Source organism: Moschus berezovskii, chromosome 16 (assembly GCF_049115385.1).
Source record: "Moschus berezovskii isolate FMDL1 chromosome 16, NW_MosBer_1.0, whole genome shotgun sequence".
Taxonomy (NCBI): domain Eukaryota; kingdom Metazoa; phylum Chordata; class Mammalia; order Artiodactyla; family Moschidae; genus Moschus; species Moschus berezovskii.
The window spans coordinates 78,233,886-78,305,974 of record NC_142475.1 but is presented as its reverse complement, the minus strand read 5'-3'; the positions used below and the strand labels follow the sequence as shown (position 1 = coordinate 78,305,974).

General features: G+C 42.0%; 1 protein-coding gene and 1 pseudogene across 1 annotated transcript; one reads left to right on the top strand and one right to left on the bottom strand.

The window, feature by feature from the left end:
* The first annotated feature begins 17,299 nt into the window (after positions 1-17,299).
* On the top strand, positions 17,300-18,759 carry LOC129560101 (actin-related protein 3 pseudogene; annotated as a pseudogene).
* A 29,950-nt stretch (positions 18,760-48,709) lies between these two features.
* Positions 48,710-70,444, bottom strand: OPRK1 (opioid receptor kappa 1). The gene is made up of 3 exons (XM_055432098.2): positions 70,191-70,444; positions 56,478-56,830; positions 48,710-49,242 (listed from the first exon to the last, which is right to left on the bottom strand). The coding sequence occupies exons 1-3, from the start codon at positions 70,442-70,444 to the stop codon at positions 48,710-48,712; spliced, it is 1,140 nt and encodes a 379-aa protein (XP_055288073.2).
* Between the last annotated feature and the right edge of the window lie 1,645 nt (positions 70,445-72,089).

Here is a 72,089-nt window from a genome sequence, read left to right as displayed (position 1 = left end):
GGGGTTAATGTCCAATATCTATTAGAAACTCATACAAACTGGCTGTAACTGTGGGCAGATACCATATCTGACCACCTTCCAACAGGACAGAAATCCCACAGAGGAGTGCCTGGTGACCCCTGGGTGCCTGAGCACAGTGATTCTGCCAAAGCTAAGGAATCCACTGGTGGAGGTTTGTGATTATGAGTATTTTCCCCTGACAGTTACCCACAAAATGATGTCCAAATATTTTAGAAAGTTGTTGACCGTTTCATAGCTCCCATCACATTTTTGCAGTGGAATGTCATGTCCAAGAACCCTCCATAAATCTACAGACAGAACCTAACAATATTTCTGTAATATATGACACTCAAAAAGGGGAGACTGGGCTTCCCTCATAGCTCAGTAGTTAAGAATCTGCCTGCCAATGCAGGAGACACTGGTTCAATCCCTGGTCTAGGAAGATTTCTCACGCTGCACAGCAACTAAACCTGTGCACCTCTATTGAAAGCCTGTGTGCCCTAGAGCCCATGCTCTGTAACCAGAGAAGCCACCACAATGAGAAACCCACGTATCACTAGAGGGCAGCCCCTACACAGCAACACAGCCCCAGTACAGCCAAAAATAAAGCCTTTAAAAAATGGGGAGGGGAGACTAAAGGTTAATAATCTGATCTCACTTGGTTAAAATTCTTTGTAGAACAAACTTTAAAATTTTTGTATCTGTTCATCACATTATTTTTCTTTTATGAGCAAGCAATCATGATATGACTATGACAACTTAATTTCAGGCTTTTTCAAGGACTATTCATCAAGGCGTAATTCTAAATAGGAGCACAGACTTGGAAGAAGACATCATTTAGATTCTTCTCTGAATCATGATTTTAAAGTATTAATCGTCTTTATTTTCATCTGTTTCATCTTATCTGTCTTGTATTCAAGAGTAATCAGGCCAAGGGGCCAAACTATACCAGCAGTTATTCAGAATGCAGTGTCTCCATAATGATTAAGCCTATTCTAAGTGATTTCCTCAGTTTCTTGAAGATTTTACGAATTTCGTCAGACATGAGGCATGAGTGAGTGCAGTTACAAAGAAGATAAATCAAAATGTCTGAGCAGGGACCTCCCTGGTGGTCCAGTGGTTAAGACTTCACCTTCCAGTGCAGAGGGTGCATGGGTTTGATCCTTGGTCGGGGAGCCAAGATCTTGCACAACTTGGGGCCAGAAAGTCAAAACATAAAGCAGGAGCAATGTTGCAGCAAATTCAATAGAGACTTTAGAAATGGGCCACACTAAAAAAAAAACATTAAAAACAAAACACCTGAGCATCAGAGAGGCTTGCTATTTTGGCAGCAGGTGACCCATCTCATGTAAATTTCAGAGTTGACTCTGTTTCATGGTAGACATATATTGCAAAGACAGTCATTAGGAGCCATCTTTTCTTGAGCTACTAAAAAATGCTAGAAAAATCTAATTTTAGAAAAATTTTAGATGACTACACTTGTAAATATTGCCAATATTGTCCTGAATATTTCACAAATTTCATCAGTCAAAGCCTTCATTCTGTGGCCTGTGTTGGCACAGTGGTCTTGACCCTGCCAGTCGGTTCATAGTGACAACCTGAAGTCTCCTTTTTCATGAAGAGAATAATATGGAATCATTCCCGTTTAGAGTTGATTGACCCAGACTTGAGGGAAATTAAATAATAAACAGAAATGATTACCTTCTGTCAAAGAACCTAAAGATGCCATATGCTTAAAATGCTAATTACTACATGTTAAATTATTTAATTTAAATCTTTTCCTTGAATGTATTTTTGACTTTTGTAAGCAGATCATGGGCTTCCTTGATGGCTCATTGGTAAAGAATCCACCTGCCAATGCAGGAGACTCGGGTTCAATCCCAAGGTTGGGAAGATCCCCTAGAGAAGGAAATGGCAACCCACTCCAGTATTCTTGCCTGGAGAATGCCCTGGACAGAGGAGCCTGGTGGGGCTACAGTCCATGGGGTCAAAATAGAGTCAGACTCAGAGACTAAACAACAACAAAGCAAGTAGCATAATGGATGACTTGGTGGCTTGAGGATTTTAGGTACATAATATATATCTATGCACACATATAAAAGTAATGGGTTCTTTAAAAATTTTTTAAGCTTTAAATTCATTTTCTTTTTTTTTAATTGGAGTATAATCATTATTTTATTTTAATATAAATTTATTTATTTTAATTGGAGGCTAATTACTTTACAATATTGTATTGGTTTTGCCATACATTGACATGAATCCTCCATGAGTGTATATGTGTTCCCCATTCTGAAACCCCCTCCCTCCTCCCTCCCCATCCCATCCCTCCGGGTTATCTCGGTGCACCAGCCCCGAGCACCCTGTATCATGCATCGAACCTGGACTGGCGATTCATTTCACATATGACAATATACATGTTTCAGTACCATTCTCCCAAATCATGCCAACCTCGCCCTCTCCCACAGAGTCCAAAAGACTGTTCTATACATCTGTGTCTCTTTTGCTGTCTCACATATAGGGTTATCGTTACCATCTTTCTAAATTCCATATGTATGCGTTATTATACTGTATTGGTGTTTTTCTTTCTGGCTTACTTCACTCTGTATAATAGGCCCAGTTTCATCCACCTCATTAGAACTGATTCAAATGTATTCTTTTTAATGGCTGAGCTGGGAAAGGTTGGGGGCGGGAGGAGAAGGGCACGACCGAGAATGAGATGGCTGGATGGCATCACCGACTCTGTGGACATGAGTTTGAGTGACTCCGGGAGTTGGTGATGGACAGGGAGGCCTGGTGTGCTGTGATTCATGGAGTCACGGAGAGTTGGACACGACTGAGCGACTGAACTGAACTGAACTGAATACTCCATTGTGTATATGTACCAAAGCTTTCTTATCCATTCGTCTGCAGATGGACATCTAGGTTGCTTCCATGTCCTGGTTATTATAAACAGTGCTGTGATGAACATTGGCGTACATGTGTCTCTTTCAATTCTGGTTTCCTCGGTGTGTATGCCCAGGAGTGCGATTGCTGGGTCGTATGGCAGTTCTATTTCCAGTTTTTTAAGGAATCTCCACACTGTTCTCCATAGTGGCTGTACTAGTTTGCATTCCCACCAACAGTGTAGGAGGGTTCCCTTCTCTCCACACCCTCTCCAGCATTTATTGCATGTAGACTTTTGGATAGCAGCCATTCTGACTGGTGTGTAATGGTACCTTATTGTGGTTTTGATTTGCATTTCTCTGATAATGAGTGATGTTGAGCATCTTTTCATGTGTTTGTTAGCCATCTGTATGTCTTCTTTGGAGAAATGTCTGTTTAATTCTTTGGCCCATTTTTGATTGGGTCGTTTATTTTTCTGGAAGTGAGCTACAGGAGCTGCTTGTATATTTTTGAGATTAATTCTTTGTCAGTTGCTTCATTTGCTATTATTTTCTCCCATTCTGAAGGCTGTCTTTTCAACTTGCTTATAGTTTCCTTTGTTGCACAGTAACTTTTAATTTTAATTAGGTCCCATTTGTTTATTTTTGCTTTTATTTCCAATATTCTAGGAGGTGGGTCATAGAGGATTCTGCTGTGATTTATGTCGGAGAGTGTTTTGCCTATGCTTTCCTCTAGGAGTTTTATAGTTTCTGGTCTTACATTTAGATCTTTAATCCATTTTGAGTTTATTTTTGTGTATGGTGTTAGAAAGTGTTCTAGTTTCATTCTTTTACAAGTGGCTGACCAGTTTTCTCAGCGCCACTTGTTAAAGAGATTGTCTTTTCTCCATTGTATATTCTTGCCTCCTTTGTCAAAGATAAGGTGTCCATAGGTGAATGGATTTATCTCTGGGCTTTCTATTTTGTTCCATTGATCTATATTTCTGTCTTTGTGCCAGTACCATACTATCTTGATGACTGTGGCTTTGTAGTAGAGCCTGAAGTCAGGCAGGTTGATTCCTCCTGTTTCATTCTTCTTTCTCAAGATTGTTTTGGCTATTCGAGGTTTTTTTTGGATTTCCATACAAATTGTGAAACTATTTGTTCTAGCTCTGTGAAAAATACCGTTGGTAGCTTGATAGGGATTGCATTGAATTTATAGATTGCTTTGGATAGTATACTCATTTTCTCTATATTGATTCTTGCGATCCATGAACACGGTATATTTCTCTGTCTATTTGTGTCCTCTTTGATTTCTTTCACCAGTATTTTATAGTTTTCTATATATAGGTCTTTTGTTTCTTTAGGTAGATATATTCCTAAGTATTTTATTCTTTTTGTTGCAATGGTGAATGGAATTGTTTCTTTAATTTCTCTTTCTATTTTCTCATTGTTAGTGTATAGGAGCAAGGGATTTCTGTGTATTGATTTTATATCCTGCAGCTTTACTATATTCACCGATTAGCTCTAGTAATTTTCTGGTGGAATCTTTAGGGTTTTCTATGTAGAGGATCATGGCATCTGCAAACAGTGAGAGATTTACTTCTTCTTTTCCAATCTGGATTCCTTTTATTTCTTTTTCTGATCTGAGTGCTGTGGCCAAAACTTCCAAAACTATGGTGAATAGTAGTGGTGAGAGTGGGCACCCTTGTCTTGTTCTTGACTTTAGGGGAAATGCTTTCAGTTTTTCACCATTGAGGATAATGTTTGCCGTGGATTTGTCATTTATAGCTTTTATTATGTTGAGGTATGTTCCTTCTATTCCTGCTTTCTGGAAGGTTTTGATCATAAATGGATGTTGAATTTTGTCAAAGGCTTTCTCTGAATCTATTGAGATAATCATATGGCTTTTATTTTTCATTTTGTTAATGTGGTGTATTACACTGATTGATTTGCGGATATTGAAGAATTCTTGCATCCTTGGGACAAAGCCCACTTGGTCATGTTGTATGATCTTTTTAATATGTTGTTTGATTCTGTTATAATTTTGTTAAAGATTTTAGCATCTATGTTCATCAGTGATATTGGCCTGTAGTTTTCTTTTTTGGTGGCATCTTTGTCACAAAAAGTGTGGGACACTGTAAAAGCAGTGCTAAAGAAAAGGTTCATAGCAATACAGGCATACCTCAAGAAACAAGAAAAAAGTCAACTAAATAACCTAACTCTACACCTAAAGCAAATAGAAAAGGAGGAAATGAAGAACCCCATGGTTTTGTTATTAGTTTTGTTATTAGGGTGATGCTGGCCTCATAGAATGAGTTTGGCAGTTTACCTTCCTCTGCAATTTTCTGGAAGAGTTTGAGTAGGATAGGTGTAAGCTCTTCTCTAAATATTTAGTAGAATTCAGCTGTGAAGCCGTCTGGTCCTGGGCTTTTGTTTGCTGCAAGACTTCTGATTATAGTTTCAATTTCCGTGCTTGTGATGGGTCTGTTAAGATTTTCTATTTCTCCCTGGTTCAGTTTTGGAAAGTTGTACTTTTCTAAGAATTTGTCCATTTCTTCCAAGTTGTCCATTTTATTGGCATATAGTTGCTGACGGTAGTCTCTTATGATCCTTTGTATTTCTATGTTGTCTGTTGTGATCTCTCCATTTTCATTTCTAATTTTATTGATTTGGTTTTTCTCCCTTTACTTCTTGATGAGTCTGGCTAGTGATTTGTCAATTTTATTTACCCTCTCAAAGAACCAGCTTTTGGCTTTGTTGATTTTTGCTATGGTCTCTTTTGTTTCTTTTGCGTTTATTTCTGCCCTACTTTTTAAGATTTCTTTCCTTCTACTAACCATGGGGTTCTTCATTTCTTCCTTTTCTATTTGCTTTAGGTGTAGAGTTAGGTTATTTAGTTGACTTTTTTCTTGTTTCTTGAGGTGTGCCTGTATTGCTATGAACCTTTCCCTTAGCACTACTTTTACAGTGTCCCACAGGTTTTGGGTTGTTGTGTTTTCATTTTCATTCGTTTCTATGCATATTTTGATTTCTTCTGTGATTTGTTGGTTATTCAGCAGCGTGTCATTCAGCCTCCATATGTTGGCATTTTTAATAGTTTTTCTCCTGTAATGGAGATCTAATCTTACTGCATTGTGGTCAGAAAAGATGTTTGGAATGATTTAAATCTTTTTGAATTTACCAAGGCTAGATTTATGACCCAGGATGTGATCTATCCTGGAGAAGGTTCTAAGGTTTCATGTGAGCTTGAGAAAAATGTGAAATTCATTGTTTTGTGGTGAAATGTCCTATCAATATCAATTAGGTCTAACTGGTCTATTGTATCATTTAAAGTTTGTGTTTCCTTGTTAATTTTCTGTTTAGTTGATCTGTCCATAGATGTCAGTGGGGTATTAAAGTCTCCCACTATTATTGTGTTATTGTTAATTTCCCCTTTCATACTTGTTAGCATTTGTCTTACATATTGAGGTGCTCTTATGTTGGGTGCATATATATTTATAATTGTTATAGCTTCCTCTTGGATTGATCCTTTGATCATTATGTAGTGTCCTTCTTTGTCTCTTTTCACAGCCTTTGTTTTAAAGTCTATTTTATCTGATATGAGTATTGCTACTCCTGCTTTCTTTTGGTCTCTATTTGAACGGAATATCTTTTTCCAGCCCTTCACTTTCAGTCTGTATGTGTCCCTTATTTTGAGGTGGGTCTCTTGTAGACAGCATATATAGGGGTCCTATTTTTGTATCCATTCATCCAGGCTTTGTCTTTTGGTTGGGGCATTCAACCCACTTACTTTTAAGGTAATTATTGATAAGTATGATCCCGTTGCCATTTACTTTATTGTTTTGGGTTCAAGTTTATACACCCTTTCTGTGTTTCCTGTCTAAAGAAGATCCTTTAACATTTGTTGGAGAGCTGGTTTGATGGTGCTGAATTCTCTCAGCTTTTGCTTGTCTGTAAAGCTTTTGATTTCTCCTTCATATTTGAATGAGATCCTTGCTGGGTAGAGTAATCTGGGCTGTAGGTTATTTTCTTTCATCACTTTAAGTATGTCCTGCCATTCCCTCCTGGCCTGAAGAGTTTCTATTGAAAGATCAGCGTTATCATTATGGGAATCCCCTTGTGTGTTATTTAGTGTTTTTCCCTTGCTGCTTTTAATATTTCATCTTTTGTTTGATCTTTGTTAATTTGATTAATATGTGTCTTGGGGTGTTTTGCCTTGGGTTTATCCTGTTAGGGACTCTCTGGGTTTCTTGGACTTGGGTGATTATTTCCTTCCCCATTTTAGGGAAGTTTTCAACTATTATCTCCTCAAGTATTTTCTCATGGTCTTTCTTTTTGTCTTCTTCTTCTGGGACTCCCATGATTCGAATGTTGGGGTATTTAACATTGTCCCAGAGGTCTCTGAGGTTGTCCTCATTTCTTTTGTTTTTCTTTTTTCCTCTCTGTTTCATTTACTTCTACCATTCTATCTTCTACCTCAGTTATCCTATCTTCTGCCTCAGTTATTCTACTGTTGGTTCCCTCCAGAGTGTTTTTGTTCTCGTTTATTGCATTATTCATTATATATTGACTCTTTTTTCTTTCTCCTATGTCCTTGTTAAACATTTCTTGCATCTTGTCAATCCTTGTCTCCAGGCTATTTATCTGTAACTCCATTTTGTTTTCAAGATTTTGGATCATTTTCACTATCATTATTCGGAATTCTATATCAGGTAGATTCCCTATCTCTTCCTCTTTTGTTTGGTTTGGTGGGCATTTCCTGTTCCTTTACCTGCTGGATATTTCTCTGCCTTTACATCTTGTTTATATTGCTGTGTTTGGGGTGACTTTTCCGTATTCTGGCAGTTTGTGGTTCCTCTTTATTGTGGAGGTTCCTTGCTGTGGGTGGGATTGGACGGCTGGCTTGTCCAGGTTTCCCGGTTAGGGAAACTTGTGTCGGTGTTCTGGTGGGTGGAGCTGGATTTCTTCTCTCTGGAGTGCAATGAAGTGTCCAGTAATGAGTTTTGAGATGTCAGTGGGTTTGGTGTGACCTTGGGCAGCCTGTATATTGAAGCTCAGGGTTATGTTTCTGTGTTGCTGGAGAATTTGTGTGGTATGTCTTGCTCTGGAACTTGTTGGCCCTTGGGTAGTGCATGGTTTCAGTGTAGGTATGGAGGTGTTTGATAAGCTCCTATCAATTAATGTTCCCTGGAGTCAGCAGTTTTCTGGTGTTCTCTGGTTTTCAGTCTTATTCTTACAGTAGCCTCAAGACTTCTCCATCTATACAGCACTGATGATAAAACATCTAGGTTAAAGATGAAAAGTTTCTCCACAGTGAGAGACACCCAGAGAGGTACACAGAGTTACATGGAGAAGAGAAGAGGGAGGAGGGAGATAGAAGTGACCAGGAGGATAAGAGGGAGAATTTAAAGGGGAGAGAGCTAGCTAGCCCGTAATCAATTCCCTATGTGCTCTTTGCAGCCTGGACCCCTTTGAGAGGTTCATGGAGTTACACAGAGAAGAGAAGAGGGAGGGAGGAGATAGAAGTGACCAGGAGGAGAAAAGGGGGAATCAAAAGGAGAGAGACAGATCCAGCCAGTAATCAGTTCCCTAAGTGTTCTCCACAGCCCAGAACACACAAAGAGATTCATATAGTTGGGCAGAGAAGAGAAGGGGGAGGGAGGAGATAGAGGCGACCTGGTGGAGAAAAAGGAGAGTCCAAAGGGTGAGAAGGCAGTCAAGCCAGTAATCTCGCTCCCAAGTAAAAATGCATACTGAAGATTGGTTTCTTAAAGGTACAAAATTGATAACAAATACCAAAAAGCAAAGATTAAAAATCTAGAGTAGAGGTTGGATTCTCAAAAATACACTATTAAAGAAAAAAACAAAGTCACAAAAATTATAAAATATATTTATATATGAAGTTTGCTTTAAAAAATAGGGTCTTTTTTTGCAAAGTAATAGGTTATAAAAATGAAAATTAAAGGAGTAATAGAGGACTTAAATATTTTTTTTTAATTTAAAAAATGATAATAGTAAAAGTATATCTAGGACTTTCTCTGGTGTTGTTGTGGACAGTGTGGGGTCAGTTCATTTTCAGATAGTTCCTTGACCTGGCTTATACTTCTCAAGATCTATAGGCCCCTTCCTATGTAGTTGGTACTAACTACAAGGTTTTAATATATTGCACCTGTCACTTCCAAAACGGTTCCCTCTGTTTGTTTTGGCTTCTTTTGTTTGTTGGTCTCTGAAGAGACCAGTGTTTAATTTCTGCCCTGACCCAAGGGGGCGGCTGTAGTCACTTTTTTAGGCTCACTTGTTCAGTCGTGCTGTGGGGAGGGAGGAATGCTGCAAACAAATATCACTGGAGTGTGCTCACAGTGATTCAGCCACACTGGGTTTGCCCCCACTCTTGGTGTGTGTGCTTTCCCAGTCTACACTGCTTAGGCTCTAGGTTGCTCTGCTGGGAACTGTCTGAGGCGGGCCCTGAGTTGTATGCACTTCCCAGGTCTAAGCTGCTCAGGTTCAGGTTTTCGGGTACTCCACAGAGGCACAGACTTGGTTGGGCCTGCCTTTTGTGCCCTTCCCAGGTCCAAGCAGCTCAGGTGACCAGGTGCTTGGCAAGTGTGGTCGCTCCCAGTTGGAGGCTGAGACTTATCGCCTCCTGGGTCCCTGCTGCTCGGTTTTCTGGGTGTACAACTGGTGCATCTTCTCAGGTGTGCTGTGTGTCTCTTCTGGGGAGCTGATCTCTGGCTGTAACCGTCCTGGCAGGTGTTGTCCATCCAGAATCCCAAGAAGTCTTGGTTAGCTACAAAGCCTGTTTGCAGTTTGGTAGAGGATGCCTCTCTGGGGCCACGATTGCCCCTTCCGGCTCTGGCTGCCCTCCCCTGCCTGTCTCCAGCAGGGGATGGGCTGGTCCGTAGCTGACTAGCTCAGGTCAGTCCTTTGTTCTGTGAGTGGGCCTGGCGGTATCTTAGGTTAAGGCTTTTCGCGGGGTAGCTATCCCACAGTCTGAGTTGCTGTCTCAAGTTAGTTCCCTCAGATTGCCCTCGGGGCATTCAGGCCCGGTCCTCACTCTAAGCAATGAAGCCTGTGCCTCCCTGTCCAGCCCCTGCTCGCTAGTGGCAGATGCGGGCATTTGCTCTGCTTCTCTGCTGGGAGTTGCCATTAGGCATGTAATCTGTGGGTTTTAATTATTTATTTATTTTTCCTCCTGGTTATGTTGCCCTCTGAGGTTTCAAGGCTCGCCACAGACTCGCCAGTGAGAGTGTTTCCTGGTGTTTGGAAACCTCTCTTTTTTAAGACTTCCTTCCTTGGACGGATCTCCATCCCTACCTCTTTTGTCTCTCTTTTTATCTTTTATATTTTTCCTACCTCCTTTTGAAGACAATGGACTGCCTTTCTGGGTGCCTGATGTCCTCTGCCAGCATTCAGAAGTTGTTTGTGGAATTTACTCAGCATTCAAATGTTCTTTCAGTGAATTTATGGGGGAGAAAGTGGTCTCCCAATCCTATTCCTCCACCATCTTAGGACCTCCCTGGAGTATAAGTATTAATCCAGAAAAAGAAAAGAAGGAAATCCTGTCATTTGCAACAATGTGGCTGGACCCTGAGGATGTTATACTAAGTGAAATAAGTCAGACAGAGAAACAAATTCACCACTATTTCACATATGTGTGAAGTAAAAAAACCATTGAGGGAATTCCCTGGCAGTCCAGTTTTTAGGATTCTGAGCTTCCACTGCCAGGGACATAGGTTCAATTCCTGGTCACAGAACTAAGATCACACACGCTGTACAGTGCGGCCAAAACCAAAGATTTTAAGCCAAAGAAAACATAGAACTCAGAAACACAAAGTAAAAGGTGATAGCCAGGACCTACGGGTGAGGGAAATGGGAGTGTAGGTCAACGGGTACCACTTTCAGTTATAAGATGACTGAGTTCCAGAATCTGGTGCAGGACGTACAACTACAGTTAACAGCACTGCATTGTACATTGAAAGTTGCTATGAGAATGGAGCTTTGATATTCTCACAACAACAGCAACAACTAAACAGAAATTTGGTGAGCTCTATACATGCTGTTCATAGTGAATGTCTCTCTTGGCCTCTCTCATCAGGACAAACAGATATGTGATTCCTGCAAATGTGACTTAACTATGTGATTTTTCATGCATCCTAATTGTCCTTGGCTTCCTGGAGCCAAAATGTGTCCCAAAGAACATACTGTCCCCTTTGTGGCAACCAAGAGATTTGGGATTTTCACATCAGTGTATATACTTTTCCTTCTGGGTATAAACTTCATCAGTTTTGTTCCAAAATTTCTCTGATACAGTTATGCTATTGTCTCATTTTTCCATACTTCTAAACTATTCCCATACCTTTCCAATAACTTTTCAGGGTTTCAGGTATTTTCCAGTTTTTTTTAAAAAAGGCATCTCATTTACTTTTTGGGTTGTTTTCAAGGGCAATTCATGAGCATACCTTAAGCATCTTTAGAATATATCATTAATTGGTAGTATCAAAATTTTAAAATATATGCATTAAAAATGAGGATATATTTCATTCTATAAAGGACAGAAGAATTTATAATTACTACAAGTCCAACAGGGGATAGATAAAGTGTCATTTTGACACAGGATCTTTCAGATTTTGTCACTAGTCTCTCTTCTCAGCAAAAAGATACATTTTTTTGAATGCATTCACTTTTCACAAAGACTTCATTAGAGAACTGACTACTGGATGGAAAGATAAGCCCTAACTATTTGGTTGTGATGTTTTGTGCCCTGTCTAATAATATTAGAATTCTAAGGACACAAATGAATTTAACCCAAATTCCTAGAGATGTCACTAAGGCAATTTTCCATGATTATACTATGAAAAGAGCTAATGGCTCCCACGGAAAAAAAGGGGGGTGATTTTGAAATCTGAATCTTCTTACTGCTCTCTTAAAAGCTTATCATTGGGAAAAATGCATTCAGGGACTTTAAATAAAATTAATAATGAATCTAATCTTCGTGTTGCTGTTTGATGGGGGTGGTGATGAGAAGGAATGGAGGCAGGATTAAGCTTTCTGACTGAAGTTGCACTGATTGTTAGTAGGACAGACCCTCCATCAAAATGTACATTATACACCATTTGAAAGGTCATAAAAATGTCTTATTTTCTTTTTCTCTAAAAGATATGCATTACCTTAAACTGATATGGAAATAATAATCAGTTTTATTGGCCATAAACATTTTGGTCTTAATGTATTTGTATAATTCAATAAACAGTTTTATAATGAATTCAAGCAAAAGGCTGTATCACTGCAGAAAAATAGTTTGGTTAGTAAATTATGCAGATGGAATTCAAATGAGTATAGCATGTTCCCATCAGTTGAGTTGCTAACTGAATGTGATAATACCTGAAAAATAAACAGCTAGAGGGACTTCCCTGGCGGTTCAGAGGATAAGACTCCAAGTTCACAATGCAGGGGTCCACAACCGAGCCCAGTGCAGCCAAATAAAAATATATTTTTAAAAGTCATTTTTCATAAGGAAGAATAAAAAATAAAAATAAATGGCTAGAAAATGGACACATTCACAGCTGGAATGTGTCTAGAAAGAGCAAACAGGTGGAGACCTTGCCCTGACACAGCCCAGGTGCAGCCTTCTTACAGGTAAGGGCTGTTAATATATGCCATTAATATAATAATATATTAATATGCCATTAATGTAATACATTGTTTGCTGAGGTCAACAGAAATTTGTTTTTGTTTTAATAAATGGTTCCATCATTTGATTTTTGGTTTGTTTGAATACATTTAAGCAATATCAAACAAAAAATTGACTAATTAAGATTTTTTGGTCCAAAAAGCTATGGGGCTTCCCAGGTGACTCAGTGGTAAAGAATCCACCTGCCAGTGCAGGAGACCCAGGTTTTATCACTGGGTTGGGAAGATCTCCTGGAGCAGGAAATGGGAACCCACTCCAGTATTCTTGCCTAGAAAACTCCGTGATTGAAAGAGCCTAACAGGCTTCAGTCCATGAGGTCACAAAGACTTACACATGACTGAGCAACTAAACAACAACCACATAGCCATTCATCAAAGGATTCATATCCAGACTGCACATTAAAAATCTACCATAAGTAATAAAAAAGACAAACTAATTTTAAAAAACTAAGTAGTAACTTCAGGTCTCAACCATATCAAGGTGGTCAACAAGTCCATTCTTTTTTGGGGGAAAATAAGGGTGTATATGTCTGTTTCTATACATCTCTCTGTGTCAACTTCTGTGTGTTTAGAGTCTTGGTGAGCTGATTTGACTACATTTGTAAGATAATGTAGGTAAACTCTAGCATTCAGATCCTTCAGTTCAGTTCAGTTCAGTTCAGTCGCTCAGTCGTGTCCGACTCTCCGCGACCCCATGAATCACAGCACGCCAGGCCTCCCTATCCATCACCAACTCCCGGAGTTCACTCAAACTCATGTCCATCGAGTCGGTGATGCCATCCAGCCATCTCATTCTCCGTCGTCCCCTTCTCCTCCCGCCCCCAACCTTTCCCAGCATCAGAGTCTTTTCCAGTGAGTCAACTCGTCGCATGAGGTGGCCAAAGTATTGGAGTTTCAGCTTTAGCATCAGTCCCTCCAATGAACATCCAGGATTGATCTCCTCAGATCCTTACTCCCTATTTAAATTTGTGTTGTAGAGTTGTGTTGTACCAGTTATACCCCACTGCTGCACTTTGTTCTCCACATGTATTCTAGACTTTGTGCATTTTTCAATCTGCTTTTAGATAAAAAATACAAGACTTAAGGTTGATGTTGACGAATTTCATTCAATCATTCATTCATTTAACAGGTGTTTATTGAGAGCCTGTATTGTTTCTACACTGATACATCAGGGAGCCAAAATGGAAAAAGCCCTATTTTGGTCACTCTTGTGTGAAGCATTTACTTCAGTTTTGATGTTGTTGTTGTTGTTACTTAGCAGAATGAAGATAAAGAAAATTTTATGACATATTTGGGAATGACACTTCTTCTCCTGATTTTGACTAAGTTCTCCAGATACTCTGGTTTACAAAGTCACTTTTGCTCAGAATGGAACACCCTCTATCAGTTCAGTTCAGTCACTCAGTCATGTCCAACTCTTTGTTACCCCATAGACTGCAGCAGGTCAGGCCTCCCAGTCCATCACCAACTCCCAGAGTTTATTCAAACTCATGTTCATTGAGTCAGTGATGCCATCCAATCATCTCATCCTCTGTCCTGCCCTTCTCCTCCCATCTTCAATCATTCTCAGCATCAGGGTCTTTTCAAATGAGTCAGCTCTTCAAATCAGGTGGCCAAAGTATTGGAGTTTCAGCTTTAGCATCAGTCCTTCCAATGAACACCCAGGACTGGTCTCCTTTAGGATGGACTGGTTGGATCTCCTTGCTGTCCAAGGGACTCTCAAGAGTCTTCTCCAACACCACAGTTCAAAAGCATCAGTTCTTCAGTGCTACATGACCACTGGGAAAACCATAGCCTTGACTAGATGGACCTTGGTTGGCAAAGTAATGTCTCTGCTTTTTAATATGCTATCTAGGTTGATCATAGCTTGTCTTCCAAGGAGTAAGCCTCTTTTAATTTCATGGTTACAGTCACCATCTGCAGTGATTTTGGAGCCCCAAAAAATAAAGTCTGACACTGTTTCCACTGTTTTCCCATCTATTTGCCATGAAGTGATGGGACCGGATGCCATGATCTTAGTTTTCTGAATGTTGAGGTTTAAGCCAACTTTTTCACTCTCCCCTTTCACTTTCATCAAGAGGCTCTTTAGTTCTTCTTCACTTTCTGCCATAAGGGTGGTGTCATCTGCATATCTGAGGTTATTGATATTTCTCCCGGCAATCTTGATTCCAGCTGTGCTTCATTCAGCCCAGCGTTTCTCATGATGTATTCTGCACATAAGTTAAATAAACAGGGTGACAATATACAGCCTTGACGTACTCCTTTTCCTATTTGGAACCAGTCTGTTGTTCCATGTCCAGTTCTAACTTGCTTCCTGACCTGCATGCGGATTTCTCAAGAGGCAGGTCAGGTGGTCTGGTATTCCCATCTCTTTCAGAATTTTCTACAATTTGTGGTGATCCACACAGTCAAAAGCTTTGGCGTAGTCAATAAAGCAGAAATAGATGTTTTTTCTGAAACTCTCTTGCTTTTTCGATGATCCAACTGATGTTCACAATTTGATCTCTGGTTCCTCTGCCTTTGCTAAAACCAGCTTGAATATCTGGAAGTTCACGGTTCACATATTGTTGAAGACTGGCTTGGAGAATGTTGAGCATGACTTTACTAGCATGTGAGATGACACTTTCTATGATAAAGTGTTAATCATAAATCTGACCCTTATTTTCTCAGGAAATACCCAGGTAGGAGTCCAATACAACACCTAAGACTTTCCGTGTAACATCCAGGAGTCATGATCCTGTATGCAGAAAACTCTAAATACTCTGCAAAAAACCTGTTATAACTAGTAAATGAATTCAGTAAAGTTGCAGGATAAAAATCAACATACAAAATCAGTTGTGTTTCTATACATTTTTATCTGAAAAATAAATTTTTAAAATTCCAATTATAATAATATCAAAAAGAATAAATAGGAAAAAATTTAACCACAGAGATGAATACATTTTAAAAAAATTTAACATAAGTCATCCAAGTGATTACATAGGTTTCTGTTAGTTTTATAGATATGTAACTATTTTCCAGAATAAAATGTCTTTCACATCCCAAGCTGACTTTTAAAAGAACTTTGGCAAAGATTAGTTCTTTTATAGTTAGGAGTTCCTGAATCATATTAGTAGGCAGAATTTTTTTTAACACAGAGAAAATTAATTGTACAAAAGAAATTTTGTTCACAGTCAAGCTTTCTAACTATCAGATATCCTAGCTAAGCTTTCCTCTTAAAATGCCTATTATCCCAGCTAAGGATCTATTTATAGGAGCTCAAATTTTCATCAGATTGATGAAATATCATCTCTTTCAGAGAATGTTTTTCAGTTATTATTCATCTGGTAATGGTTTGAATTTTTTTAACTATGAGATTTCAAAATAAAAGAAGAAAGAAAATATTTAAATCCTTTTGCCATATTATTTTTACAAAGCAGCATATTTACTTAATAGAAGGTTCTCACTAGCAATTACAGTTTCCATTCAGGCCACTTCTTTTGTTCTAACGGTAATTAGTTTGGATTTGCTGTTGTTTACATCTCATTTCCTAGCTTCCTTACAAAGAAAATTGTGATTGGAATTGAGGACTTTCAAAATCGTCCTTGAAACTCTCTGCCTCTTTCTAAGGAAGAAATTCTCTTTAAAACTGATGAGTTGACTAGAAGCCTAATATGAATGCAGAGATGTGAGAGGCCATCTCAGGGTCACACAGTTGATTAGTATCATTGTAATTTGGATATAGATCTGCTCCAAGTTCATGTTCTGGTTACAGCAAACACTGGCTTCCTTAGTTGTCATTTTAGAATATTTTTCTGGAATCAAACTTTGAAACATACTGTCCTATGCTTTCCCACTCCTAGGGTACTTGGTGACATAGTAGTCCTTTTATGCCCAAATTGTTGGGAACCCATGTTAGTGAATTCTAAGGCTGAGTTTTGCTTTTAATATTAATGTTAAAGTCAATTGACAACTCAGCAGTTCAAATTCTTTTAACACTTTTGATAATATTTGGAGTGCTTCTTAAGAGCGTTTCACACTAACAACTGACTATCAATGTCCTGACCCAATATTCTTGAGTGCCAACTATGTGACAGGAACTGTTCTGTTCTAGGAAGCCCCAGAGAACAAAAGAAATGCACATTTCCACTCTCTTGGATTTACATTTTAGCAATTGAAGAGCAATTTAACAATTAAGTGAACAAAAGAAAAGATCTATGGATAGTTTTAAACAGAAGAGCAACATGCTTCTGGCTTATATTTTAAGAAGATAATTCTGTATTGTGTAGAGAACAGACCCCAAGAGGTAGGAGGAGAACAGAGTCCTGGTAGGAAGACTGGCCGACCACGTGATATAGCAGCTCAGGTGAGAGATGCTGGTGGTGTGGACAGGATCAAAGCAGAAACAGAGATTAGAGGGTGAGATTCGGGAAACACTTCCAGGGAACCAGGATTATCTGGCAGAGGGGATGGAGGGGATGAGATGAGAGGATTTAAAAATGAGTCTCATACTCATAGACTGAGTAAACAACAAGAAGGATGCTGTTGCTTTTATCTGGGATGAAAATGGATGTAAGAGCAGCAAATTCAGAAAAAGTCTTCATACACTACAGACTGAGAAGTTGATTAAGAGTTTGAAAGGGAGGGCGGGGACTGCCTCCCTGCCAGGGTTGCGGAAGTGGTAGCCGCTGACCGAGCCTGCTTCTCTCTTGCTACTGCTACGGCTTCCCGGCTCCCCCGGAGACGGAGAGGGTGGCCCTGATAGCTTCTACCTCCCGCCGCCCATCCCTGGCTCCAACCGGCACGGAGCAGACGGCGGCGGCAGCAGCAGCAGGCGAGGAGGAAGATGGCGGGACGGCTGCCGGCCTGTGTGGTGGACTGTGGCACGGGGTGTACAAAACTAGGATATGCTGGAAATATGGAACCACAGTTTATCATCCCTTCCTGAATTGCTATGAAGGAGTCAGCAAAAGTGGGAGATCAAGCTCAAAGGAGGGTGATGAAAGGTGTTGATGACCTAGACTTCTTCATTGGTGATGAAGCAATAGAAAAACCTACATATGCAACGGAAGTGGCCAATCTGCCATGGTATAGTTGAAGATTGGGACTTGATGGAAAGGTTTATGGAGCAAGTGATCTTTAAATATTTAAGGGCAGAACCTGAAGATCATTATTTTCTTTTGACTGAAACTCCACTGAATACTCCAGAAAACAGGGAATATACTGCTGATATAATGTTTGAGTCCTTCAGTGTTCCTGGCTTGTACATTGCTGTACAGGCTGTTCTTGCCTTAGTTGCATCTTGGACCTCCAGACAAGTAGGAGAATGGACGTTGACCGGTACAGTAATAGACAGTGGAGACGGTGTCACTCATGTCATCCCTGTGGCTGAAGGGTATGTGATTGGCAGCTGTATTAAGCACATTCCAATCGCAGGCCGGGATATAACATATTTTATTCAGCAATTGTTGAGAGATCGAGAAGTAGGAATTCCTCCAGAGCAATCCTTGGAAACTGCTAAGGCAGTGAAGGAGCGCTATAGTTATGTCTGCCCAGACTTAGTAAAAGAATTTAACAAGTATGATACAGATGGATCAAAGTGGATTAAACAGTATACTGGAATCAATGCTATCTCAAAGAAAGAGTTTTCCATTGATGTTGGATATGAGAGATTCTTGGGACCTGAAATTTTTTTTCATCCAGAGTTTGCTAACCCAGACTTTACCCAGCCTATCTCAGAAGTTGTAGATGAAGTAATTCAGAATTGCCCTATCGATGTCAGACGTCCTCTCTACAAGAATATTGTCCTCTCTGGAGGTTCAACCATGTTCAGGGACTTTGGATGTCGCTTGCAAAGAGATTTGAAAAGAACTGTAGATGCCAGGCTGAAATTAAGTGAGGAATTGAGTGGTGGTCGATTGAAGCCAAAACCTATTGACGTGCAAGTCATTACACACCACATGCAACGATATGCAGTTTGGTTTGGAGGATCTATGCTGGCTTCCACACCTGAGTTCTACCAAGGATGCCACACCAAAAAGGATTATGAAGAAATTGGACCTAGTATTTTCGTCACAATCCAGTGTTTGGAGTCATGTCGTAAAATTGGCTTCATAGTTATTGGGGTTAGGGAGGTGGGGAAGAAATAGTCTTTCTGATTACCTGTTTTGTCTGGATGGCTGGTTTTAAGCCTGACTTGAAATAATAAGACCAAACATTAATTATACAGGAATATTTTAATAAATATATCAACATGCGAATGTAGAGGAGAGTCAAAATGATTGTTTTTCTTTAGATTGAATATTTGAATCTTGCATGTATCAAAAAGAAGTGGGTTTTAGTTCTTTCTGTGCCCTGGTATTTTGTATATTATTGAATTATCCAAGATTTGATGGGATTTATCAGTATGTAGATAGCTCTATAACGCTTGAATTGTACACTTTGAAGTGTGTGCAATGCAAGAGCTTGTTTATATTTCATACTTTTTATACTTTGAGGAAAAAAAGTCAAAGAAAAACTAGTATTTGAGGGTAAAAAAAAAAAAGTGACCAAGCAAAGGATAAATACAAAAAATAGCCTGTGAGACTTGGCGTACATACACACTCATGGGATTCCAGTTATTATGAAGTGCTTCCACCCTCCTGTGCCCCCCAATGGTTTTCTTTGCAAGTGCTTTTGGAACTAAGAAGCTAGTGTCTTGGATTAACTGATGCCTGCTAGTGCTTTCTGATTACTCGCATTCTGTCTTCTCGCTTTAAAGGAAAAGTTAAGACAAGACTGTTGGACCAGTAAAAAAAAAAAAAAAGAGTTTGAAAGGGACCCATGAGGCATAGCTTCATGTATCTCACAGAAGCCTTGCTCTTTCTCTTGGATCTCTTTACAGTGAATTTATTTCATTTATTTACTTAATTATTTATTTTTGGCATATTTTGCACCACTAAAAATATAATACAACCTCCCATTTGTAAGCAAAGTTGGTAATACAAGGTGAAACAGAACAAAAAGAAAAGTCTAATTTCAGACTGTTTACAAGAAACCCACTAAAAATGTTATCACAGAAAATTTAAAGGGAATGACTGGGTAAAGTTATACTAAAAGCATCACTTTCTTCTGTAACAAAAATGTTAAAGTTTAAAAAAATCTGCTCCCTCTCACTAATAGTTACATACATATTAAATTTACAGCAGAGCAATCAAAATTCTCCAAGCCAGGCTTTAACTGTATGTGACCTGTGAACTTCCAGATGTTCAAGCTGGATTTAGAAAAGGCAGAGGAATCAGAGATCAAATTGCCAATGTCCATTGGATCATAGAAAAAGCAAGAGAGTTCCAGAAATACATCTAATTCTGCTTTATTGACCATGCCAAAACCTTTGATTGTGTGAATGAACGAACATGAAGTTGCTCAGTCGTGTTCGACTCTTTGAGACCCCATGGACTGTAGTCTACCAGGCTCCTCAGTCCATGGAATTTTCCAGGCAAGAGTACTGGAGTGGGTTGCCATTTCCTTCTCCAGGGGCTCTTCCCAACCCAAAGACTGAACCTGGGTCTCCTGCATTGCAGGCAGAGGCTTTACCATCTGAGCCACCAGGGAAGCCTAGTGATTGTGTGCATCACAACAAATTGTTGGAAATTCTTCAAGAGATGGGAATACCAGACCACCTGAGCTGCCTCCTGAGAAACCTGTATGCAGGTCAGGAAGCAACAGTTAGAACTGGACATGGAACAACAGACTGGTTCCAAATTGGGAAAGGAGTCTATTGTCTATTGTCACTCTGCTTATTTAACTTATATGCAGAGTACATCATGAGAAACTCTGGGCTGGATGAAGCACAAGCTGGAATCAAGATTGCTGGGAGAAATAACCTCAAATACACAGATGATACCACCCTTATGGCAGAAAGTGAAGAACTAAAGAACCTCTTGATGAAAGTGAAAAAGGAAAGTGAAAAAGTTGGCTTAAGGCTCAACATTCAGAAAACAAAGATCATGGCATCCAGTCCCATCACTTCATGGTAAATAGATGGGGAAACAGTGACAGACTTTTTTTGGCGGGGAGGGGTGCTCCAAAATCACTGCAGATGGTGACTGCTGCCATGAAATTAAAAGACGCTTACTCCTTGGAAGACAAGCTATGACCAACCTAGATAGCATATTAAAAAGCAGAGGCATTACTTAGCCAACAAAGGTCTGTCTAGTCAAAGCTATGGTTTTTCCAGTAGTCATGTATGGATGTGAGAGTTGGACTATAAAGACAGCTGAGTGCTGAATAATTGATGCTTTTGAACTGTGGTGTTGGAGAAGACTCTCAAGAGTTACTTGGACAGCAAGGAGATCCAACCAGTCCATCCTAAAGGAAATTAGTCCTGAATATTCATTGGAAGGACTGATGTTGAAGCTGAAACTCCAATACTTTGGCCACCTGATGTGAAGAATTGACACATTTGAAAAGACCCTGATGCTGAGAAAGATTGAAGGCAGAAGGAGAAGGGGACAACAGAGGATAAGATGGTTGTATGGCATCACCGACTCAACGGACATGAGTTTGAACAAGCTCCAGGAGTTGGAGATAGACGGGAAGCGTGCTGCAGTCCATGGGGTCACAAAGAGTCGGACACGACTGAGCAACTGAACTAAACTGAACTGAATCTCTTTGTTCAAGGCCATGGACTTGTCAACATTAGCTGATGTTTACTTATAATTAAAAGAGAAAATTCTAAGCCAGAGAACATATAATGAATTTTTTTAGGTTTAAAATGAAATGATTGATAGTCATAGTCTATGGGGAACATTTTGTTTCTAAAAATCCATCTGTGGGAATTGGGGAGAATGGAATTGTAGCATGTATATTATCATAAGTGACCAGTCCAGGTTCGACGTATAAATTTTCCTCTGTTCAAAAAAAAAAAAAAGAGTACTGGAGTGGCTTGCCATTGTATAATCTTATTCAAAAACACTATCCTCCATTACAGTTGTGTATGTGTGTGTATGTTTGTAGATGCATAGATAAAAGTCTGTAAAATACGCTCCACATTTGCTAACTGCTGTTATCAGCAAGGAGGGAGGCATGGTGTGTATATTTGGGGAAGGGATTGGGATATTTGAGGGGAGCTTTTTATTTTATTTTTTTTTAATAAAAAAAAAAAACAAAACATGCGTGGAAAGAAGCTCAGACCCAGGCAGTGGGTGTCTGGCCATGGTAAGGGGAGGCTCCACTTTCATATACCCAACTAGATTTTGGGCTGTTCCACTTGGGTGTCCCAAAGACACCTCAGCCTTAGTGTGTCAAGAACTGATCCCTCACTTCCACTCCTACTTCCTTCTTCTGAGAGAGGTTTACCCCAGAGCTCCAAGGTCATTTGTCCTTCTAGAGAAGATGGCTCAAAGGACTCCAAGGTGATTCTCTAGCCTCTATGATAGTAGAACAGAAAAATCAACTTCAATATCTGAAAGTTCTCTTGGTCTATAGTAAAGCAAGGCTGATAACCAAACCTGGTTCAAGATTATCTCCTGATAAGCAAACTGGATAAATCATGTGGAAATGGTTAAAAATATGGAGTGCTATAGCCAAGGGAGGGGCTGGTATTTAAGGAAGGGGTATTTGACCTCTGCTAATTAACCTGTTTAGTAACCACCCTCCGCTTCTGATTACAGAGCCCTTTTTCACCTTAGGAAACTCATTCCATGTGGTCTGGGTGGGGTTTGGCCTGCTAGAGAAGTAGGAACATGCCTCAGGCTTAGCCAATCAGAAGAAAATAAATAAATAAATAAATAAAAAATAAAAATCCATCTGCCATTGCTGTTGGAAGCTATGAAAATATGAACAAGATCATCAAGTGCTCTAATGATGTGAGAAGATCGTAATGTTATGCTCTCCGGTGTGGGTTTGCAGTGGCTGAAACAAACCGATAGCGCATACAAAGTGGGTGTTTTTGCCGGGGTGGGGGCGGGCATTTGGTGGGATTCTGGTGGAGTCCATACCCAGACTGTCAGCTGCAGAGAGACAGCCACAGGTATGGATGAGTGGAACATGTGTTGTAACCTGTATTCTCATGAGTGTGATGAGCTTGGTGGTTCTCACCTGGGCCCCCACACACCGAAGGGACGTAAAGTCACCTCCACATACTGGAAGGTTCTCAAACCAAGGTGCTGGGGCTACTCTGATGGTCAGATGTCCTTCCAAACTCCGTCACTCTGTTCTCATGTTTGTGCTCTTCAAATTAATTAGGCTTTGAGGTAAACCACGGGTCTGTGTACATCAATAAAGGTTTGAATTTAGTCTTTTGCCATTTAAAGTGTGGTAAATTTCGATACTAGAGAGTATAAATGTTTGAAATGATTTCAGATTCCACATTGTAACTAACATTTCAGAAACTATCACTTGTCCGATTTGAGGGCAATAGCAAAGAAGACCCAACATATAGAGAAAACCACTAGCCAGCAACTCCATTCTCCACTGTGCAGTTAGAATAAACTTCAGAAAACATGAATCTGACCTGTGGCCCCAACAGGGCCAGAAGGGAGACCCTCAGTGAAGTACCTATGTACTCAGGATGTAGCCCAGGCTTCTCTGTGTGACTGTGATGAACTAAGATTTGGTCGTGCCTCATCACTTCAGTTTCATCTTTCCTTTTCTCTCTTTTTATTTGAAATTTCTAATTTTCCCACTGTTCCATACTCTCAGGGAGGGTTTTTGTTTGTTTGCTTCAAATAACCAGAAGTTGAATTTATTCAGGAATAACAGAGGAATTGCAATTCGGGAAACACAAGCTGTTTGGTTTGAGGAGGGCCGTGTTATTGCAGAAGGCATGCAAAGAACCCAGTTAGGGGTCCAAGTTGCAAATTCATAGGCTTGAGTGAGGATGGCTAGAGCTTATTCTGGATACTCAGCAGTCAGGATGTTTATGTTCCAGTTTTCCATAACTCAGGCATTTAGGGGAACTACTGAACATTTCGATAAAGTTCATTTTTCTGTGGGCAAATGCTTGAGATTCATTTCTTATTTCCGGTTCCATTTTAGACTGAAATTTGGGGAGTGTTTTTTATTATGTCTTCTGAGTCTAAAGAAAATGTTTTAATATACAACTTTACTGCTTTCATAATGTTTATAATATAAAAGTGCTTCCCTAAGTATTCTTTCTTTTTACTCTTACAAGTACACAATACATATCATCCAATTACAAATTTACGATTTAAGGCACTGAGTCATAGGAGTTGAGAAACATCCTTAAATCATGTTATTAAGTGAAAAGGACTGGTATTTAAGTCTTATGATTTAGTTTAATTATAAGATTGATATAGGGCTGTAAATTCTTGCTACAAATCCTAAATTTACAATTTTGAACTCATCAAAATTGTACCATTTTTTTCTTAATAACCTACTATCATAAATGCTATTTACTCTAGATAAAAAGGCTTCCCTGGTGGCTCAGTTGGTAACAAACCCACCTGCAATGCAGGAGACCCAGGTTCAATCCCTAGGTTGGAAAGATCCCCTGGAGTTTGTAATGGCAACCCACTCCAGTATTCTTGCCTGGAGAATCCTGTGGACAGAGGAGCCTGATGGGCTATAGTTCATGGGGTTGCAAAGAGTTGGACATGACTGAAGTGACTGAGCATGCATGCACAGTAAAAAATTAAAGGTAAAAATTCTCCTACAGAATCACAGTCACACAAAATAAATGTCTAAATTTCTTTACATTCAAAACAAAAAGGTCCTTTGAATCAATCTTGGCCATTAGCTGTTAAACACAGCATCACTGTGATTAACTGGTTTTCATAACTCTACTCACAATCTTTACCTCTTTGACACTATCGAAATTACCAATATAATTTCTAGGGCACAAGAGAGATCGTCAAGGCCCTAAATTGATTTGGCTTATAACTTCATTTATAGGGTTTAGAGCATTCATTTTGTACTCTTGTAGATCTGTATTGGAATCCAAGATCTGCCACTGTGTGAATTTGAGGAGCTTTCTTATCCATCAGCTGCTGCTGCTGCTAAGTCACTTCAGTCGTGTCCAACTCTGTGCGACCCCATAGACGGCAGCCCACCAGGCTCCCCCGTCCCTGGGATTCTCCAGGCAAGAACACTGGAGTGAATTGCCATTTCCTTCTCCAATGCATGAAAGGGAAAATTATCCATCAGGACAGGCTAAATCACACTTTGATATCAAATGACACCAATACTTCAGTGGCTCCTGGTGGCAGAAGTTTATTTCTCTTCCACATGTCCATTCCACGTTGACCACAGTAACCACGTGCCCATCTTGGGGGTTGTTAAATTTACTCAGAGCAAATGACATCTAGACCGAGACTGAGGTGAAGGTGAAGACTATGGATGTAGCGGGGGAAAATAGTTTGGTCAGAAACACCTTGGGAGAACAGTCTCAAGACTAGAAAATATTTAGAAACGGAGGAGAACTAGTTTTTAGAGGCCATGCTCAGTTTCCGACTGACCAGTTATCTCTGCGACCTCAGGAAATTTACTTAAACTCTCTGAAACTCAGTTTCCCCCTCAAGTGAGGAGAATAATATTACCAACATTTTAGTGTCAAATGTCTAATGATTGAATAAGATAACACGTGTGAAAATTTCTAACACATTGTCTGGTACTTAATATACAACAGTTTTCATTTTCTGGATGTGAAATTGTGCATCAGATGTAAACATAACAGAATTGTCAGAGAAGCTCTCAACACCAAATCTCCTGGGTCTGATGATGAGATAAAATTGAAATGGGAACTGGTTGCTTTGTGTTTCCAAACAAACAATTGTGATTCAAAACATCTTATTTCCGTTCATGTTTGTGTTTTATAATTTTCAGTACCCATGCACAAACTCTTCCCTGGGTTCTACAGAAATATCAACATAAGACAAAGTTTCTCAAAATCTGTAGATGTCAAAGTGTCTGAAACCTAATGGGACGGACAATACAAATCATACTGAACTGGCCTGACATTTATTTGCTAAGTGGTTCCATCTAAACACAATCTTTTCTGATAATTCAGGGTTTTTCAGCCACCACAATGAATGCCTATTTGTACAATTGTTCTGGCATTGTACAAATGCCAATTTGTACAACTGGCTGTCATTAAAGACAGCCAACAAAAATGGACACATCCTAATTATTTTATTTTTCATTGAGTTTTCACAATATCTAAATTAAGCTGACTGATGAACATTTGATTGACATTCTTTCCATTAAGTTATTATGATGTCAAAAACTCTCAATGAAATCCAGTGGCTGATTTAATGATACCATATTTTCAAATTGACACAAACTTTGTTTAAAAAGAAAGAAGAGAGTAGACAGAATGGAAGATTTAAAATGTTGGACATTTACACCAAAATCACTGCGGATGCTGATTGCAGCCATGAAATTAAAAGACGCTTACTCCTTGGAAGGAAAGTTATGACCAACCTAGATAGCATATTAAAAAGCAGAGACATTACTTTGCCAACAAAGGTCCGTCTAGTCAAGGCTATGGTTTTTCCAGTGGTCATGTATGGATGTGAGAGTTGGACTGTGAAGAAAGCTGATCGCCAAAGAATGGATGCTTTTGAACTGTGGTGCTGGAGAAGACTCTTGAGAGTCCGTTGGACTGCAAGGAGATCCAACCAGTCCATTCTAAAGGAGATCAGTCCTGGGTGTTCATTGGAAGGACTGATGCTAAAGCTGAAACTCCAATACTTTGGCCACCTCATGCGACGAGTTGACTCACTGGAAAAGACTCTGATGCTGGGAGGGATTGGGGGCGGGAGGAGAAGGGGACGACCGAGAATGAGATGGCTGGATGGCATCACCGACTCGATGGACATGAGTTTGAGTGAATTCCGGGAGTTGATGATGGACAGGGAGGCCTGGCGTGCTGTGATTCATGCGGTCGCAAAGAGTCGGACACGACTGAGCAACTGAACTGAACTGAACTGAACTGAAGAATTCCTTTAAATGCAGGAAAGTACTGGCTGTAGCCAGTAGCTGCAATGAATCACAACATCTGATAAAGAAAGATAATGGAGAGCTTTTCTTTCTTCTGTCCTCAGCTTTGTAGAATAATAAAAGACTTTTCTTTGAAATGATTTTATTTTTCTATATAAGGCCCTTCTATTATTACACAAGGTTGCAAACGATTTGTGTTTAAGAGTGTCATTAAACATACACTTTTGGCCCCTTGGTGAAGTACCAGACCTTGGATATCCCTCAGTGAGTCTCAGCAAGGTCTTACACTACATTCCTTAACTGTGTGGTATCTGTGGGCTTCCTGGTGGCTCAGATGGTAAAGAATCCTCCTGCAGTGCTGGAGACCCAGGTTCAATCCTTGGGGTGGGAAGATCCCCTGGAGAAGGGAATGGTTACCCGTTCCAGTGTTCTTGCCTAGGAAATCCCATGAAAGTGAAACCTGGAGGGTACAGTCCATGGGGTCTGCAAAGAGTCAGACACTATTGCATGACTAAACAATAGCAACAACATTTCAGTATCACCTCCATAAACCAGATACTTGTAGAATTGACCACTGAGATCAATCTAAGTATTTGGTGTGTGGTATCAAGTATAAAGTAATGTTGTCCACTTAGCCATTTAAAATAACAACAGAAGGAATGTATTTCAATCTGCTGATAATTCACAATAAATCAAACTTTGATGTTTTCACCTCCTTTCACCTTGAGTCTGGAATAAATATTAGGTAGTGTGAAAAAGACCGCCAGTGCTCACCTAATAGCAGGGGCTCCTCTTCTGGGCTGGGGGCAGAGCTGAAGTGTGGGAGCTGCTGGGTCCCTGAGTCACTGCTTGGAGACAAGCCACGATCCACTTGGACTGCACTTGACAGTGACGCGAATAAGAAAAGCACCTTTCCTGTGGCTGGTCCTCGGGATTGGGGTCGTTTGTGACTGTGATTCCCTATGGCTTTGACAGGCGGACTCTCCAACACTGAGCTGCCACTTCACCCTTACAGGGAGGTGGGACCAGAAGGCTTGGCCCTGCCAGTGCACGTATGGGAGATGCTGGACCATCTGATCTAAAGATGTTGTCCCTGGAGAATGCACGTGACTGAGGGTCTCTCTCTTGGCTTTTTCTGCCCCACCCAAAGTTGAGTGCAACTCATGGTTATTGGACATATTTTCAACAACAAAGCAACATTGTTAATCAGCTATATACTAATAAAAAATAAAGTTTAAAAAAAAAAGAAATAGTGGTTCTTCATCTGTCCTTAACATTAATGGCTAATATTTGTTGAGTATACTCTGTGCCTGGCAGGCTTAATATTTATTTTTTCATTCATTCTGTTTATTCAACAATACTTGTGGAGCACCTTTGTGATGGCCAGTAATGTTTTAGATCCTAGGGACTCATTTATTCATCTCAGCCACTTTGTGAGTTGAGTATACTTCTTCAATTTACAGATATAATAGAACAACTCCAGAAATACAGATCTAGCCCTGATTTTTTGTCAGCCCTTTAAAATCATGCTTAGTCTCCACAAGCAGAGTGCCCACCCTTAGAAAATGGTCATGATAATATATATTCACAAGGAAAATGATGACATACGAAAGGAGATAATGTAGTTTATGGTGCTTTTATTGCCACAAACTATTATAGAAAGGCATTGTTGCTACATGCCTAAGGTGACTTTTACAACACAAAATAAGGAATATATTAATATTTTAGAATTTTTTCATTGTTTGTTTTCCCTCCGTGAGAATCATTTGAGGTCTATTTGAAGGAAGAAGCATAAAAATGCCTCTTCTAAGAAAAATAGTTTTGAGTCTTGGAGCCAAAGTCTTTATTATTTCAAGGTACAGACACAGAGCCATGCCAAAGGTCACATTCCTGCCAACACACAGAAGACCAAAGCTCTGGAGTAAGACCTTGTTCATTACCGTGCAATTTGAGTTTACATTTTGACCTTAAAAATCATCCATCATGGTGGTAGATTTTGGCCAAGGTGACTGCCCAAAGAAAGCAAAACGGATTTAATGACCTTCTGAATCCTGTTCCTCCAGAATTCTGCCACCAATAAAATGCATTCTGAAATAGTTTATAGGAAAACATCTACCAGGACTAAAATGATTTTAAAAAATGTGAAATGACTATGTGCACATTTTAGGCATGAAATGATTTCATTTGACTCTTTTCCAACATGTTGACTTTCATTTAGAAATAGATGAACTATTTTTAAAATTTAAAATAAGACTTCTGAGTTACAGAGCAACTTAAAGCCTATACAATAGCAATTACCACATAATTAAAAGTCACATGGTCCCTGGTCATGAATGCCATGAAGGTCTACTTCTTTGAGACTGTCTTTAAGAGCCATCACTGAGCACAGAGAAAGGGTAAACAATCTCGAGTTATGGAAGACATTCTCCTAAGGATGAAACTTAATTAAAGAGGAAGAACGTATTGTTTTAAAACTATTTCAGGCCTTTGCATGAAGTTCCAGAAATCTGGCCAGAGAACAAAGGAACAAAGCTACAGTTAGGAAGGAGCTGGTTAGTCATCCATATGTCATGATTATGGCATCTCATTTGTACTTGCACTTGATTTTCTAATTGCCTCTTTGGAACTCATACAGTGAGCAGCTGAGAAAGCAAACACTGTGTGTATCAAATAGGAATTCAGATAGAATAGCTGGCATTACCTGCTACAGGGTTGAATTATACAACTTCAAGCACTAACCCCCAGGACCAAAAGATGTGACCTTTTTTGGAAATACAGTTTCTACAGAGGTAGGTTCTTTAAAAGGGCTTCCCTCGTAGCTCACTTGAAAAAGAATCTGCCTGCAATGCAGGAGACCCAGGTTCCATCCCTGGGTCAGGAAGATCCATTGGAGAAGGAAATGGCAACCCACTCCAGTATTCTTGCCTGGAGAATCCCATGGAGAGAGGAGTTTGGCAGGTTACAGTCCACAGGGCGGCAAAAGTCATACACAACTTAGCAACTGAACCACCACCAGGTACATTAAAGTAAGGTCATTAGGGTGGGCCTTTTTTTTTTTTTTTTTTGAACAGAGGAAAATTTATGCGTCGAACCTGGACTGGTCACTTATGATAATATACATGCTACAATTCCATTGTCTCCAATCATTCCACCTTCACCCTCTCCCACAGAGTCCCAAAGACTGTTCTAAATGCCTATGTCTCTTTTGCAGTCTCTTATACAGGGTTCAGGTTACTGTGACTGAGGTCCTTATAAAAAGGGGAAATGTTGTCAGAGACATGCATACTTGGAAAACTGTGTGAAGATTAGAGTTATGCTGCCACAAGCCAAGGAGAGTCTGGGGCTACCATAAGCTGCAAGAGGCAAGGAAAAATACTTCCCTTCAGTGTAAAGTGCTTCCCCTAAAGAATCTACCCACCCAAATATATACAATGGAGAAAAGACTATCTCTTTAACAAGTGGTGCTGGGAAAACTGGTCAACCTCCTATAAAAGAGTGAAACTAGAACACTTTCTAACACCATACACAAAAATAAACTCAGAATGGATTAAAGACCTAAATGTAAGACCAGAAACTATACAACTTTTAGAGGGAAAACATAGGCAGAACACATCTGTCATAAATCACAGCAAGATCCTCTATGACCCACCTCCCAGAGTAATGGAAATAAAAACAAAAACAAACACGTTTCCACTTGTTAAACTTAAAACAACAAATAGGAAACAAGTTTCCTAATTAAACTTAAAAGCTTTTGCACAATGAAGGAAACTATAAGCAAGGTGAAAAAGCAGCCTTCAGAATGAGAGAAAATAGCAAACAAAGCAACTGACAAAGAATTAATCTCTGAAATATACAAGCTCATGCACCTCAATACCAGAAAAACAAACAACCCAATCAAAAAGTGGGCCAAAGAACTAAAGAGACATTTCTCCAAAGAAGATATACAGATGGCTAATAAACACATGAAAAGATGCTCAACATCACTCATTATTCAGTTCAGTTCAGTTCAGTCACTCAGTCATGTCTGACTCTTTGCGACCCCATGAATCACAGCACGCCAGGCCTCCCTGTCCATCACCAACTCCCGGAGTTCACTCAAACTCATGTCCATTGAGTCGGTGATGCAATCCAGCCATCCCATTCTCTGTCATCCCCTTCTCCTCTTGCCCCCAATCCTTCCCAGCATCAGAGTCTTTTCCAGTGAGTCAACTCGTTGCATGAGGTGGCCAAAGTATTGGAGCTTCAGCTTTAGCATCAGTCCTTCCAATGAACACCCAGGATTGATCTCCTTTAGAATGGACAGGTTGGATCTCCTTGCAGTCCAAGGGACTCTCAAGAGTCTTCTCCAGCACCACAGTTCAAAAGCATCCATTCTTCGGCGATCAGCCTTCTTCACAGTCCAACTCTCACATCCATACATGACCACGGGAAAAACCATAGCTGTGACTAGATGGACCTTTTTTGCAAAGTAATGTCTCTGCTTTTTAATATACTATCTAGGTTGGTCATAACTTTCCTTCCAAGGAGTAAGCGTCTTTTTTTTAGAGAAATGCAAATCAAAACCACAATAAGGTATCATCTCATGCCGGTCAGAATGGCCGCCATCAAAAACTCTACAAACAATAGATGCTAAAGAGGGTGTGGAGAAAAGGGAACCCTCTTACACTGGGTTGGTTACACTCGGTTGGTGGGAATGCAAACTAGTACAGCCACTATGGAGAACAGTGTGGAAATTCCTTAAAAAACTGGAAATAGAACTGCCATATGACCCAGAAATCCCACTGCTGGGCATACACATCAAGGAAACCAGAATTGAAAGAGACACTCCAATGTTCATTGCAACATTGTTTACAATAGCTAGGACACGGAAGCAGCCTAGATGTCCATCAGCAGACAAATGGATAAAGAAATTGTGGTACATATACATAATGGAATATTCAGTTCAGTTCAGTTCAGTTGCTCAGTTGTGTCCGACTCTCCGTGACCCCATGAGTCACAGCACGCCAGGCCTCCCTGTCCATCACCAACTCCCGGAGTTCACTCAAACTCATGTCCACAGAGTCGGTGATGCCATCTAGCCATCTCATTCTCTGTCGTCCCCTTCTCCTCCTGCCCCCAACCTTTCCCAGCATCAGAGTCTTTTCCAGTGAGTCAACTTGTCACATGAGGTGGCCAAAGTATTGCAGTTTCAGCTTTAGCATCAGTCCTTCCAATGAACACCCAGGAATTACTCAGCTATAAAAAAGAATGGATTTGAGTCAGTTCTAATGAGGTGGATGAAACTGGGGCCTATTATACAGAGTGAAGTAAGTCAGAAAGAGAAACACTAATACAGTATATTAACGCATATATATGGAATTTAGATGGAGAAGGAAACGGCAACCCACTCCAGTAGTCTTGCTTGGAGAATCCCACAGACAGAGGAGCCTGGCCAGCTACAGTCCACAGGGTTGAAAAGTGTCAGACATGACTGAAGCAACTTAACATGTAAGAATGGAATTTAAAAAGACGATAATGACGATCCTTCATGCAACGATCCTATATGCAAGGTAGCAAAAGAGACATAGATGTAAAGAACAAACTTCGGACTCTGTGGGAGAAGGCTAGGGTGGGATGATTTGAGAGAATAGCATTGAAACATGTATATTACCATGTGTAAAATAGATAACCAGTTCAAGTTTGATGCATGAAGCAGGGCACTCAAAGCTGGTGCTCTGGGACAACCCAGAGGGATAGGCTGGTGAGGGAAAAGAGAGGGGCATTCAGGATGGGGGGACACATGTGCACCCGTGGCTGATTCATGTTGATGTATGGCAAAAAAATCACCACAATATTGTAAAGTAATTATCCTCCATTAAAGAAAAGAAAAAAAAAGAATCTGCCTACCAATGCAGGAGACACAGCTTAGATCTCTGGGTCGGGAACATCCCCTGGAGAAGGAAATGGCAATCCACTCCAGTATTCTTGCCTGGGAATTCCCAGGGACAGAGGAGCCTGGTGGGCTATGGTCCATGGGTTCTCAAAGAGTCAGACAAGACTGAAGCGACTTACACACACTGTGATGTTTATACAAGAATAAACTTATACATCAGGCCAAGCCAAGTCTACAGACATGTGAGGGCAAATGTAGACATTCTTTCCATGTCTAGTAAAGTTGTTTAACTTGCAGTCTGTTTATCCATAAATCCAGAGACCTTTCAACATGAATAACTTTTAAAAATCTTTCTGCAGTAACAATCTCTCTCTCTCTCTTTTTTTTTTTTTGCTGCTCAAAAAATCTCTTTGGTGTTCACAGTAGTGAGGGCAAACATTTTGCTCTTACTCACAGAAACTAGGAGCAATCCAGGAAAGATGATGGGCTTGACTTCTAGTTCCAGGAAAACTCAACTTCACTTGAAAATGGATACATTTTCAAAGAGTCTGAGAATGTGCTCTTTTATTGTAGAGAATTTGTAGAGATTCTGAGGACAAATATATTTCATTGCTTTTCCTGATTTTCTCTTTATCGAATGTGTGATCTAGACAGAGACCTTACCAAAAGTTTCTACCAAATTGTAATGAGTTTTTTCCATTAATATGCAATGAATAACTGAGAGGGGTTTCATGAGAGCATATTGTCCACAGGATTAAGAGTTGTATCTACTAGTAAAACTCCCTTTGTTGGGTATGTTAAAAAGTTGCCTACCAACTTCTTCTAAGGGAAAGCTCTATGCCCTGACAGTCCAGTGGTTAGGACTTCCCCTTCCAGTGGGGGCTGGGGTGCAGGTTTGATCCCTAGTAAGGGTGCTAAGATCCTACATGGCTGGAGGAGGCCTAAAAATCAGAACGTAAAACAGAAGCAGTATTGTAACAAATTCAATAGCTCCATCATACACAAGGAAGTGAATTCTGGATGAGTTTGAAAGTGCATTCTTCCTTATTCAGGCTCCGGACCAGAGTGCAGACCAGCTAGCACCCTGACTGTGGCTTCATGAGATCATGAGCAGAGGGCACAGCTATCTGCATGGACCCCTGACCCACAAAAATCTGGAGATAATAAATAAACATTGTTTTTTAAAAAAAATAAACTAAAGACTTTTGAAAAGAGAGTGAATAATAATGTACACAGCAATATCAAATAGGCTTGTGACTCAAACACAGAATCAAGTGAACTTCAGCCATGACCATTTGTTTCCTTGTTTGTTATGATTTTATCAAGTCTGGTGGCTTAGACAGTAAAGAATCTGCCTGCAATGCAAGAAATCTGGGTTTGATCCCTGGACCATGAAAATCCCCTGGAGAAGAGCATGGTAACCCACTCCAGTATTCTTGCCTGGAGAATCCCATGGACAGAGGAGGAGCCTGGCAGGCTACAGTCCATGAAGTCACAGAGAGTGACACGAGTGAGTGACTAACACTTTTACTTTTTCACTTTTTTCATCAGGTCACTGACTGTGAAAATAAATCCATACAGATGCTTTGCTTTTTATATATAACCACAGGTGACAAACCAGCAAACAGTTGGCAACAGAAATACTGCCAATTGTTTTTGAATATTAACAGTTAAAAATATCCAAGCATCGAGAGGACCTGAAGTGTCTCAGATTTCCAAATAAAATCCTCAGCTTTCTCGAGATGACTGGCATCAGAGTAGAAATTAGCCAACCTTTCCCTTCAAATGTAACCTTTGAAAACATTGACAACCTGAGCCTGAGTACACCAGGGTCTGACGCTGCTGCTCTCTGCTCGCTCCATCCTTGTCAGATGTCAGTGTTTGGTTTGCAAGTATCTTTCAGCTGGGTAGGCAGAGAACTGACATGTGACCGCCAAGGGCTGCCCTTTGTTTGCTGCGACAGGGAAGAATTGACCCTGGACTTTTGGCTGTGCTCCACCGCAGAATTCTGGGGCAAATATTTATTTAACTACTCATATTCCAAATAGTGTCTCCCTAAAATCATATCCACCCCAAACCCCAGGTATGACCTAATTTGGAAATAGGGTCTTTGCAGATATTAAGATCCCATTGAGACAGGGTGTAGTTGCACTAGAGTGGACCTACTGGTGTGCTGGTGTCCTGTAAGGAAGAGAAGGACAAGGCGAGCAAGAAGGCAGAAAAGACATGGAGGGAGAAGACCACATGACCTAGGGCAGAGACTGGAGTCTTCATAGGAAGGAATACCTAGAATGGCCAGCCACCTCCAGAAACTAAGAGACAAGGAGGGAGCCTCCCAGAATTTCAGAGGGAGCCTGGTCCTGCCAACATCCCAACTTCACACTTGTAGTCTCCTAACCGAGTCCAAATTTCCTGTTGTTTCCTGCTCCCCATTTTGCAGTACTTTGCCTGGCAATCCCAGGATCAAATCAGGGAGCATCTAGGGAAGATAGTGTTTACAGAGGTTGATTTCTACATAGTTGAAACCAATGAGTGATGGGTTTTCTTTTTGCTCTCAGGTCATTGTATAAGAGAAAGAAGCAAGTATTTCCTCTCAAGCGGGGGCTCCAGCAACAGCTAGTCCACACAGACCCTTCCTCATTCTCAGGGATGAACACTTTTCCACGGTAAAGGAAAGCCACAGGGTACAATCAGGGCCTCAAGGCTCTTCTCCCCAGGACCAGTGGTGTCCTCCCAGATGGGACCTGTGGGACTCTGAATCTGGGTCACCCTCATCAATTAAAGTCTCAGAGAACAGAAGCTGCTCAGGACTTCCCTGGTGGTCCAGTGGTTAAAAATTCACCCTCCAATGCAGGGGAAGATCAGGGAGCTAAGATTCCACACATTGTGGAGCAACTAAGCTCACGTGCCACAATTAGAGAAAATCCCGCATGAAAACAAAGATCCAGTGCAGCCACAAAAAAGGATAGAGGCAGCTCTCTGCAAAAAACTTTGACACTGGGTCCCACAGCGTAAGCTCGTACAGGTTGTCTAACCTTCTGAAACCTTAAATCCTTCACCTAAGAAATGAGACCAGTGATATTGTCTACATCATTGGCCTATATGAAGTTAAATAAACTAATGCGGAGAAACTGCTTAGACAGTGGCTGGCACCCAAAAGCACTTAATAATGGCAGCTATTGTCATTGTGCACGACAGCTGCAAACACCATGGCAATCCTCACCATGGTGATTACAATGATGACCTTGGCGTACCTGCTCAGTCTCTTCAGTTAAGTTCAACTCTTTGTGACCCTATGTATTGTAGCCCACCAGGCTCCTCTGTTCATGGAACTCTCCAGGCAAGCATACTGGAGTGGGTTGCTCTCTCCTTCTCCAGGGGATCTTCTGACACAGGGATTGAACCAGCACCTCCTGGATTGGCAGGTGGATTCTTTACCACTGAGCCACCAGGGAAACTCTATATGTCAATTACATCTGCATAAAGTTGAGGGGAAAATGTAAATATTTTGTTGGAAAGGAACCTGATAAAATTTGGAATTTTCTAAAAGTCCCACAGTTTGATCATATAGTCTTGTTTCCCACTTAAATTCTAATTAAAGGGGGCTGTTTATAAGTTGAATATTTTGAGATCTATTATGTACTATATTAGTTTGCTAGGGTGGCCATAACAAAGTACCATAGACTGAATGGCTTAAACAACAGAAAAAATGTTTTCTCAAAGTTTTACAGGCTAGATGTCTGAGATCAAGGTGTCACCAGGGTTGGCTGTCCCCTTGGCTGCAGACGGCTGTCTTTTCCCTGTGTTCTTGATCTCCCTGCAAGAGATCCTCATCTCCTCTCTTTATAAGGACACCAGCTGCACTGGATTGAGTCACCCTAATGACTTCATTTTAACTCAAGTACCTCTTCGAAGGCCTTATCTCCAAATACAGTCATTTTCTGAAGTTCTGGGGGCTAGGACTTTACCACATGAACTTTCATGTGGGCAGGGGCACAGTTTAGCCCATAATATGTGCTTTAATAGGGCTTCCCTTGTGGCTATATGGTCAAGAACCTGCTTACAATGCAGGACACCTGGGTTCGATTCCTGGGTCGGGAAGAGCCCCTGGGGAAGAGAATGGAAACCCACTCCAGTATTCTTGCCTGGAAATTCCATGGACAGAGGAGCTTGGCAGTTATAGTCCACAGCATCACAGAGTCGGACACAACTGAGCGACTAACGCTTTCATCGGCTTTACTATTTTACTCTCAATTTTCAAATTAACATTATCACAAATTCAGTGTAGACTAGATACACAGGAGTGTGGGGGAAAAGCTTTATGAAGAAAGTAACTCTCAGGTAATGATTTTTTTTTTTTTTAAAGAAACCACTCGGAAGTGCCCAGCAGGACCATGGCCTGTTCTCCCAATCAAGGGCATTTCCAGCTGCATTTTCAGCCCAGTTCTGAGTGACAAAAATACCTGTTTTGAGGACTAATGCCTCCAGGAAAAAGCTGACCCTTCTCCCTGCTGGCCTCCAACTCCCCCCACTCCCCTCCAAGTTGGTCACAGGAAATCCGAGAGGAATAAAGGTGGAGGCAAGGATTAGGTTTACTCCAGAATAAAATATTTGTGACTATTACTCACACCTTCTTGTTTGCAGTGAGAATTCAGTTCAGTTCAGTCGCTCAGTTATGTCCAACTCTGCGACCACATGGACTGCTGCATGCCAGGCCTCCCTGTCCGTCACCAACTCCCAGAGTTTACACAGACTCATGTCCATTGAGTTAATGATGCCATCCAATCATGTCATCCTCTGTCGTTTCCTTCTCCTCCCACCTTCAATCTTTCTCAGCATCAGGGTCTTTTCAATAATTCAGTTCTCATCAGGTGGACAAAGTACTGGAGTTTCAACTTCGGCATCAGTCCTTCCAACGAATATTCAGGACTGATTTCCTGTAGGATGGACTGGTTGGATCTCTTTGCTGTCCAAGGGACTCTCAAGAGTCTTCTCCAACACCACAGCTCAAAAGCTCTTCAGCTCTCAGCTTTCTTTATACTCCAACTCTCACATCCATACACGACTACTGGAAAAACCATAGCTTTGATTGCTGCTAAGTCGCTTCAGTCGTGTCCGACTCTGTGCGACCCCATAGACGGCAGCCCATAAGTCTCCCCCATCCCTGGGATTCTCCAGGCAAGAATGCTGGAGTGGGTTGCCATTTCCTTCTCCATAGCTTTGATTAGACGGACATTTTTTGGCAAAGTAATGTCTTTGCTTTTTAATAAGCTGTCTAGATTGGTCGTAACTTTTCTTTCAAGGAGCAAGTGTCTTTTAATTTCATGGCTGCAGTCACCATCTGCAGTGATTTTGGAACCCAAAAATATAAAGTCTGTCACTGTTTCCACTGTTTCCCCACCTATTTCCCATGAAGTGATGGGACCAGATGCCATGATCTTACTTTTCTGAATATTGAGTTTTAAGCCTCTTTCACTTTCATCAGTGAAAATTAAGGACCTTCAAAGGTAAGACTAGGATGTGTGTGTGGGTTCAGTCGCTCAGTCATGTCTGACTCTTGGTGAACCCATGGTAAGTTCAAGTCATTTTAATTATTTTCAAACCATTCACGGATTTCTTTCCCATGAAGCCATTGCATTGCTCATTCATCACTGGGTTTCCCACGCACACTTTTGTTGCAGTGGAAGAATGGCCAGGAATGAGGGTCCACTCCTGGATCCCAGGGTCTCCCTCAGGCCCAGGCCCCTGCTCACGACATCTCCTCCAAGGTGTGGGCCCACTGCCCTGTCTACCACCCCTGCTAATGGGAGCCTGGGGAGGGGATGGCAACCACCCCCAGGCCCTGTCAGCACCTCACAGCCTGTGGGTAGAGGGGGCACCGCCAGCCTTGGGAGCTCTTTGCTCAACAGTGAGGGTGGGAGGATTTGAAGTTTGTGCATTATACTGGGGGCACAGTTGGAGTCTGTGAGTATGAATGTGTGTACAGAGATAAACAGATATGCACGTCAGGTCATGAAGCAAATGCTTCCAGGCATTTAAGTGAGTTACCGCTTCTCTTTCATGGAGAATAGTGGAAATACAACTTCTTTCTCCCACCCTCAACCCCACTTTCTATGTTTGCCTGAAAGACCTGTTATCAGTCTTAAAGGAGAGTCATGTACACTAAACTCAAAACATTTTGAGTTTTAGAGAGTGGACCATGAGCCCTCCTGGCCTCCTTACTCTATAAAAGCTTTAATAACCTGCTCTCATTTCCAGTCCTGTAGCCTAGTGCCCCACCCGCCACTGACTCTGAACAAGTAAATGCCACCACTCTGAGGACATATAATTATGGGCTCTTTGCTGTGTTGTTCAGCTTATTGAACATTATATAATTTGTCTTGGGAAATATATTCACCATTGTACCCAGAATTACATATCTCATTGTGGTTCTGACTTCTGAATCCAAATTCAAACAATCTAACTTGATAATATATTAACAAAGTGGACATTTTCATCTTTTTTTTTAAGTGCATAAAGAAGCCAGGACTGAAAACTGTTTAATAACATGTTCAAGGTCATCAAGCCAGTTAATGCAAGTGATTCCAAATTCAAATTGCTCTGGCTCACAAACCCACCATCTTTCAACTTTCCTACAATGTCGTCAGTGATGACATTTGTATAATTTGATACAATAATGTTTAGAAATCTGAGATAATATACAATGAAATTTACTTTCTACAAATGACTATGATAGGGAAACATCTCTACATGAAACTTAGTCTCTGTGTTCTTATAAGATGCCTGCAATCATGGTTTCCACTAGGAATAAAAGCACTGCTATTTTATCTCCTGATACTGAGAGGTCTTTCATATGTTCATTGTCTACTGCTTCTGGTCCAGTGGTGGTTGGAGGGAAAGGGGTCTATGATGAGTTTCTTAGAAGCTTTAGTATCTGTGTATCCTGTTCCTTAGGAGGTCTTCCCAGGAGGCTCAGTGGTAGACTCTGCCTGCAAAGCAAGAGATGTGGGTTTGATCCCTGGGTCAGGAAAATCCCCTGAAGAAGGAAATGGCAACCCACTCCAGTATATTTGCCTGGAGAATCCCATGGACAGAGGAGCCTGGTGGGCTACATTCCATGGGCTCTCAAAGAGTTGGACATGACTTAGCGACTAAACAGCAACAAATTAAAAGGATGCCGAGTGGTGGGTGTACAAGGTTTGGAAGACAGGCTAAGCCTGCTTCCAGGATCTTCCTTCTCATCACTTCTCCATCTTCACTGTGGACAGGTGACCAGGGAGGTACTGATGGGGCGAGGCGCTTACGTCTGAATGCTTCTGTCCGTGTGTCCCTGTGTGTCATATAGCTGCTATGTGACAGAATGGGAGGAAGCAACCGTTTTTTTTTATGCTCAGAGACTCTGTGGGTGAGGAATTAGGAAACAGCAAGATGGCTTGCTGTTGTTCACAATGTCTGGGTTCTCTGTGGGCAGTGACTTCACAGCTGGGGGCTGGAGCTGTGGTTTGGCAGGGGTGCTGTGGGATTTCTGGGGCCTCAGCTGGGCTCTTACACATCCCCACAGCTTTCACACCCACGGCTTCTCCACCTGGCCTCTCTGAGGGCTTATTTGGGCTTCCTTATAAGATGGTAGCTGGTTCCAAGAGCAAGCATCTCAAGAGAGAAAGGTAGAATTACAAGATTCATTATTTAATCTCAGAAATCACACGGCTTCCTTTCTGCCACATTCTGGGGATTGAGATAGCAACCCCAGTTTATCCAAGTTCAAGGGCGGGACATATGATGGGAAGAACACCAAGATCAACCATGTTATATGAAGGTCACTTGGAAAGAAAGATACTGTTTGCCATTTTGGAAAATACCATCTGCCATGAGTCAAGTCTTAAAAATATACTTTCATAATGTTATAAGCTGTGTGATTTCCCAATGGTACAATGAGTCAAATCTTAAAAATATACTTTTATAATGTTATCAGCTATGTGATTTCCCAATGGTACAAATATGAAAAGAATAAATGATCTGGGACTATCTGCAGTTAAACCATTCATCCCATGAGTCTCTCCTTAGAGACAATTGAAGTTGATTGTATTATTATATCCACTGTCTGTGGCTGGACCTTTTTTCCTTCTGTGGTCCCAGGATGTGGAAGCTCTAATACTTTACCCATGGATTGCCAATTAGGATCTGCTCTATGGGCACATTTGGGAAGACACTACAAAGCCTGCTCAAGTGCACACGGCAGGAAAATCCAGTTCAACTTGCAGCTGGATCTCAAAACATGAACGTCTAGTGGTGCTTGAAAACCTTAGCCAAATCTATCCATAATAAAGACAATGTTGGCTCAATTTTCTTTATTCCCTGACAAAATATTTGAGATTTGTGTGTGCATTATGGGGTAATTAAGTCCTCAATTACATTTGAACTAATATATGAGTGACATAATCAAGAAAAATCTCCATAAGCCAAATAAAATTTGATCTAAATGGAAATACCCTGCAGTCTTTAAACAACGAGTCCTTCAAAACTAATGCTTATATACAGAGGAGCAATTTCAAAATATAACTTAAGGGAACACTGAGATCTATTTTTAAATCTGAAAATAAAGTTGGGAAGAGATATATCATAGAAAAAGAAAGAAAGAGGAAGGAAGGGAGAAAGAAAAAGAAAAACTGGCAAAGGACCTTGAGAGGGTCATCTTATCACTGTGCATCTATGCAAAACTCAAAAATAAAAGCAGGCTATGGAAAAAATATTTTAGTTTACAAAAAAAAAAGCCAGCACTAAAAAAAAAAATCTATTCGGTGTTTATTGATGCACTATTCTTCCAATTATCTCAAAAAACACTCTTAATTTTCACTCAAATGGAAACACGCTCCAACTGGCATATGCCATGGCTTTGTGTGGTGCTACAGGACAAATGGCAGAACCCTCTTCTCTGTAGACAGATGGAAGCACATCATTCTATGAGTTTTCCTTTCACCATCCCTGTGTCACAATCTCTTCTCCATGGCAATCAAATGCCTGGATCTACCCTCCTTGAAATGATGTCTAATTTAGACCTGATAGCTGCAGGATAAATGGAGGTATAAATAGCCACCATACGACAGAGTCTCATCTTTATGGAAGACATAAAAAGTGGTAAGACATGGAAGGTATGGCAGGTGTAGGAAAGCATTAATTTAGTTGGCAGAGGTAACAGTACACCGAATTCTGTATCAATGCCACTTTCAGTGCTATTCCAACATCTGCAAATATTAATTTTTTTCCTAACAAATGTCACCTTGTGTTATTTATAAAATAATGTTGGTGTTAGAACTCTTCTAAAGCATTCACTGTTTTGTGGCTCATGTGTTAAATTCTACTTGCTAATTTTAAGAGTACCCTATTCTCCTTTATTCATCCAAAATTTGTAAATTTGAATGCTAATTGCTATTAATACTTACGAATATAAATATTTGGAGTGTGGGTTTTCTTCTTGTCGATACATATATCTGGAGCCCAGTTCTCCGAACAGGAGGAGAGATGTGACGTAGGTTGTCAGAGCACTGTGTCCCTGGATCCTGTGGTCCTCGTGCTACCTCCCGCTGCCCTCCTGTGCTCCCCCACACCCGGCTCACCCTCCTCCCACCTGCAAACACCTTCTACAGGTACTTTCCTTTCAAAGCTGTGGTCCCCATGTTTCTCTTCCCAGAAGTTTCTTCCCCTTTCTTCCTGTAGGGCCATTGAGGAAAGGACAGAAGTTTGACTAGATGGACACACTGGTGCTGCTGTATTTCTCTTTCCAGAGTCCCTTTTGTGTGGATCCCTCCTTCCAGTGGAAATCCACTCTATGAGGTTCAAGGCAAGCCTGTCCTCCCCGACTCCCCCATGCTGGTACACCCCTGGGGTTGGTGGGGGAGGACACATAAACAAGTTTTGGCCAATGGAGTACTGCATCCCTGACTCCACAGTAATAGGGATTGACTAGGAGATGGGGCAGTTGGAATCCCTTCTTTGGATGTATGGGAAAATAGATGGCCCTTCTGTGCATTGGGTATCATGAGCTGTAAGGACCATGTGAGCCTGGAGCCTCCAGCACCACCCTTAGAGAGAGACTGCCTGAACATGGAGGCAACACAGAACAAAGATATGAGGAGTGAAACAAACCCTGAAGTCATCATTTGAGCATTGAGTCCAACTGTTTCTCTCACCTGAGACACGCCACATCCCTGAGTTAGGAGGCAAACAAAGTGCCTAAAATTTACTACACATTGAGTTTTCCCTCCAGTCAAGTAAATTAACAATTTCCTTAAAAAATAAATTTCTAATCATGTTCAGCATATTCCAGCATTTTTACAACCAAATACGTAGCATTCTGCTCAAGAAAAGGACCTTGTTTTAAATGAAAACCTATTTGCTTCCTTAGACTTTTTCCAATTCTATTTGGTCCCTCTTTTATTAGCAAGTTGAAGGATATACCAAAAAGGGGATCTTATAACACTCTTGAACTCCAATCGCTAATGAAAAACTGAGTTAACAATTAAATAGTAATAAGAAAGGTGCTCTTCTAAGTGAGAATATGACTTGCTAGTATGCTCTCCTTAATTACCAAGCAGTCCCTTTTCCATTTCCCTTCCCTAAGTTTTTATTTATTAAAAAAAAAATCTTTCTTTTGTCAATATGCTGATTTTACATTGCTCTTTGTGTGTTCAAACACCATGAGGTTTAGAGACTATTCACGACAGTGATGTGGTTGCATTTCATTGGAAGCAGGACTGAAGCTGCAAGCGTTTCCAGGAGTATTTGATTTTTTTTATGTTTTTATTGGTGTAACAGCTTGAGTTTGAATTGAACATACTTTTCATAGTGAAATAGTGGCTTTTCATAGTGAAGGCAGTATGCATCGATTCTGGAATCATGGTTGCATTACTGTGGAAACAAATGCATTTTCCTAAGTGATTGATAAAGTAAAACTGAAAGTTGCTCAGTCGTGTCCGACTCTGCAACCCCATAGATTATACAGTCCATGGAATTCTCCAGGCCAGAATACTGGAGTGGGCAGCCTTTCCCTTCTCCAGGGGATCTTCCCAACCCAGGGATCAAACCCAGTTCTCCAGCATTGCAGGCAGATTCTTTACCAGCTGAACCACAAGGGAAGCCCAAGAATACTGGAATGGGTAGCCTATGCCTTCTCCAGAGGACCTTCCCAACCCTAAATCAAACCAGGCTCTCCTGCATTGCAGGTAGTGTATTTACCAACTGAGCTAGCGGGGAAGCCCTAAGTGGGTTTCAGAATTTAAGATCACACACAGTTTAGATTCTCACCTGTTCCGTCTTTTCCATTAACCATCCACAACATTGTTGTGGGTGGAAAATGAAAGCAACAGTTTATGTTTTGGAGACTCAGTGAGCACCGTTCTTGCTGAAGTGCAGCACCATTAAAGCCATTAAAGAGCGGATGACTGAGCACAGTAATGGAGAGGCTGTGACTTTAGCAGGCACAGTTTTTACTTTCTTGCAAGGCACACAATTATATATACAGTGCATAATCATCACAAAGTACAAGAATTAAATCATATACATTCAGTTCAGTTCAGTTCAGTCGCTCAGTCGTGTCCGACTCTCCACGACCCCATGAATCACAGCACGCCAGGCCTCCCTGTCCATCACCAACTCCCAGAGTTCACTCAAACTCATGTCCACAGAGTCGGTGATGCCATCCAGCCATCTCACTCTCTGTCATCCCTTTCTCCTCTTGCCCCCAATCCCTCCCAGCATCAGAGTCTTTTCCAGTGAGTCAACTCATCGCATGAGGTGGCCAAAGTATTGGAGTTTCAGCTTTAGCATCAGTCCTTCCAATGAACACCCAGGATTGATCTCTTTTAGAATGGACTGGTTGGATCTCCTTGCAGTCCAAGGGACTCTCAAGAGTCTTCTCCAGCACCACAGTTCAAAAGCATCAATTCTTTGGCGATCAGCTCTCTTCGCAGTCCAACTCTCACATCCATACATGACCACGGGAAAAACCATAGCCTTGACTAGACGGACCTTGGTTGGCAAAGTAATGTCTCTGCTTTTTAATATGCTATCTAGGTTGGTCATAACTTTCCTTCCAAGGAGTAAGTGTCTTTTAATTTCCTGGCTGCAATCAGCATCTGCAGTGATTTTGGAGCCCAAAAAAATAAAGTCTGACACTGTTTCCACTGTTTCCCCAAAGAAAGGGAATGTCAAAGAATGCTCAAACTACCGCACAATTGCACTCATCTTACACGCTAGTAAAGTCATGCTCAAAATTCTCCAAGCCAGGCTTCAGCAATATGTGAACCGTGAACTTCCAGATGTTCAAGCAGGTTTTAGAAAAGGCAGAGGAACCAGAGATCAAATTGCCAACATCGATGGATCATGGAGAAAGCTAGAGAGTTCCAGAAAAACATCTCTTTCTGCTTCATTGACTATGCCAAAGCCTTTGACTGTGTGGATCACCATAAACTGTGGAACATTCTAAAAGAGATGGGAATACCAGACCACCTGACCTGCCTCTTGAGAAACCTGTATGCAGGTCAGGAAGCAACAGTTAAAACTGGACATGGAACAACAGACTGATTCCAAATAGGAAAAGGAGTACGTCAAGGTTGTATATTGTCACCCTGCTTATTTAACTTCTATGCAGAGTACGTCATGAGGAACGCTGGGCTGGAAGAAGCACAAGCTGGAATCAAGATTGCTGGGAGAAATATCAATAATCTCAGATATGCAGATGACACCACCCTTACGGCAGAAAGTGAAGAGGAACTCAAAGGCCTCTTGATGAAAGTGAAAGAGGAGAGTGAAAAGTTTGGCTTGAAGCTCAACATTCAGAAAACAAAGATCATGGCATCTGGTCCCATCACTTCATGGGAAATAGATGGGGAAACAGTGGAAACAGTGTCATATATATTAGAGAATATATAAATATGCCTGTCTCAGAGAAGAAAACTGCAGCTTCTGTCCTGCCTTCCTTAGGGCAAGCAGATTCATGACCTTTGGGTATAAAATTTTCCTATTTATGCTGAATCTTCCAAACAGTTCTTGCTTGGAAAATAAACCCCACTGAATGGACATACAACTCTGTCATAGTTTTCTCCTTAAAAAGCTCTAATTTAAAGCCAGCTGATGTATTCCTTTTATTCCAGTTATTTATCTTATGTCCCAATACTAGAGGAAGTATCTATAAATTGCCTGGATAACAGTTATGCAGACTTAAGAACTTCATTTCTCAGCAATGCATCATCAAATGAAACCATTTTCTTAAGATTTTTGTGAATTTTGCTTGATTTTTGAAAACTATCTTTCCAAACTATGCTTCCTTTTTAATATTAAGCTTAGAGTTTTGACTCAAATTTTGTATAGGGGATGCATCCAGATTCCATAAGAGTAATCCAAGACACTAATGGTGGTTCTTACTCTCCTTCAGATCAGAATTGCAGGAGTTTTCTTTTTATCTTCATGGCTGTAAGGTGTTTCCTTTCTATGCATTTTTCCTGACCCTTCACTAGGTCCTGTCTCCAAGAAGATTTTACCAGGGAGGAAAGAATTCATGGAGGACATTGAATTCAAGGTTAGAAATGCGCATTTCTGGTCCTGAAGAGACACAGTGGACATTGCACTCCTTGCTGTGATGTGAGACAGGAACATTAAGAGATGGGACCCAGACACACACATAGTCACACATGGTACATGCAGACACACACACATATACACTCAACTCGCACACACACACATACACACTTTGCCAAAAAATACATCTGTGTAAGTGATACTTTTCCGAACAAATGTGATTCAGTTGATCATTATTTAAAGTCCTGCTCTAAAATGACACAGCCGTCCTCTCCTCTTCTGGTCTGGGAACAAAGGTGCTTATGACAAAGGAGATGCTTAGAACATGTCCTCATGAGCACTGAGGGCTGCATCTCTCTCTCCTGGGGTGCAAACTTTCACATGAAGAGCTACATAATGCTCAGAGCTACACAATGTTCAGTCTAACATTTAGACTCCAGTCATGGCAAGATGCTGTGAGGACACATGGAGTATGAATTTAAGGAGGTTTTCCTATTTCCCGCATCAGCAGGATTTCTTCCTGGAACTACTCTCCATGTAAATATCCCTCGCACAGGATGGTAAGAACTTTCAGCCATGGGGTGAAAGTCATCCAATATTCAAGCCAGTCCTACATACTTTCAGCGATAAGAATACAAGGACACCTAAGAAAATCAATGAAATGTAGGAAATGCTCAAAAGAACACTTCATTTTCATTAGGGAAAACCTTGCCCTGCTGTCTTCACCCATCCATGTTCCAGTTCCAATTCGGTCGCTCAGTCGTGTCCGACTCTCCGCGACCCCATAAATCACAGCACGCCAGGCCTCCCTGTCCATCACCAACTCCCGGAGTTCACTCAAACTCATGTCCACAGAGTCGGTGATGCCATCCAGCCATCTCATTCTCTGTTGTCCCCTTCTCCTCCCGCCCCCAACCTTTCTCAGCATCAGACTCTTTTCCAGTGAGTCAACTCGTCACATGAGATGGCCAAAGTATTGCAGTTTCAGCTTTAGCATCAGTCCCTCCAATGAACATCCAGGATTGATTCTATAACACAAGCATCATCACAGTAACCCTGGAGGAGGAAATGGCAACCCACTCCAGTATTCCTGCTAGGAAATCCCATGGACAGAGGAGCCTGGCAGGCTACAGTCCATAGAGTCGCAAAGAGTCGGACTTGACTGAATGACTTAGCACGTACGTCACAGTGAAATTCTGGAGCCACATAAAAACCTCCCATGCAAGGTACATTTCCAAAAGGAGAGTGTACACACAGTAGAAAGTCCACAGTGAACAGATCTTGTAGATGTAGTGATGTCTGTAGTTACGTTTCACATTGCTATGATTTCCAGAGGGTGTTGCCCTAACATACAGGCTTAAAGAAGAGACGGGTGTTATTTCTAAATTAGCCCTTTCTTCTGCCCAGGCAAACTGCAGAAAAAGCCATTGCCTCGAAACCATAAGTTTCAGGGGAAAGAAGGAAGAAGTTATACCTTATATGGAAGTTCTAGCAAAATTACTCTAAATGTGCTCCCTGCCAGCATTATCCTCAGCAGGCGTGCTCCTCACAGAATACTGCACCAGCTATGTTCCAGCATCCAGAGTGACATAACGTCCTCATTCCCCCACAATTAGGATCAATTTCACTTCTAGCTAAAAGCCACAAAATAGTATCTCAATATTCACATGAGCAAGATGCCCTCCTTCCATGAACAGAGCGAATCTGGTAATAGTGATATGTTCATAAAAAGATACTGCTTATAAATGGATTCTGCCAACGCTACCTCCTGGGAGTGAGTTAAAAATTTCCTGATTCATTAACATATGAGTTCTGAGCCCTGATAAAGGGCTGGCGGTGCTTAGGGACTCAGAGGATGTGACACATGACTGGTCCCAGACAAAAGCTTATGCATCAGTGAAACATCTCTGCATCAGCCCTAAATGACGGGATTTCATCAGCATGCCGCAAGGAAGCCACTTGGTGGGAAGACAAGCCTATTCCTTATTTGCACGTATAACTATTATTTACAGATGAAACTGTACATATTTTTGGTGGTATTGAAACCACTTAGTGTCTCTTAACAACAGAACATGCCTTATCATGAGGTTATCTGTCTGAAGAGCATGCTAGAAACAAACCAACCATAGTTTTCAAGAAATTAAACGATGTTGGAAAATACCTTTTGTATATTTAAATAACTTCATAAACATCAGGATAATTTTCTGCTACACGTCAACAGCAGACACCCCAGGGGTGGGGTCTTAAGCTGAAATCCTCACCATGCAGCTGCAGGAAATGCATGTCCATTCGGCATAAAGTGAGCTGGGCAGGGCCCTGGACATGGGTCTTCTTACCGAGGTCATCGCTGTCTGAAGTTCTGTCTGGACTGGAGAGCCATGAAGCTCTGAAATCACTGCATTTGTCTTTTCCCTAAATAGAGCTTTTGACACCACGTTGCTTAGAAAAATCTCAGAAGAATGGGTCCTGAACTAAAGGTAGGGAACCAGAAGAAAAAGGCTTATTTCTTGGTTCATCAAAGGAACTGGGAGTCAGCACCGCTTCTCTGCCCTAGAAGGGGCTGTGTCTGCTCGCTCAGATCTCCTGTGCTCCATCCCCAGGGCCCTGATGTTTCCACCGACCTGAGTCGCTAACACAGCCTGCATCTTGCGATCTCAGAACCACAGGATTTCTAAAAGTTCGTTAAAATTTCTCCCTTTCCATCTCAGACTGCGGTAGTAATCTGAGTTAATCCTAGATCATTGAACTCTTCTCTACCTGGAGGACTATAAGAGGACATCTCCACGACTAGTCATACTGGTTTATTTACCCCATCAACCTCCCTCATGTAGGCAGGATCCTGAATGGTATTTCTGACCCTGCTTGTGCTCTGGCGCTCCATCCTCATCTTAATGGGAAAGCAGAAGTCCCGGAAACACCGCTTGAAGTTTTCGTCAAGGAAGGCGTAGAGAATGGGGTTCAGGCTGCTGTTGGTGTAGCCCAGGGCGATGCAGAAGTAGTAGCTGGAGAGGGCAGCCGTGCTGTGGGCGGTGCTCCCCAGGGCCTCCACGAGGATGAAAATGTGGATGGGGGTCCAGCAGACGACGAAGACTGCCACCACCACCAGCACGAGCCTGGTGATCCGCCGCAGGTTGCGGTCTTTCTCTCGGGAGCCGGAGAGGAGGCGGACGCTCTTTAAGCGCAGGATCATGAGGGTGTAGCAGACAATGATAATGAGGACGGGGATGACGAAGGCAAAGATGAACACACAGACTTTCATAAACAGGTCCCACCAGGAGTAGTCGTCATCCGGGAACTGTAGGGAGCATTCGATGACTTCCATGTCTGCAGCAGGGGACAAAGCCACAAAAGGGAAATTAGCCGAGGGTTTCAAATGTGGATTTCAATACCTTTCATTACAAAGGTCCAGTTATGGCGAGGTGATATTACCTGAAGCTGATCACCAAGCTAGGAATGAGGGCCGTGTGTATTAACTATCCTTTTTTTCACACATAGAACAATGAAGTCAGAAAGGTTACCATTCACTGGTAACAAACACACTGCTACAGAGTAAATAAGATTAGCCAGCAGTATGAATTATCTAGTTGTGGAGGCTGGTTTGATGCCGACTATTTTCAGGAGAGCTACACTGTTAATTTACAGCAGGAGTACTTACTTGTATACCCATGTATTAACAATTCTCCCAGATCTAATGCTCTGGCAATAAAACCTAGTGGTGGTTTACTCACTCGCTAAGTCGTGTTGGACTATTGCAACCCATGGACCGTAGCCCTCGAGGCTGTAGCCCCCCTGAGATTCTCCAAGGAAGAATACTGGAATGGGTTGCCATTTCCTTCTCCTATCTGCAATAAATGCTAAAATATTGCAAAACCAGCCATTCGACCTAACAAAAGGCAACTTGTCAGAAAAACCTTAAGTGGTTTATAGGAAATCACTATGTAGGTCCATAAGCATGTAAACAAAATTTGTCTAAATATCACCCAGCTGCTGTGATTTAATAGAACCAGTGGTGGTCATTGTGATTAAAAGCATTGCTGAAACACAAGGAAACTTTTGAAGAAGAAAGAGAAGGAGGAGGAAAGGAGACAAAAGGAAACAGAAGAAAGTGAAGGAGGAAGAAGAGAGTCAGTATTATCATCTTCAAGGAAATTCATGAATCAGACACATTTTTTACTTTTGCCAACGCTGACTACGTAACAGGGAAAACAAATATATGATTACTTAGAAAATGACTTTATTTTGCTCTGCTGTTCTTTGCTGGACAGCATTCTCTTTGGAGAGACCATAATATTAGAAAGAGCAGAGACTCAGGACAAGTACCTTTTATAATATTTTCCCAGAGGCCACCTACCCTCCCCAAGCTCTAGCCACTGAGCCCAGAGCAGGCTAAATTCTTTTTGCCCTGATTCTTCCTTACAGATAAAGAAACAATGAATGATACTAAGCTGTAGTTTTTTATAATGAAAACTTGTCTTCTAACACTGGAAAATCTGCTTCAAATATAGCACAAGGATACTTTTCAAACAGTGAAACAGCTCTATTAATCATGTTTTCTAAAACATCTTAATGTGGTCCTAATCATATATCCCTTTGTAAAACAAAATCTATCTTAGAATTTCAATTAGACATGCTTTAAAACACAAAGAATATAATCATTTCAGCCAATTAATGAAGATGACTATTTCAGAGTCATTTTTATCAACTAAATACCAGATCAAACCTTCCAATATAAATGAAAACTCCCAGATTAACTTCTAAATTTGATTCCCTAAAAAGCTCTTGTCCTAAGTACTATTACTAGGAAGACTAAAAGAAAGAAACAAGCATCTCTCTTCATTTTTGCTTTAGTATTTATGGGAATAAGAACAGTTAAAGTCACCTTTTAAAAAATTCAGCACTATTATCATAGTTCAAAATGTATTTATTAAACAACTTTTTAGCATGGCACATTGCAATCTGGCTTCTTGGAAGTTTTTTTTTTTTTCCTGCTTAAATTCTGTGTATTCCAACAGTGTCTTTCTTGTGGTAGACTTCAGCTTGAATGTCACTTTAAAGACATTTATACAGAGTTTCCATGGTGGCTAGGTGGTAAAGAATCCACCTGCCAATACAGGAGAGACAGATTCAATCCCCAATCCGGGAAGTCCCACATGCTGCAGAGCAACTAAGCCCGTGCGACACAACTACTGAGCCTGTGCTCTGGAGCCCGGGAGCCGCAACTACTGAAGCCTACTTGCCCTAGAGCCTGTGCTCAGCCACAAAAGAAACCACCGCAAAGAGAAGCCTGTGCACAGCATCTAGAGAATGGCCCCTGCTTGCCACAACTAGACAAAAGCCCACGGAGCAGTGAAGACCCAGCACAGCCAAAAATAAATAAATGAATAAATAAAATTGTAAAAAAAGACATTTATACAGAGGTGGATCCATTTGAATAGTCCTCTTCTCTGAAATTTATATTCTCCCTCTATACATACTCTGGAGAAGAAATGGCAACCCACTCCAGTATTCTTGCCTGGAGAATCCCAGGGACAGAGGAGCCTGGTTGGGCTGCCATCTATGGGGTCACACAGAGTCAGACTCGACTGAAGCGACTCAGCAGCAGCAGCAGCATACTATACTCATTGTATTTTTTATCATTATTCAAAGACAGAAGGTAGAGAGAAACCAGACAGTAGCTCTTCGTAATAATATGTTGCCTTTCTCAATGTTTTTCTCTCTATCCAGAGTGTAAACTATCTTAGGGTAGGGACCCAATCTGCCTTGAATAATATTCAATTCCTGCCACACAAGGAGGCAGGAACATATGGTGTTTGAGGAGAATAAATTGTTAAATAAATAAGTGAATACCACATGGAAATCCTTGAAAATATGGACTCAGTGCAGTAGTCATTATGGAAGAGTAACCTGATAAGATAATCAAGGCAACATAAGGGCTGATGTTTAACTTGGGGAGCTCTTTTAACTCTGAGGACCAGCTTTCTCTTGCATGTAGTAGGAACTCAAAAATGTTTAATGATTTAAATCATTTAAGTAGTGATTTAGTGACTGAACAATGCATCCAACATTGGAATACCCAAATATACAAAGTATATATACACAGAACTAAAGGGAGACATAGATAGAAATACAGTAATTGTAGGGAAATACATTACCACACTTTCAACAATGGGCAAACAATCCAGATAGAAAATCAATAAAGAAATGGCAGATTTGAAAAAATTAAAAATAAAATGAACTTAACAGACATACATAAAACATTTCACTCGAGCAGCAGAAGACAAATTCTTCTTAAGTGTACATGAAATATTCTACAGTATATATATATATATATATGTATACACACACACACATCATATGTTAGAACATGGAGCAAGTCTTAACAAATTAAGAAGATCAAAATCATATCAAGCATTTTTTCTGACCACAAGAAAATAGATACCAATGACAGGAAAAAAAATGGAAAATTCACAAATATATAGAAATTGAACAACACAGTCTTAAAAACCTAGGAATGGAAACAGAAATCAAAAGAGATATTAAAAAATTGCTTGAGATGAATGAAAAAGAAATACAATATACCAAAACTGATGGGATGTAGCAAAAGCACTTCTCAGAGAAAAGTTTATGATGATAAATAGCTACATGAAGAAAAAGATCTCAAATAAAGAACCTAACTGTACACATTAAGGAACTAGAAAAAGAACAAACTAAGCCCAAAGTTAGTAGAAGGAAAGAATGAATCAGAAAAAATAAATAGAGACTAGGAAAACAATAGAAAAACAGCTGCTTTTTTTTTAAGATAAAAATAAAAACCTCAGCTTACTCCTTGGAAGGAAAGTTATGACCAACCTAGATAGTATATTAAAAAGCAGAGACATTACTTTGCCAACCAAAGTCTGTCTAGTCAAGGCTATGGTTTTTCCAGTGGTCATGTATAGATGTGAGAGTTGGACTGTGAAGAAAGCTGATTGCCGAAGAATGGATGCTTTTGAACTGTGGTGTTGGAGAAGACTCTTGAGAGTCCCTTGGACTGCAAGGAGATCCAACCAGTCCATTTTAAATGAGATCAATCCTGGGTGTTCATTAGAAGGACTGATGCTAAAGCTGAAACAACAATACTTTGGCCACCTCATGCGACGAGTTGACTCACTGGAAAAGAGTCTGATGCTGGGAAGGATTGGGGGCAGGAGGAGAAGGGGACAACAGAGAATGAGATGGCTGGATCGCCAACTCTATAGACATGAGTTTGAGTGAACTCTGGGAGTTGGTGATGGACAGGGAGGCCTGGCGTGCTGTGATTCATGGGGTCGCGGAGAGTCGGACACGACTGAGCGACTGAACTGAACTGAACTGAACACTAAGAAAAAAGGAGAGAAGACTCAAATAAGAAAAATTATTAATACAAATGAAAGAGGAGACATTACAACTGATAACACAGAAATACAAAGGATCATAAAAGGTGACGCTAAACAATTATATGCCAACAAACTGAACAACTCAGAAGAAACAGATAAACTTCTAGAAACATACAACCTACCAGACTGAACCTGAAGACACAGACATTGGTCTGAATAGACCAATAACAGATACAGAGATTGGGGCTAAATAAAAGCCTCCTTACGAGAAAAGTCAAGTGCCAGATGGACGCATCCAAGCATTTAAGACGCATTAAGACTTCCTGTCCAGGAGGCTGTGTTCTAATGCACTGACACCTGGCTCCTTTCAGCGAGTTTTCTCCACAAACATGACTCTGTGAACCACCAATGCCAGTCAGCTCTGACTCAAGAGCATGGAGATGACCTAAAGGACCCTTCTCGGTCTGCCAGTGATCTGGACACGCATGTGATGCAGCATGCCACAATGAGCTGGCTAGCGGGCCTGGAGACAATCTCTCATCACATAATACAAGCGTTCTTTACAAAATAAAAGACACATAGAAAGGATGGAGCCCTCCTACAAGACTAGTTTTCTCTCGCTTCCTCCTGTATCTGCTGCACAAACTAATCCTCTGCTGATACTGGTGCATCTTTTCTTCCATCACATCTGCACACGTTCATCTACAGCAACTCCTTCCAGGAAAACCCACATCTATCTTTATTTCCTTTCAAAAACCTAATTGAAACCCAATTCCTCCAGGATGTCATTTTCTGACAACAATTACAGGAGTAGTGGTTAAGTTAACAGGTATAACGTGAAATGTAAAAATCAATTCTTTATTTGCCCTGGGAAAAACCATCTCTCTTCTTTTATTATTAAGCCCAGTCTTCTCACATTCATGGAGCATCTCCTTTTGAAGCTAAATTATTACACATCAACCCCTAAGGCTCAGAAGAATTCCTTGCAATTTTATTTCATGTGTTGTGTTCATGAAGAAGCAAAATCCTACGTGTAATTGTTGTTGCTGTTTTTCAGTTGCTAAGTCATGCTCGACTCTCTGCAACCCCATGAACTGCAGCACACCTCTGTCCTCCATTGTCCTCCATTGTCTCCCAGAGTTTGCTTAAATTCATATCTATTAATCATATTAATGTACTTGATAGTAAATAGTAATTAAATTAATAATATTGCAATATAATTAGTGGAATTAATCATATTTTAAAGTTATTCTCTAGTAAAGCTTGGCATTTCTTAAAATTTATCAAGTATTATAGCTTAACATCTGCAGTATTTACACTGTAAATTCATTTTAAAAGGAAAAAGATTACGCTTCATTTAAAAGTGTGTACCATGCAGGAGAAGCTCTGGTTTAGCACCTGCCTTTTCACTATGACCTGGAAAGTCTCTACTTATCTGTACTCACAGGTATCATGAACCTCTCTCATAACCTGGAGCATTTAGACACCTGCTAAAGCACTAAATAGCTCCCCTTACCCCAGTGAATTTATGTTAAAACAAAGATATTTTCATAGCTTTATCTTTCACTCCGTTCCGTTCAGTCGCTCAGTCGTGTCTGACTCTTTGCGACCCCATGGACTGTAGCCTACCAGGCTTCTCCGTCCATGGGATCCTCCAGGCAAGAATACTGGAGTGGGTTACCATTTCCTTCTCTAGGGGATCTTCCCGACCCAGGGAGCGAACCCGGGTCTCCCGCATTGGAGGCAGACGCTTTAACCTCTGAGCCACTAGGGAAGCCCTATCTTTCACTAGTAAATCTAAATTCCTAGAGCAGAAGTTCTCGCCTTGCCTGTAGGTCAGAGTCATCTGGGGAAATCTTAAAACTCTTAATACCCAGACTGTGCCTTGGATCAATTAAACTGAACCCTCCGGAGAGGGACCCAGGCAGCAGGGTTTTTCTAAAGGTAAACTTCCAGGTGATTCTAACATGCATCCCAGAGTCAGAAGCACTGTCCTGGAAATACAGAGAAAACATCAAGTCCTGTTTGTATGGGGTGAAAAGCAGTGAGTCCAAAGTTCAGTGGCTTTGCTTATCTGACTATCATCCAATGTGAACCTGATTTTGAATGACCTACCTTCAGAAGAAGGCTTCCCTGTGGGCTCAGTGGTAAAGAACCCACCTGCCAATGCAGGAGACATGGGTTTGATTCCTGGGTTGGGAAGATACCCTGCAGAAAGAAATAGCAACCCACTCCAATATTCTTGCCCAGAGAATTCCATGGACAGAGGAGCCAGACACGCTGTAGTCCATGGGGTCGCAAAAGAGCTGAACACGGTGACTGAACAACAACCACCAAATAAAGTTGCCATGGAAATTAACCCCTTAGGAAAAAGAGTGAAGAGGCAGCCTATGACTTTAATGAATTAGGACCCTTTCTAGGGAGGAAAAAGCAGAGCGGAGTATATCTTAGAATTGCCAGGATGCGACAAAATTGTATTTTAAAAATCCACATGCCTGTGGTTCCTTGCTTTGTCTTCACCCCTCCAGGTTCCATAAGCACTTTCTAAGTAGGGGATAGGATGGTGTCTGTGTTCTGGCCATGCCATCATCCCGTCTTGTGTTAGATGAAGGAAGGAATGCAAATTGTTTTCTTTATCATTTTCCATGAATTTAGGCATTATATTTCTATTGGCTTTTGGCTTTTCTTCTATACATGAGTCCTGCTACTGCTAAGTCACTTCAGTCGTGTCCGACTCTGTGTGACCCCATAGACGGAAGCCCACCAGGCTCTCCCGTCCCTGGGATTCTCCAGGCAAGAACACTGGAGTGGGTTGCCATTTCCTTCTCCAATGCGTGAAAGTGAAAAGTGAAAGTGAAGTCGCTCAGTCATGTCCGACCCTTAGCGACCCCACGAACTGCAGCCTACCAGGCTCCTCCATCCATGGGATTTTCTAGGCAATAGTACTGGAGTGGCTTTGCCATTGCCTTCTTCTATACATGAGTCCTACTCACTCCCAAATTAAGAGTTTGTATAACTAGAAACTACATTCTAAAAATGAAATAATGTAGCTGAGTCACTTTTCTGTACACCTGAAACTACACCACACTTCAATAATTTTTCAATAAATCAGCTATATTCCAATGATTTTTTTATTTTATGAACAGTGACAGAATAAATCACAGATTTTATTTTTTTTTTTTTAGTGGAAACAGCCACCCTTACCTTCCCTAACTTTGGTTCCTCCAAGGACTATGGCAGAGATGCCAACAGATGAAGACAGGATCCAAATACAGATGTTGATGATCTTTGCCTTCAGGGGTGTGCGGAAGTCAAGAGCCTTGACGGGGTGGCACACGGCGATGTAACGGTCCACACTCATCATGGTCAAGGTGAAGATGCTGGTGAACATGTTGTAGTAGTCGATGGAGATGACCACCTTGCACAGCACATCCCCAAAGGGCCAGGAGTTCATCAAATAGACCGTGCTCTGGAAGGGCATAGTTGTGGTCACCAGAGCGTCTGCCAAAGCCAGGTTGAAGATGTAGATGTTGGTTGCTGTCTTCATCTTTGTGTATCTAATAGACAAGAAACAAGATCACTTCTTTCCATCTTCACGCCATACTCATGAGGTAAACGTTTCTCTGGATTACTGAATGTTTCATCCACTTATTCTCTGTGTATTTATCATCCAGACATTAGGGGCAGTAGAAAAATGGGCAAATATTTCCAACTTTATTTAGCTTTTATTCTACTGCTTTGTTCAAAAATCTATTTAATTGTAAAAGGGTAAAGAAATAAGTTGGATAATCACTGACTCAATTAACACGCGCTGGAGCAAACTCTGGGAGTCACAAACAACTGGGCACGACTTAGGGACTGAACAACAGCACAAGAAACAAGTAGGCTTCCCTGGTGGCTCAGTGGTAAAGAATCTGCCTGCCAATGCAGGAGATGCGAGTTCAATCCCTGGGTCAGGAAGAACCCCTGGGGGAGGAAATGGCAACCCACTCTAGTATTCTTGCCTGTGAAATCCCATGGACTCAATAGCTTGGCAGGCTACAGTCCTTGGGGTCACAAAGACTTGGAAATGACTTTGCGACTAAAAACGACGACAACAAAAGGACCGAGAATAGATAGACAAAGGGATGAATATATATATAGATCTTGTCAACAGACTTGTGTGTCATACAGGTCTTTATTTTGTGACTAACATTTTAATCCTACACAAGATTGCTTGGCTTTCATTATTTTTTAATGCTTTTTTTTTTTCACTGTGTAAAACAAAGATAAAACATACCCAAATTTTCCTCAAGGTTACTTTGAGAAATCAATCATTGTAATTATGTCTTTTGAAAATCTAAATGGTTTATTTTTTAAATAATTCCATTTCAATGACTACAACACAACTAAGTGTAGATTTTTTTAACCAGAGACCGACACCTTTTAATTTTAAATGTGTTATGTAAAAAAAAAAAAAAAAACAGGCTAAGTTCTCTTATACACAGTGTCGTATGAAACATAATCTTGGTATGGTATGTGAGAAATAAATCTGTTCCTTTCACTTTCATCTTGAGAGGTTTATAAAGCACACAGTTTGTTTCATCTTCCGACTAAGGGAACAGAAAATTTCAAAATAAGTCAGAAAGATTGCCTTTAAGCCCAAATTACTTCTTTCCATTTTCACATGAAGTTTAGAACAATTGCCTCTTCTACTAAAACTGAATTAATAAGATTGTTTTACTTAGAGAATGCTTCCTCAGGGATCTATAGGGCAGGAAATGTTCCAGACTACCTCAGCAGGTTTTCTGAGGCCAGATGCTAAGATATGGTGAAGAAATCCACAGGGAAATGAATTTCTACACACCTCAGGGTTGTGGACCTAATCACAATTAATTCAACCACGTCCCATGTATCTTCAAGGAGCCAGACTTTTTTCCATATTAGGGCCCTGAGTTTAATCGAAGGTTATTTGTAAGGAGTTGATTACGGAAAATGACTTCTGATTGGACTATAAAGTATTATCAGTGGTATCTGTTCATCATTGTGTCCGTGCTTTTTTTAATGCCTGAGTAATATTCCAATGTGTATATAAACCAAATCTTCTTTATCCATTCATCTGTCAGTGGACATTTAGGTTGCTTCTATGTCTTGGCTATTATAAACAGTGCTACTACGAACACTGAGGTACATGTATCTCTTCAAATTAGAGTTTTCTCCAGATATCTGCCCAGGAGTGAGATTGCAGGATCATATGGTAGCTCTAATTTTTAAGAAAACTCTATACCATTATTCACAGTGGCTATACCCACTTACAGTCCTATGAATAGTGTAGGAGGGTGTGTTTGTCACTCAGTCGTGTCTGACTCTTTGCGACCCCATGGACAGTAGCCCACCAGGCTCCTCTGTCCATGGGATTCTCCAGGCAGAACACTGGAGTAGGATGCCATTCCCTTCTCCACTGGATCTTCCCAACCCAGGGATTGAACTCAGGTCTCCTGCATGGTAAATCTGAGCCACTAGGGAACATTATCTGTTCAAATACTGTCTTCTTAAAAATATGGTTTTATGTTTGAAAAATGCATCTTACAACCCAGCGTCTTACTCTTTCAATCCCTAATACTAGCAAAGATTTGAGCCAGCAACACCTGTGACTTCTGCTCTTATGTTTTGTAACGTAATATTCTCCTCTATCTTTATGAAGTTAAACTGATGTTCTCTGCCTTACACATTTAGGTGGACTGGGTTCTAGTCCTTAGTTTTCCCTCCAACTGACAGACTTTGGAGAGGTCACTAAAAACCCTGAGTTTCAGTTTCCCCACCCTGGAATGGGAAACTTAACACTTATCTCAGAGCGGTCCCGAGATAACCAAGGGAAGGCACCTGATCTGGATTTTGTCTGGAATTTACCTCATGCTTCCAGCTCCTCTCCCTGCTCTAATATGGGTGGAAGCTACCAGTTACCAGAGGAAGCAGAAGGGAACACAGTTTGTAGTTAACACCTCTGGTCGTATTTACCCATTTCAGCTTGAATAGGAAAGATAAAAGTAAAAATGAAGCCTGCAACCTTACGTGCCTGCACACCATGAGTGGAAAGACACATGAGTTACAATAAAACAGCATATGTGTCTTTTAGGTAGTCAAAAAATGCTGGATGATAACTTGCCCTGAGCTTTTCAAAAATATTATTAGATGTGTGAAACTGCTTAAGGCTTGAACTTTCAAAGAGTTCAAACCGTGTCATCAGATCTCAGAATGAGACAGATGACTACTTGCAACAAAGACATCTCTAAATGACACTGATCGCAATTAAACTAATTGCAGCAGAAGTTGGTGCTCCCCAAGAAACAAGCTGTGCCCATACACCTCCTGTGGGGGCTCTCTGTTACAGCCCGAGGGCCAGAGGTGTCTGCCAGGGATGGAGTGAGATGCTGGCAGCCCCTGCCGTGGAGACCCCTGCATCTGCCGACAGCCGATGTCTGAGCATGGTGTGGATTGCGCTCATGACAGTAATTGTAATAACCGTTTATCTCCAGACACTCTGTATGTCACACTCTGCTGTGCGCTCCACATGCCGTATCCCACTCACTCCTCACAGTGACTCTGTGTGGTGGGTACCAGCATCCTCACTCTAGAAATGAGGCACTGAGAAGCACTGCTGCTGCTGCTGCTAAGTCACTTCAGTCGTGTCCGACTCTGTGCGACCCCATAGATGGTAGCCCACCAGGCTCCGCCGTCTCTGTGATTCTCCAGGCGCAAAAACACTGGAGTGGGAAGCACAGGAGGTGGTAAATGTCTCAAGAGTCGGTATGGTTAGAAGAGGCATTGCGGGAACTCAGACCCAGGGATTTGAGCTCATGCACACCTTCTTGCCTCTCTGCAGCACTTCATAACTTGCAATGCCCACCCAGTATTTTGACTTCCACATGTCCTATTTGATTTTCACAACAACTGCTCTTCGACTTGCCCAGGGGATGTATGTCTTTTCCCTAATATGGTGAAGAAAGTAGACTCAGGAGAGTAAACTGATTTTTCTAGTGTCAGAGAGGGAGGGGCCCTGTGGGAGGACAAGGAGTGGGTAGCAGGGCTCAGCCCCCACTCCAGGGTTCTGGAAGACATGTGCTTACAAGCCTACAACCCTGAAAAGGAGAACTCAACAGGTACAAGTATTAACAACAAATAGATAGACTATGAGTACAAGGAATATATTAAGTCTTCTGTGTGCTCCACTGGACTGGATCCAGTGAACACAGGATTTTAAGACCTTCCCCCAACCTCAAAGACAACCTGGTTGAGCCCCTGGGTATGGGTATTGTATGCATTGAACCAGAACAGAACAGCATGTGTTATTTCAATTATTATCTGTCTGCTGGTGGAAATAAACGAGTAAGTTTTCTCACCAAGATCAGATAGGAAATCACTTTCCATTTCATCCATGCTGCCTGACAAAGACTCACAAGTCTTTCAAGTAAAATGGCACTGTGTGAGTGGGAATTCTTGGCTTGTGTGGAGCAGCTGGGGGTGGGCTGGCAGCGGGCGGCTACACTTTTTGGCGTACACGCTGCAAGAGCGTGTGGCATTAAGAGAGCAAAGTGTGTAGGCTGTACCCACTAAACTTGCCAGTGTCACAAACCTGGAAACAATGGTGGAATGCGGGAAGCAGCCCAGGAAGAGGATCAGGAGGGAGCCCAGGGTGCCAGCCATGAGGAAGTCAGCGCAGGGCAAGGTCATGGATGGTGTCTCCGGGAGCTTAGAATCTCCCCATCACACATGAACTCAAGACCTTCCTAGTATGGTCCTCATCAGAGAGAATTGTTGAGTGGCTTCTAAACTGGCAGCCATACATGCTGGTTTGATATCGAGGGGAACAAAGGAATCTGTGGAGCTCTCAGGAACCAAGGTCACCAAGTAGAGATTCTAGGAGAGCAAGGCTCTCGAAGGAGAAACTGACTCAGAACCTATCACCAGGCAGAGATTCTAGGAGAGCATGGCTCTCGCAGGAGGAACTGACCCTGTGACACCGCAGGCTCACGGCTTCCCCATGCCCTGCACCTGCCCGGTGCAGACAATCCAAGTAGAGACTTCATTCTTGGAGCATTACTATCCTTTACTATTGAGGTGTGCTGCCCCAGTATTTTTCCTTAAATTTAAATGAGGCTTTTTAAATCAGGAGCTGCTTTTTAGCTTTGGTGCAGCATAATAGAATCCCTAATCTTGATGGCTAATCACCATATATATTTAAATACAGACATGTTCTCAGTTTTGTGGATTTCAGTATTTTGTGGCTCTTCCCTGCCCTCGTCCACCAGGCTGACATCCTCTCTACCTCTTCAGCCAGCTCATGCTCCCTCCCCAGCCACATTTTCTTATCATTTCAACACCAAATCTCAGTGCCTACTCCAAACAAAGCAGCATCCTGGACACTGAGGAGACTGAAAAACAAGTTTGCATAGATCCTGCACCCAGGATCTTCTAAATTAATTGAGTCAAGACTGTAACACGAAAGAGAAGAATAGACTACCTGATGGGAAGAACCAACTCATTGGAAAAGACACTGATGCTGGGAAAGATTGAGGGCAGGAGGAGAATCTAATCTCTAATAAGTAAAGGAATTCAGGGCCATATTCCAAAATTTCTTAAGGAGTCAGAAATTGTACCAGAGAAATGACAGGATACTCTGAATTCTGCTCCTTCCAACAGCTAAAGATTGAAAGACATTCTGGTAAGTGTGGTTAACTGTACCTTGTGAGGGCAGGAAGCATCTGACATGAGGAGGCAGGGCCTGAGCCAGAAGGGAATATCAACATAACATACAGCATTTGACCCCTCGGTAGACAAACGCAGGTTATGGTGTTTCAGCTTGTCTATGAGCAATGCCCGTGGTTTGCAGGAGAGGGAACTCAGTGAAGAGGAAGTGAGTGATCTCCTCAAATTTGAAAGACCACTGGAAAAGTAAAATCTGAGCCTTCTGAGTAGACACAGAATCTCGGCTTCAACATCACAAAGAAGCAAACACCCTACTGGCCAATTATCTGAAGAGACTCCTTTAATACAGCAAATACCTAATGGCCAACAGAAAGCACCTGAACAAACGCTGATCTGGTGAAAACATAAGTGTTACCTGCCCCAAGGGCAGCTGGCCGCTATCCCACAAGCCGGGGCTGGACCAAGAGACTCAAGGCCTGAACACCAAACTCAGGAAGGGGAGGCTTTGCAGGCCCAGGGAGGACGCACCCCTTTTTAACCAGTGGTGGGGGAACAGCACAGTGACAGTGGGCTTCAGCACCTTTTCTCTGTATGATGTATTCATTTTCCTGGGCACGTTTTCCAGATACACAGCATTCTAGATTTTCTGTTTAAAATAACCAGACACTGGGGACTTCCCTGGTGGTCCAGTAGTTAAGACTCTGAGCTTCCAATGCAGGGGGCGTGGGTTCAATCCCTGGACAGGGAACCAAGATCCCACATGCCACGTGACCTGGCTAAATAAACAAACAAAATTTGAAAAAGTAAAATAGCCAGATGTGACAGCTGTATTGATGCAAATTCTCAGGGGAACTTTTTAAAAAAATATAATAAGTTAGCTTCATTAAATTCTCCAGATATTTCCAGTTCATCTCAATGAATTGGCTAAACATCCTTTTAGATTGTTTACTACTGAAATTATGGTTCTTTACTAAAGGGCAGTAGTGTGTGATTTAAAAAAAAAGCGGGGAGAAATTGAGCTGCTGTTTTTCCAATGATCTGACTTTGAAATAGCCTCAATTGATAGTATTCTAAAGGCGTCATATTCATGTAGGTATCAGGCCCCTGAAACTGTACCACAAGCTGAGCAAAAGCTCTGAGGAGAATGGGGGGGTGTACCCCAGCCGCAACTCCTGGGACTGCAGGCTGCAGTGAGGTGCAGCCAAAAGGCAGACAGACACCTCCTCAGGCCCTGGTGGGCTGTCCTTGAGGGTGCTGTGGGGCAGGGGAGGAAGCAGTGCTGAAGCAGTGCTTTCACTGCCTTAGGCTGGGCCCCAGGAACTGCTCCCTTCCCTGGAGTCACAGCCCTGTTCCCCAGGAGGTACTATCTGCTGTGTCCAGCAGTGCACACAGGGTGAGTGTTTATCATGAGGGACGCAGCAACCCACTCCAGTATTCTTGCCTGCAAAAGCCAATGGACAGAGGAGCCTGGTGGACTCTAGTCCATGGGGTCTCAAAGAGTTGGACACGACTTAGTGACTAAACAACACCAGCAGGTAGAAAACTATTAACACGAATCTCAAATCACTGATGCAGTGTTTCCTAGTGTACAGTTCTCTGGACTCCTAGACATATGCAGACTTCTGGAATTATTTTCCCATTTTTATACCAAAAACTGACCTAGCTAAGGTGAGCCACAGGGTGCCACCCAGAGGCGACAAGTTCACTCTCCTGCTCTGTCTTCTGTGGGAAGGAAAAGCCCCCTGCATTAGGTAGAAAGCAACACAGCAAAGCAGAGTTTAGAGTTGTGCTGTGTGACCTTAGAAGAATTAATACTCAACAGAATCTCAGAAAATCGTTCTGATTGTTACAGCCTGTCTCTAAAGGTATGTAACTCCAGCCATGCTCAGTCTGAAGGCTTCTCTGCTCAATTTCAGATCAATTCCTTTGGGGTATCTCAATTCATCCACATGTTTTATGTTTTTCTCATTTTTCGTTTAAATGCTGACTTACTTGGTCAGTGGAGTGAATTAAATAAAAAGGCATAAGCCTTTTACAACATTATCCCCACTCCTAAAATCCATTCTTCTCATGTAAGTCTTCCTTATTTAAGATATAAGCCAGCATTCCAGCCAAAGAGAGAAACAAACAAAATACACTGGCTGATTTTCTGTTGAGGAATACATGAGTGTTATTCTGAAACCATCTTTTATTAACCGGTATTTTATAAAGCTTGTAAAACTTTCTACCTCTGAAACACATAAGCCAAATGTTAGAGAGGAAACCATCCTGCAGACATATGATTTTAGATTTTTAGCTAAGCACAGAGGCACATCTCCCATGGAGCAGGGGAGCAGCAATTGAGTGTCTCCACAAGTTAATCTAGGGAGAAGGAGATGCCAACTGCCCAGTTTCTCATGAAGATGCTGCCTGCTGCCCAAAAACATAGCTGGGCAGAAAATGGATAGAAGCTGCCATTTCCCAGCGAGAAGTCAGTCCCTCCTAAAAATAACTCTAAGATGGGTGCCAAAAATACTGTATCAGCAACACCATCCAAAAGTGATTTTGAAGACTACAACTTTGCCTCAATCTGTTAAATCTTAGGAGCTCTGTACCTGATAACCATGTTGCTTGTTTTTCTCTTTTTATTTTTTCCTGTTTTTTTTCTATTTCTTTCTTTTTCCCTCCCTCCCCTCCTTACTGCTTTGCTCCTTCCTTCCTTTTCAAGCATCTGTGCAGTCTCTGATCTCCGAAACAGCTCCGTGAAGATTTGGGCTTTGTGGGAAGAAAATAATCCCATTTAGCTAATCCATATAAACAGTGGCAGTGAAGCCAATTTTCTCTTTTAGTGAAGTGAAGTGAACTGAAGTTGCTCAGTCTTGTCTGACTCTTTGCGACCCCATGGACTGTAGCCCACCAGGCTCCTTGGTGCATGGGATTCTCCAGGTATGAATATTGGAGTGGGTTGTCATTTAATTCTCCAGGGGATCTTCCCAACCCAGGGATCGAACCCAGGTCTCCCGCATTTTAGGCAGACGCTTTACCATCTGAGCTACCAGGGAATTACTTCAGGACATTTAAGATAGGATCTTCTGAAAATAATTTCTGAAATTATTTTTCCTATGCTTGCCTTAAAGGAAATGTTGCACACTGATTCCAAGAGAGGATCAGGATAAATTACAACATACTTATTTTTTTTCTAATCAAAGCCTAAGGTAAGCCTGCAGTGGAACAGGAAGCAATGAGTAGTTAATGATGCCTACATATCTCTCCCTTTTCTCTCATGTCTCCCTGCATGTCATCAGGTTCCCTTAACATTTGAGAGAATCTGGAATATACACCTTATAAAGTTACCCCTTTGGGGAAATTCCAACACTGCCCAGGCTGAATTACAGGGAAGCCAAAGTCTTCTACAAGCAAGATAAGGTCAGCAGAAGACTGATCCCTTTACTGTGTCTTTATTGTGGTAGCAAAGAATTAATGAAAACTAATAAGAAAAGGCAAAACATAAGATCAAGGACCAAATAATTTTCTGATTCCTGTAATTTTTTCTAATAATTTTTCCTTGCTTATCCTTACATTTTCTGGAGAAGGGAATGGCAATCCACTCCAGTATTCTTGCCTGGAGAATTCCATGGACAGAGGAGCCTAGCAGGCCATGGGGTGGCAAAGAGTCCATGGGGTTGCAAAGAGTCAGACACAACTGAGTGACTAACACTATCCTTACATGTAATTTAAAAAGAAACATACCTTTATAAGAGTAAAACTTTTCTTTAAATTAAACAAACAAACAAAAATACCCTCTTCGGTATTCTTGCCTGGAGAATCCCATAGACAGAGGAGCCGGGCAGGCTACAGTTCATGCAGTCAAAAAGAGTCGCACATGACGGAAGTGACTGAGCACAAAGAGATGAAATGAGGTAAAATTAAGGTAAAATAGGGTCATTAGGGTGGGCTCTGATCCAACTTGACAAGTGTCTTTATAAGAAGAGATCAGGATACAGAGAGTAGGAATGACCACATAGAAGGACGGCCACATGAGGACATGGTGAAAAGGCAGTCACCTGCAAGCAGAGAGACCTCAGGAGGAACCAAACCTGCCAGCACCTTGATCTTGAACTTCCAGCCTCTAGAACTGCAAGAGAACACAATTTTGTTGTTTAAGCCACCCCATCTGTGGTCCTTGTTATGGAAGCCTTAGCATGGCAGATTCACTAGAAATCTGAGAAACCTACAAGACAATCCCATAGAACCATCCAGAAGGAAGGAGGGCAGATGAGTCTGAAGTAGGAATGAATAAATGGAAGAGAGATACACAGGTTTAGGACTGTTCAGAATTTCCCTGACAGTTTTATCACAAGAATGGATGATACAGTCAAGAGTGATGGTCAGTTTGATGAGCCATCTTGGCCAGGCTACAGTCTTCAAATACTCAAACACTCACCAAGATGCTACTCTGAAGGTGTTTTGTAGATGTGGTTAAAGTCCGTAATCAGTTGATCAAAAGAGATGATCCTAGAGTACACAGGTGGGCCTGGTCTAATCAGCTGAAGGGTCTTAACTGCAGGGCATACAGCTTCCCTGAGAAAGAAGAGATTCCACATTGAAAGTGCATTCTGCCTCTCCTGAAACCTATCCTCAGGGCTACAGACCTGACTGGCCAGCCCCACAATCACCAAAGCCAAGTCTTTGTAGTAAACACCTCCACACACACATCCCCTACTGGTTCTGCTTTTCTGGTTGAATCCTGATTAATATGAAGAGAGTGAAAACAAAGCTAAAAAGGCTCAGGAAAAGACGATTATTTAGGACACATCAGGAAGAGGAGCCTGTGATGAAGACTGACGAGAAACCCAGTGTGTGTGGAACGAAGTCAAGGAGAAGGTGAGATTGGTCCAACATATTGAATCCCCATGGACTTTGAGGGACAGCCAGCCTGAGACATCACCTGGGACATGAGACCTACACATCCAAGAGAGGAGCATCAAGGAGGAAACTCAAGAGCCCTGACTGAGGAACAGATGGACGACACCAAAGTGATGGGCAGGGGTTATCCCTCCAAGAGGTTTACCCAAGACAGACAGGAGGAAGAAAGGACGTTAGCTAGAGGAACATAATCTGTTAAATGGGTATGGGGAAACATATCCATGGACTTTCCAGATGGCTCCAGTGGTAAAGAATCTGCCTGCCAAAGCTGGAGACACAAGAGATTCAGGTTCAATCCCTGGGTCAGGAAGATCCCTTGGAGAAGGAAATGGCAACCCACTCTCCAGTACTCTTGCCTGGAGAATCCCATGGACAGAGAAGCCACCAACCACCAAGCAGCTTTACCAGCCTGGCATATATTAGGTGTTCATTAAATGTTAATCATTTTCACCAAGAGAGGAGACAGCCATATGTGTTGGAAGTTGTGGTTAGGGTGGGAAAAGGAATACAAAGTGTTAGAGGTGGGGCTGCCTGGCGTGGGCTGGGTGGGCATCATAGCATTCACTGCAGGTGACCGGCACAGGTGAGGTGAAGAGAACATGGGGTTAGGACCCTGAGGATCACCATGGGCACCCCAAGGTGTTGGTGGGACCCAAGGACATGAATCAAGGGCTGAGGTAAGACCTTCCTGAGCAAGGACCACAAACCCTTATACCTGGAGAGAGGGAGGCTGCAGTGCTTAAATTTTAAGGTGTTCACAGTGAAAGGTTACAGAACCCTAACACTGGGCAACTATAGCAGTTGCTACACATTAAAGGAGGAAAATCCTTGAAATATTAGATGATCTTCAGAAGATACTGGATGACATTCCAGGTGCTCAAGGGAGAAAAGTTATTTGTAAGGCAGGTCTACAAGCAGTCAATGCTTCTTCCACAACCCTCACGTCCTCCCAGGTCTGAGATGGCCAACCCAGACCTGAGCCTGCCCCGCCATCCAAGCATCTAAATTCCATCTCTAGGGTGATTTCTTAGATGACTCAACCAGGATCCTTTTGCATGTTTAATATTTTAAAATAACATCCTTTTCAAAAGTGATCCTCCATCTTTTCAAGTGACATTGCTCAGCCAAGGTCAATCACAAAAGCACACTTGAACCCCACCCTCTGGTTCTGCTCTGAGTTCTGATGAGCACACAGCATCTGATGCCTGGCTCCAACCTTCTGTCCTTTCTTCTCCTTAGCAAAATAAACCCAAGTCCATCAAGTTTTCTTCTGAGGTTTTGTTTTTCAGTTCTCTGGCCCTGTATCTATCTGAACAAATTCTAAATGCTTCTTAATGCTCTTTGCTATAGATTTAAGCCAACTATTGTTTCAATATATAGCTTTCCAAGACGATAATAGAACTCTTCACTCCTCATTTACTATCAAATGGAGTGGGCAGATGCATAATATTATTACAAGAACTCTATAACTCTTTTTGTATTTTTAGCTGAATTTATCCCCTTTTCACAAATTTTAGTCTTGGATGTCTTTAAGATAGACATATTTAGCTTATATTTATATTTCCTTGTATTTATCTTAAAAATTCTAGTCAATCTACAGTGATTCTTCTTTCTTTCTGACATGTCTAATGCTCCCCGTGGAGCTCTCTTTTCACATATTTTAGGATTCTCTATTCTTTTTAATCCTAGACTGCAGGGCTATACAAAGAGTTATAGAGCAACTTAAAAAGCCCTTTAAAACTCAAAACTTCAAGTTCTCTTTCAAGTGACAGTAAGATGTATCTGTTCCACTCAAGCACTTAAGTATGATGGAGCAGGAACAGAGTGGGTTTGCTCCTGACATCCCCCTTCTCTGTAACAATGTTTTATTGTAAAACAATGGCCTCTGTAGCAAAGATGTCCTAGAAATTTTAATTATAGTTTAGAGTACAGCTGTCTTTTCTTTTCTCTTGGTTACTATAATCTCTCTAATGGAGAGTAGCCCTGAAATTACTAATGATTTGGAAGAACAATTTGCTTGTAAAATATTACTTCTTCTGTAGCCTGTACTCATCACTGATAGAAGTCCAGTGGAAGGCAATAAGCAATTGTGGAAAGCAAGGTCACCAAGCTAAAGACACTAATTGTAGGTGAAAAGAGCTTTATAATATGTATTTGGAGGCTTAAAAGATGGTTTTCAGTTCTGTAGCACAGAGGAGGATGAAAAAGGTGGCATTCTCAAGTCAGAGAGAAAGGAAACAGGTATTTGAAAGATTCATGCTACTGCAGATACTATCTTTAAAGTTCATAATAAATAAAGAGCATGTTTCAAAACTAAAGTCAAGATAAAAAAAAAAAAGTTCTTCAATCTTTCTATGTCTCTAAGCAGAGTGACTTGCATCCTTCCTTTATTCACAGGAACATCTCATCTTCGTATTCACTCTCAAATGTGCAGCTGAAAAGCATGAAGTCTCCCAGGAAGGGAAACTTCTCAAAGGGTATCCAGACAATGGTAGGATTTCTGTTTTTCTCTTGTTTCCTTTGTTATGAGAGGCCAAAATAGAAATCACTTTACTTTCCAGAAAATTAGCATATATGTGGATATTTAGGTATGTATTATTGGAAGCTGACTTCAATGCACCCACAAAAGAACAATAAAAAGAAAGCTCCAGTTCCCACAATGGGAGATAAAAAGCAAAACAATTTTTGGAAACCTCCAGCACCCATACTTTAGGAGACAAATACTAGATGGTTTAGGTACAAAGTGATCAGCATTCTAAACAAATAAGATGGCATGTCAGTACTACAAGGCTCACATGTGGATACCTAAATAGTATACTGGATTTGCTTCATAAACCATAACAGCATTCTGATGAGTCACAGGAGATCCTGAATTCTCTTCAGGGCATTGAGTGGGCATGAATTTTATCTAAAGAAATATTTGCCAAGGGCAAAACAAAGTGCTCTAGACTGGTTCAGGCAACTAGGCAAAAGGCCAGGCAGTTGGACTAGTTTCCTTCCCAGGAGACACTGACTTTGTCCCTTTCAGGGACACCCCATTACCTCCATCCGAAGGGCTTTCTGCAGGGATTTGGAGCGCAGGGGAGGGTCACTCTTAAACCTCCAAGTCACCTCTGGTCGCTTGGATTCTTCCTGTGCGAACCTCGCAGTCCCACAGCAAAACGTCTCCCAGGAAATCTCACTTCGAAGAGGCTGCCCTCTGAGCCTCTCCGGAGACGGACGGAATGGGGTCCCCACTACCCGGCTGGCATCCCTCCATGCGTCCTGGTGACCAGCCCGACCCTCCCTCTGGCTGCGGCCACTGTAGCACCGGGACCCCGCGCTCACCGGATGATCACGAACATGACCAACGAGTTGCCCACCAAGCCCACGACGAACACCACGGAGTAGACGGCCGTGATGATGACCAGGATGACCGGGGAGATGTGAGCCGGCTCTAGCAGCACGTCCTCCGAGCCCGCGCTGCCGTTGCCGTCCGGCTCGGCCCAGCCCGGGAACCAGCCGCTGCCGTTGGGAGGCAGGCAGGTGCTCGGGGAGCAGGTGGGGCCCGGCTCACCGCGGAAGATCTGGACGGGCTCCATGTCTGGCGGCTACGGCAGGGGGACGAGGACAGGCGGCACCTGCGGGGGCAAGAGAGCCGACTGGACCCGGGAAGCGAACTTTGGCCGCTTCCGAGCCAGCGCGCGAGCGCGGCGGTGCCGGGAGCCCGGGACCCGCTGATGCCCACCCCGGCCGGAAGACCCCGGGGAGGCACAGGGGCACGGACCTCTCTCTGGGTGTCACCCCGGCCAGCAGACGCGCCGCGGGTACCAGGAGGGGCGGAGAGCGCGCTGTCCTTTCCCGCGGTGCCTGAAATTCCCCACCCTTTCCTAGGCACAGCTCCCGGGAGGAACTGTCCCCAGTCTGCGGCCCGGAGACCCCAGGGACAAGAGGCCCCTGGAGCGCAGAGCCCTCGCTGCCAAGCACCGCGCTTCGAAATCCCAAGGCTCACCTCCGGCTCGGGAGATGCGCGCAGCGGAACAGCGATCCTGGACCGCACGGAACCCAGCGTTCCCGAATCCCACTCAGCCCGCGGGTCGCCACGCATCCGCAGCCCCGCGCCGCTGGCTCTCAGACCCGGACCCCGCGCTCTGGCCGCCGACGCCGCCCCGCAACCCCCGAGCGCGCCCCCGCCACTCCGCGCGCGGCTCCCACGAGCGGCGGCGGCTGAACACGGCTGGACGCCGCGAGTGCGCGCGGGCCCCAGACCTCCCTCCCCTGCCGACCCCGCCCCTGCCGCCCCGCCTGCCCGGCTGCGCGGCCCCCGCCCCGCGCCCCCAGGCTCACCCGAAGCACAGCCTCCGTCCACGTCCACCGGCCTCGTCCACCGGCCTCCTCGGCGCCTGACTGTGAACCGCTGGGCGATTCAGACTGGTGCGCCTGTCCAGTGCGAGTGGACATCAGGTTTACTCTCAGTGTGTTTAGAACTGCCGCCGCCCTAGTTCTCAGAACTCGTCTGCTTTCGGGTGAGGAGGAAAATGGTAATTGTATGTGAGTGACCCGTCCAAATACAGTAGCAAAATGATCCAATTAGAGTAAGACCAGACCACACGGTTTTAATGGTTGATTCTGACCACCCAATGCGAAGAGCCGACTCGCTGGAAAAGACTCTGATGCTAGGAAAGATTGAGGGCAGGAGGAGAAGAAAATGACAGAGGATGAGATGCTTGGATGGTATCACTGACTCACGGACTTGAGTTAGAGCAAACTCTGGGAGATCATGAAGGACAAGGAAACCTGGCGTGCTGCAGTTCATGGAGTGGCAAAGAGTCAGACACCACTGAGCGGCTGAACAACAACAAATACATAAACAGAATATTCTGTCCCTTTCATTCTCCTGGATGCACGGGATGCACCCTGGAGTACCGCCTGTGCGTCTTGCTGTCACCTGCCTAAGAGAAGACACGCCCTTCTCAGGCCAGGCCACAGTGTGGGTGCAGGTGGGTGACAGGGTCCTTTCTCCCACGTTAACCTCCAAAACCATCACATTCCCTCACGAAGGTAGCTTTTCTCTGACACCTCCAAGAGCCTGAGCCCCAAAGAGAAATCCCAGCCTCCTTCCTCCGCATGACTCTGCCAGTGCGGGGAGCAGACTCTGCTGGTGAGAGAGGCCCTCAGCACAGTGACCGGAAGGCAAGAAAGCAGGACTCAAGCTGTGATGGACCCTGAGGGAGACTGGGGAAGTCC

What these genes read in the sequence shown, in the direction of transcription:
- OPRK1 (XM_055432098.2), bottom strand. Translation starts at nt 70,444, where the DNA reads ATGGAGCCCGTCCAGATCTTCCGCGGTGAGCCGGGCCCCACCTGCTCC. An exon ending in GTCATGTTCGTGATCATCCG is followed by an intron (nt 56,831 to 70,190) that starts GTGAGCGCGGGG and finishes CTTGTCTATTAG; the next exon opens with ATACACAAAGATGAAGACAG. An exon ending in AGGAACCAAAGTTAGGGAAG is followed by an intron (nt 49,243 to 56,477) that starts GTAAGGGTGGCT and finishes CCCCTGCTGCAG; the next exon opens with ACATGGAAGTCATCGAATGC.